Below are 72,089 nucleotides of genomic sequence, written 5' to 3'. Positions count from 1 at the left end.
GAAGATACATTAGGGAGTAATGCCATAAACAGTATACCATTTAGGTTTTCCATCCCCACTTTTACGAAAGGATTTGTTCTCAAAATTCTGCAGAGAGATGATTTGACAATGCAGATTAATCCCATTATCTTTGGTCCTTTTCCAATTCCTACATATAATTCACTCTCACTTAATCTTAAAATGAGTATTGGCAGATCAGGAGGCAGACAAATTTCCAAAAGGAATTTTACAGTGGAGAGAGAAAAAGGAAAAGAGCCACAGGTTACTGTAACACTCGATGAAATCCGACAGCTCATTGGTGCACAGAAAGCTCTCAAAATGAGTGGTGATCTGTACCAGGAAACATAAATCCACATCAGCTCCATAAATTTGAACATGTAATCAACACGAACCAATGTTCTGCTAAGGGACAGTTGACGTTTCGGGCCGAGACCCTTCGTCAGGACTAACTGAAGGAAGAGCTGGTAAGAGATTTGAAAGTTGGAGGGGGAGGGGGAGATCCAAAAAGATAGGAGAAGACAGGAGGGGGAGGGATGGAGCCAAGAGCTGGACAGGTGATTAGCAAAAGGGATACAAGGCTGGAGAAGGGAGAAGATCATGGGACGGGAGGCCAAGGAAGAAAGAAAGGGGGAGGGGAGCCCAGAGGATGGGCAAGGAGTTATAGTGAGAGGGACAGAGGGAGAAAAAAGAAAGAGAGAAAAAAAAAATAATGAATAAATAAGTAAGGGATGGGGTACAAAGGGGAGGTGGGGCATTAACGGAAGTTAGAGAAGTCAATGTTAACCCACCTCTACTGTCAAGATGAAGCCACACTCAGGTTGGAGGAACAACACCTTATAATCCGTCTGGGTAGCCTCCAACCTGAAGGCATGAACATTGACTTCTCTAACTTCCGTTAATGCCCCTCCTCCCCTTTGTACCCCATCCCTTATTTATTTATTTATTTATTTATTTATTTTTTTCTGCCTCTGTCCCTCTCACTATAACTTCTTCCTCTGGGCTCCCCTCTCCCTTTCTTTCTCCCCAGGCCTCCCGTCCCATGATCCTCCCCCTTCTCCAGCCTCGTATCCCTTTTGCCAATCACCTGTCCAGCTTTTAGCTCCATCCCTCCCCCTCCCGTCTTCTCCTATCAATTTGGATCTCCCCCTCCCCCTCCCACTTTCACATCTCTTACTAACCCTTCCTTCAGTTAGTCCTGACGGAGGGTCTCAGCCCAAAACGTCAACTGTACCTCTTCCTAGAGATGCTGCCTGGCCTGCTGCGTTCACCAACAATTTTTGTGTGTGTTGCTTGAATTTCCAGCATCTGCAGATTTCCTCGTGTTCTGCTAAGGGAGTGGATAATTGTAATAGGTTATCATTATTCCTAACACATTAAACTGAAGCATGTTGTGCCCCTTTAGGATAACCTAAAAGATCCTATGGCACTATTCCAAAGAAGAACATTGGAAATCTCTTGTAAATTCAAAATTGTCCCATCAGACTCTCAACACAGGCACATCAGGGTTTAGTTGTCGAATGAACCTTTCTCCAGGCTGTTCAATGAGATGCAGCAGTGGTTAAATATAAAGTAATTTCTCCAGTATCTGATAGGGCAGCTGGAAAATCCTAGTGTTGAGTGCAAAAGTATAAATATTAATGATAAAAGGTTTTGTCATGCAATTCTGCACCCTTATCAATCGATGGCAATGTTTACGTGACAAGTTGCAAACCTGTCGTGTGATTTTTGGCTGTGAGGAAGCTGACACTAGATGAGACCAATGGGGAAAGGATAGTTCAGAAAGCATTTGTGTTGTGTCACCAACAGCTCTGCCTTTGTACTTTCAAAGAAACCAAGTTACTTCCGATTGGTTTGACAGAGCAGTAAAATCAGAACAGAGCAGGAGCAGCAGGGAATGACAGGGCCGACTGTCATCTCGGTTACTGGAAGCAAATGTTCATAGGGTTGGGGATAGCTCTTTCCTGCAATTTTAAGTCACCAGAATTAGTTTCAGAGGTTCAGCAACTCTGAGTGAACAGTGACTCTGCTCAAACTACTCTTCCATTCCTTTTCCTATCCTTCCCCAGCCTCTGATCCTCCAGACCCACCTCTACCCCTAGCCCAACTCTACTTAGAACTTAAACCCTTCTCCCAATCCTCTCGCCCTAACACTCATATTCAGAATCAGAGTCGGGTTTAACATCACCGGCATCTGTTGTGAAATTTGTAAACTTTGTGACAGAAGTACAATGCAATACATGAAAACAGAGAGAAAAAAATACCGTGAATTACAGTAAGTATAAAAATAGCGAAATTAAATAAGTAATGCAAAAAAAAAAGAAATAAAAATTAGTGAAGTAGTGTCCAAGGGTTCAATGTCTATTTAGGAATCGGATGGCAGAGGGGAAGAAGCTGTTCCTGAGTCGCTGAGTGTGTGCCTTCAGGCTTCTGTACCCTCTAACTGATGGCAACAGTGAGAAAAGGGCATGCCCTGGGTGCTGGGGCGGGGTCCTTAATGAAGGATGCCACCTTTCTGAGGCATCGCTCTTTGAAGATGTCTTGGATACTATGGAGGCTAGTGCCCAAGATGGAGCTGACTACATTTACATCTCTCTGCAGCTAACTTCGATCTTGTGCAGTAGCCCCCCCACTCCACCCGGCACCCCCAATACCAGACAGTAAAGCAGCAAATGAGAATACTCTCCAACATACATGTACAGAAATTTGTGAGTGTCTTTGGTGAAATACTGTATTTCCTCAGAATCCTAATGAAACGTAGCCACTGTCTTGTCTTCTTTATAGTGGCATTGATATGTTGAGTGCAGGATAGATCTTCAGAAATATTGACACCCAGGAATTTGAAATTACTCACTCTCCCCACTTCTGATCTCTCTGTGAGGACTGGTGTGTGTTCCCTCATCTTACTTTTTCTGAAGTCCACAATCAGTTCTTTGGTCTTACTGATGTTGAGTGCCAGGTTCTTGCTGCGACACCACTCCACTAGCAGGAAAATCTCACTCCTGTACACCCTCTCGTCACCATCACTCCCCACCCTTCCCCCAGCACGAACCATTGCAATTGAATATGATATGGAATCTAGATAAACGGTGGGGTTGGAGTCACTCATACGCTGTGTTTCGTGGTTCTAACCCCAAGGGAAACAATGAGGAGCTCTCTCTTGCAGCAGGAAATTGAGTTGTACAGGTAGCCACTGGAAGAGACTATAATGTATCCCCGTTAGCTGCCACCTTTTCTCCTGTAGGTTTACTGTGACATGCTTGCTGACCACTGGGTTGCTGGTACCGTAAAGCATTGTGCTTTAGGACTACGCTACCCTGCCGTCCTAATACAGTGCTGGCGATAGTCTTGGGCACATATCAGAATTCTATAAGGTGAAGACTTTTCAAAAATAATGAAATGAAAAGTTTCTAAATATCAAAAAATTACTATAAAGAGCAGTAAACGGTAAAAAACATAAATCAAATCAATATTTGGTATGGCTACCCTTTGCCTTTAAAACTGCCTTTGGTACACTGATGTACAGTTTTATCAGAGAATCGGCTGGTAGATTGTTCCAAGCATCTTGGAGCACTTGCCACAGTTCTTCTGCAGCTTTGGCTGTCTCACTTGCTTCTGTCTCTCTGGGTAATTCCAGACAGGCTCGATGATGTTGAGATCGGGGCTCTGTGGTGGCCACACCATCTGAAACCAAATTAAAAATCTAGGGTGCCTAAGTCTTTTGCACTGTACTGTATACTTTTTTTATAATTTATAGCTTTTACTATTATTTATAGCAAGGTACTGCTGCCACAAAACAACAAATTTCATGTCATATGCCATTGATATTAAATCTGATTCTAATTTTGAGTTCAATATCCCAGAACCACCTCTTAAAGGCAGCCAAGGCTAATTGACTATAGCTGACCTTATCAAAGATGCCCCCACCCCAACAAATGTAAAAAAAGAAACCCCTTAAGATCAATGTTGTAGGGCTGTTGTAGAGACTTAAAGCTTAAATCTCAGAAGTTTCCCTGTGAGGGTCAAAATGACTCGTCCACTCCATTTCCCTCTGAGCACGACAACACAGCGGTGAAGGTTTGACAGACAGAAAAGCAGGTGCCTGCATTAAGCAACGTTTTCTAGCCTTGCTTGGAACTGAGTTCAGTTAAAAAAAAACAAGGAGTATAAAACAGAGAATCTTCACTTATTCTCATTTTCCACTTTAATACAGGAACTGCGGAATGGTAGAAGACACAGAGAATGTTGGAGGTCAGGCAATATCCATGGAAATGAATCAATAGCTGATGTCTCGGGCCGAGACCCTTCTTCAGAAGCCAGAAAAAGAAGGTGGGGGCAGGGGAAAGAGGATAAACTAGCAGGCAATAGGTGAGACCAGGTGAGGGGGACGGTGGGAGGGCGGGTGATAGGTGGAAAATGGTAAACCACGGACTGAAGAAGAAGGAATCTGATAGGAGAGAACAGTGGACCAGGGGAGAAATGGAAGAGGGGGGTGATGGACAAGTCATGAGGGTGAGGGAGGGGGAGAGAAGGGGTGAGAAAGCCACCAGAATGAGGGGTAAAATGTGCGTGGGGGGTGGGAACCAGAGGACAGTGGTTACTGGAAGTTAGAAAAAACAATGTTCATGCCATCAGATTGGAGACTGCTCTGGTGGAATGTGAGGTGTTACTGCTGACAGACGATATCCATTGGTTTCACCTTCTGTCAACTCTGGATGCTGTGATCCTGCAATCATTGCTAATCAGGGTGAGTAATCTCTATCAATTGGTCGACAACACACCCAGGTGTGTGGCAAGGAAAGCTCCCAGAGATGAAACATGCAGTGGGAATGTGGGAATTCCTTGTGAGGGTGTCAGGACGCCAGACCAGGAACTGTTGAAGTGAGCTTGGTTATGAAACAGGTCAAACACTTTGGAATAAGAAGAGCTGGATAGTTGTCGAGTGTGAAGCAGAGCAAGTGGATGAAGATGTGACAGTGTTGGAGGCCCACCCAAGTGCATGTGAACAGCCATGGTGACAGCTGACACTAATACAGGCAGACAATGAACCTGTAGCACAGCACTGGCAGGAAATGTTATGTGGAAAGCAGTTTTGAAACATGCTAACAAGTCTCAATCACACACATCAGTAGATTAAACCCATGTTACATCTTCATTTTCAATAGTCTGAGGTGTCTTCAGCTGGAGAAAGAAGCCCTCCGGCCTTGTGCAGTAACCAAATGCCTAGAGCACAAAGGCTGGGCATCTGAGGTTTCTGTGATAGGTTTGCAGGGGACTCCAGCTGTGGGATCTTTCATGCATACAATGAGTTTACAAAGCTGCCTAGATATTAAAACAAAATACATCTGTTTTCAGATCTTCAGTGTCTGTATTTTGCCTTTCAGTTACCACCTGGATATTAATTGCTGTTGACCGCAGCTCCACTAGTTAGGTATAACAGTGCAAAGATGGGCCGTGTCTCTGGAGGAAAACAAAAGGGTCAACTCTGATCGGATAAATAAATGGGCTTGGGGAGGAATTAAGCCTGTCACGCATGAAAGATTTATGCCACAAAATGCAGAGAAGAATAAAAAGCAGCAGAGCAGAATCAGGTTTAATATCATCAGTTTATGTCGTGAAATTTGTTGTTACGCGGCAGCAGTACATTGTAATACATAATAATAAAATCTATAAATTGTGGGAAGAAGAACATATATATTAAAAAAGTTAAATTAAGTAAGTAGTGCAGAAAGAGAAAAATAAGCAGTGAGGTAGTGTTCATGGGTTCAATGTCCATTTAGAAACCTGATGGCAGAGGGGAAGAAGCTGTTCCTGAATCGTTGAGTGTGGGTCTTCAGGCTTCTGTACCTCCTCTCTGAAGAGGGTAAGTCCTGGGTGAAGGAGGTTCTTAATGATGGATGCTCCCTTTCTGAGGCATCGCTCCTTGTAGATGTCCCGGATGCTGGGGAGGCTAGTGCCCGTGATGGAGCTGGCTGAGTTCACAACTCTCTGGTAATGGAGAGTGGGGCTGATTCCAAGCTGCTGGAGATTTGAGGAACTTGCAAAAGCAGCCTTTGCTTGAAGTTAAAGACGAGGCTGATGTGCTCAGCGGATACCTTGTATTGCTGCTCTTGGCTGGAGCCGATGCATTAGATGCTGCAGCATAAGATGCTTGTGCCGCTGGAACTGTAGTAATGCTGAAATCAAACAGGACCCCCAAAGGTTGAGACCGGAGTGGTGCGAGGAACAAAACCATAGTGCTGGACAAAGCACTGGAATGAGAGCTCTGAATTTAACTGGGGGCTGGCCTGAGGGACAGCATCAGCTTCAAACCATCTCACTTGCCACCTCCCAGCTCCCACTCACAGTCTCATTACAATCTTCTTCCATTGAGGCATTTGCTCAGGACTGGGGGAGACTTTCCCCTCACTCCACTCCTCTGTGGGTTCTGAGCTGACTGTGGGACCGGCAGACTCTGGCACACACAGGACAGGAGGTGACTCCTGGAGCAGGGGGGTGTACACACATTCCATACTGGGCTTCTGATACTGAATGGCCCTTCTGCACTTTAGGCAGTCATGGATCTTCATCAAGGAGGTTTAGAAACCATTCTTCATTCTTTTTGTAATCTTGGAGACCTTTACAACTTGGTAATCTCTTCCTTTCCTAGAGGCCAGAACGGTATGCCTGTTTTGAGAGTCTGATGAAGTATGTCCATGATGCGACCGGCCCAGCGACAGTAACAAGGGACTCAGCCTGAATATGGGCCTACGGGCAGATACTGCTATTGGTTCCAGTCCTACAGGAGTCATGCTGGATCCTTGAAGAACTTGCAAATGATGTATTTTTTGAAGCTGAATACTTACTTTGAATTGCTCATACCTGGAGGTGGTGCATTAGACGCTGCAAAACAAGTTATAGATATAGAGCATTTTCCATATTTCCTTATGATGTAGAAGGAGGGAATTGAGCCCATCAATATGATGCCAGCTCACAGATCACCCCTACTCCTCAGTTTTCTCCTTAGTCTATTCCACATTCCCATCAATCCCAACATGAACCTGGGACCATGCTGTTGATAAGATGATGAATATTGTTCAGTGCAGCAATGATCCAGCTCTGAGGTATGAACTACGTAGAGCAGGTACCTCAGAGCACTGGAGAGGCACGACCAGCATTGTCTCCACAAATCTCTCCAAATCTAGCGGCAGGATAAGGTCCTCTCCCAGATGAGCAGCACTGGCAATGAAAGTTAATTAGCTCTCGAATGGGTAGGTGATGTTATTTGTATATCCTGCGCCATATACCCAAACAGTACCCTCTATTCATAGCTCCATTACTGCAAGGAATTATCTGGCCCATGACATTAACCCTACTGCACTCCCATTACTTTCTCCCTGCACCACCTCCTCCTCGATTCTACCACTGGCCCACATGGCAACAACTTACAGTGACTAATTAACTCACCGACCCACACATCTCTGGGAAGTTTTTGGGGGGTGGAGGACATTGCTGGTGTAGGGGTCATGACACCTGTTTGGTTCTTTTTACAAAAAATAGTTAAAGTGACTAAAATATTATCACTAAGTCCATGACATGTTGCTGGACATCAGATTCTGATTGCCCATCAGTGATCCAGTGATAGACTTCAGGCTGTTCTATCACAGTACCAGTTCCTAAAAACGTGGGACTGGTCGGGGAGAACCTTCACTGTGGGCTTCTTCAATCCAAGGTCCTTCCAAGAGTCAAACCCTAGGTTTTCACACAAAATGTGGTTAGAATGAATGTGATCCAACATAGCAGCCCATGAAGAAAGGTCATCAGTCCAAGCTTTTACCTCTACTTCTCTCTCCACAGACACAGGTTAACCTACTGAGTGTTCACACCATTTGATTTTGTTTCAGATTTCCAGCATCTGCAGCTTTTCATTGGACTGCACATCAAACAGTCCCATCTCACGCAGCTCATAGAGCTTGTGTTCTTAAGCTAATGGACAATTCTTCCCATTCACTGCCTGAGTTTTCTGGTGGAGCTAATCTCCATTTCTCAGTGAACACAGAGCAGGCATGACAGAATCTTAGCCAATCTGTTTATTTTACATGATCATCAAACACTGTGAACTAGTAAAATATCTGCCCTGTGTCCTTGTGTTTTATAAAGTAAGTGAAAAGATGTGTCTGTTATCTAGATAATGAGCCTTCAACAAAAGCTGAGAAATCCCTCATGGGCTGTGTTGAAATAGCTCTTGAAGAAGTCAGGTTCTTTCAGAAAATAATCTGTGCTCATCAGATCAGAGTCTGTCAGATACAGCTGATATCATGTGCCTTTAAATGTCAATCATGGGGATCAGCCTGGATCTAACTATTTACCTTTGCACTTGAAGGCATTTTACATTTCCTTTTCGATTTCAGTGTGCCTTGATATTTTAACACTTCAACTTTGACGGTACAGGGGACCAGTTAGAAGAAGCTGTAGACTGTTAATTCCATTGTCTGTTGGTGCACCCAAGGTCAACTCAACCACCCTATCTAGGACCAAACACCCTGACCAGGCATCAGGGGAAAGCAAAGCTTTTGCCAGCATTCCACATTTGAAGTGAGTAGTTGGAAGTTTTCTCTCTTCTCCTGAGACTCTGGGTATTGGGCTTCTGGATTGTTTATGAGGACTTCAAGGATGTGCATTCTCAGTATAAACAATAGAGGAAGCACACCAGGTCCATGACCAATGACCTGTCCACCCATCAGGCACCTTTAAACTCAACTGTCTGAGAAGTAGAGAGGGGTCCTTCACCCCCTACAGCCTGAGTGGTGTTTATTTCCCTATTCAGGGTTTAAATAGCTTGCCAATCCCTTTTAAATGATCAATGACACCAAAGGGCAGATGCCTTCCCCCTCACCTGGTCTCACCTGTCACCAGCCAGCATGTACTTCTTCCCCTCCCCCTACCTTCTTATTCTGGCTTCTTCCCCCTTCCTTTCCAGTCCTGATGAAGGATCTCAGCCCAAAATGTTGACTGTTTAATCCCCTTCATAGATGCTGACTGATCTGCTGAGTTCCTCCAGCATTTTGTGCATGTTGCTCAAGATTTCCAGCATCTGCAGAATCTCTTGTGCTCTTGTCATATAATGAATTGAATGGAATCTTGGTTAAACCACAACATCCTAGACCCTGCCTCATGCTAGAGGTACTGGAGGAAATGACGTGTACTGAGCATGTTAATTAACCATTAGGAAAGGCCAGAATTCTTTAGGCCTTAGGGGGTGACCAAATAAAGGTCTCACATGTTATCAAGGATTTAAAAGAACTCTCACTTCTGGTAGAAATCAAACCCAGTGACCATAAATAAAAGATCTGCAGCAAATCCCAAGGATATCTCAGGTGTGTAAACTGTGGAACCTGCTGTCCCAGTATTTGCATCGAGTAATGCAGGTGCATTTAAGGAGAAGGTGGATAAATGCAAGAGGGAGACTGTGCTGATGGGATGAGGTAAAGCAGGGTGGGAGGAAGCTCAGAGAATCAAAACACTGGCATAGGCTAGCTGAGTCAGTCTGTTCACATGCCATATGTTCTATGTGTGCCAGGGCACTGGAGCAGGGATCCAATCGCAGGCCCAGTACCATGCACACAGTGATACTAATTGAGTAACAAATCCCGAGGTGCAAACAAAGTCAGCGTCAGACTTCAGGCAAAGTTCAAAACATCCAGAGAAATCCAAAAACCAGAATCGGGAAACAAGCAGAGTCGATATTCAGACGCACAGAGTACAGATACGAATGCTGGAAAGGCTCAGGAAAACTCACCAGCACAATCTGGCAACAAACAGGTGAAAACACAGGACTGAAATACACTGAGCAATAAACAGAGAGGCAGATGATAGGTGAAGAACAATGAGATGGCAGCAATACAGGTAATAATGAGGAACAGGTGAGAGACGGAGTACTCAGTGATACAGGGGCCGGAGTAGAGCAGGAGTGGGGCCAGGAGCAGATGGGGCATGAAAACAAACAAGAGCTCATGGCAATATGAAACCACAGACTGACGGCTAGGGGGAAAACACACAAAAAGACAAAGTTCAACTGGAGGTACTGACAATGTGAGAGCAAGTTGCAGCTCTAGAACAGTAAAACACTGCAAGGCACTTCGCAGATGCATGCACAGACAAAAAGAAAACTTTGGCAAAGAAAGTCACTGAGGAGTGGCCAAAGCTTGGGTGAGGGGATAAATTTTAATAATATCTTCTTGGAGGGGACGTGGTGAGATTTATAGAGCCCCTTAGTAGGTGGACATCTAGAAATTGGGAAAGGAAGGATCACCAAGGGATGTTATTTGGACCAGTGAAGGCACCTCTGAGGACTGGAAAGCTGGAGGGCGGGAAGGCTTTGAATATGAAGAAGACAATTTTAAAACCAACACATTTGTGAATCAGCAGCGAGTGCAGAATGAAGGGTGAACGTGGCTTGCGGAAGTGAGCAGCAGAGTCTGCAATGGGCTCCGGTCTGTGGAGGCTGGCCTGAAGAGCTCTGGAATGGTGATGTGTGAAAGGTGAGGTGAGGTTTTCATATTGGAGGAGCTCAGGCAGGCCAGAGACAGTGATGCTACGGAGGTGGCAGTGCTGGTCGCTGTGACAGAGAGAACCTGTTGCTGGAAGCTCAGTTATAGATCACAGAGACAGCTGCGACTGTGGCATGAGTCCAAAGTCTTCCACAAGCCTTAGTACTGAAGACCAGCATGGATCCAAGTGAAAACTTGAAAGTTCCCGCAATATGCCCCTTAAATAACACGATTGTTAAACAGGGAAATATAGGCCATTGGTCTGCTATCACTTTTATGGAAGTTACTGACACCTCTAACCAAGGTCAAAGTTCATAAAAACTTCAAGAATTTTGAACTAAATAATTTTAATGATGAATGGACTTAACAAAATGATTTGATTCAGTTATTGAAATAATGGACAGGGTGATATTTACTGAGATTGTTTAAAGGGACATTGAGAAGGCAATAATGCGAGTTCACAGAAGGCAGTGTTAGCTAACCTTGAAACTCTGATCTGAAGGAAAATTATCATCCTGGTCAGAGATTGGTGAGACTGCAGCAAACAGACAGGAGGGTTGATGGAGTATCTGCCCTATCAGGCAGCTGCCAGGAACATCCCTCAGCCATCTCCGCTAACCTTCAGCTATTTGTAATGTCCAATAACTTAGGCAGCAAAATAGAAAGCAGTAGATTGACATCTACACTGACATAATGGAAAGTAACTTCTTCGAAAAGCTCTATAAGATTGGTTAGACATGACCTACCTTGCACAAAGCTATGTTGACTATCCCTGATCAGTCCCTCTCTATCCAAATACTTATATACGTATTTGGTTCCTTAGAATACCTTACAATAACTTACCCACTCCTGATGTCAGGCTCACTAGCGCATAATTTTTCAGTTTATTTTTAAAGCCTTTCTTCAGCAATGAAACAACATTAGCTATCCTCCAATCCTCTGCCAATTCACCCTTTGCTAAGGATAATTTAAATATCTCTGCTAGGGTCCCCTGCAGTTTCTGCACTTACCTCCCACAATGTCCAAGGGAACATCTTGTCAGGTCCTGGGGATTTATCCAACCTAGTTTGCCTCAAGACACCTTCTCCTCTGCAATTTGTATAGGGTTTATGAAGTGGATGCTGTTTTGCCTCACTTCTTATAGACTCTGTGTCTGTCTCCTGCATAAATACAGATGTAAAAAATTAATTTAAGATCTCCCCCATCTCTTCTGCCTCCACACATGGATTACCATTCTGATCTTCCAGAGGACCAATTTTGTCCCTTGCACTTCTTTTCCTCTTAACATATCTGTGGAATCTCTTAGGATTCTCCTTCACCTTGTCTGCCTCAGCAACCTTATGCCTTCTTTTAGCCCTCCTGATTTCCTTCTTAAGTGTTCTCTTAAATTTCTTATACTCCATATGTACCTCATTTGTTCCTCCTGCCTATAACTGCTATGTACCTCCTTTTTTTCCCTTAATCAGGATCTCAGTATCTCTTGAAAACTAAGGTTCCCTAAACCTGTTATCTTTGCCTTTTATTCTGACAGGAACATACAAACTGTGCTCTCAGAATTCACTTTTGAAGGTCTCCCATTCCCACTTACCAAGTACACTTTTGCCAGAAAACAACTTGTCCCAATCCATACTTGCCAGAGCCTTTCTGGTGCCATCAAAATTGCCCTTTGTCCAATTTAAAATCTCAATCCAACAACCAGACCTATCCTTTTCCATAATTATCTTGAAACCTACGGCATTATGATCACTAAATGCAAAGTGTTCCCCTGCACAATCTTCTGTAACCTGTCCACTCTCATTCCCTAATAGGAGAATTAGTGTCACACTCCCTCTAGTTGGGACTTCTATATATATTGATTAAGGAAACTTCCCTGAACACATTTCATGAACTCTCTCCCATCTAGTCTTTTTACAGTATGGGAGTCCCAGTAAATATGTGGAAAGTTAATATCACCTACTATAACAACCTTTAGTTTCTTGCAACAGTTTGCTGTCTCTTTACAGATTTGCTCTTCTAAATCCCACTGACTATTGGGAGGTCTATAATATAATTCCATTAACTTGGTCATCTCTTTCTTATTCCCATAAAGCTTCACTAGATGAGCTCTCCAGTCTGTCCTGACCGAGCACTGCTGTACATTTTCCCTGACTGGTAATGCCACCCCCTCCCCTTTAATCCCTCCTGCTCTGAAACATCTGAAACAATTGAACCCTGGAACATTCAGAACATTAGTCCCACCATGCTCAACCATTTGATTCTTGGCTTTGTACGTGGGCTTAACAACATCTTCCCCCAGAACTTCTCCACTATCTGTTCTAGCACTCTGTTTCATCATCCCTTCGCAGCTCTAGTTTAACATCCCCTCCTCCCCTCCCTCCTCCCTCAGCACTAGCAAACTTTCCCTCTTTGTGCCTCTTCTTGTTCTGGTGTGAACAGTCCCTTCTGTACAGGAACCACTTTCTCTGGAAGAGAGCCCAATGATCCAAAAATCTGAAGGCCTCCCTCCTGCACCACCTCCTCAGTTACGTGTTAAATTGTACGACCTTCCTATTTCTGGCCTCACTAACACATGGCACGAGTAGCACTCCTGAGACCACAACCCTGAAGGTCCTGTCCTTTAACTTAGCACCTAACTCCCTGAACTTACTTTGCAGGACCTTGTCACCCCTCCTACCTGTGACATTGGTACCTCATGGAACATGACCCTCCCACATGAATTCTGTGGATGCAATCTGAGATACCCCTGACACTGGCACCCAGGAGGCAACATACCATCCAGGAATCTCATTCTCGTCCACAGAACTTCCTTTCTATTCCCAAAGCCATTGGATCCCCTATCACTACAGTTTGCCTCATCTCCCCACTTCCCCTCTGAGCCACAGAGCCAGACTTGGTGCCTGAGACCCGACCGCTATGGCTTTCTTCTGCTAGGTCATTCCCCCTACCTGCCACCCCCCCTCCCCCGCCAACAGTACCTAAAGCAGTATACCTGTCGTGGAGGGGAGCGGTCACAAGGGTACTGTGCACTGGCTGCCTATACCCTATCATCCTATTGACGGTCACCCAATTGTCCTGTACCTTAGTTGTAATGACTTCCCTGTATGTCCTATTTATCACCCCCTCAGCCTCCCAAATGATCCAGCTCCAGCTCCAATTCCTTAACACAGTCTGCAAAAAGCTGTAGCTGGACACACTTTTTGTAGGTGTCGTCGTCAGAGACACTGGAGGTCTCCCTGCCTTTCCACATCCCACCAGAGGAGCATTCCATGATCCTGCCTGGCATCCCCACTGCGCTAAATGTGCAATAAGAAGGAAAGGGAGAAAAATTAAATGAAAAATATCTACCTACAGCCTCTCCCTCTCCCGACTGAAGCCTTGATGAGCCAAAGCCTGAACTCCCCAGTCTAACACTGGCCCACGCTAACACTCACACAACAGCCGCTCCGCTTAAACCTAACTTCCTTTTATTAGACCTTGCCAAGTGCCTAATTACGCACACTCCAACATCTCCTCATGATGTGTGGTGCACGGAATGGCACATTTCCCTCTGTGGAGGGAAATGGACAGAAAGAGGTTGTTTACTCTTGGATAGTATCCAAATGAAGGGTCTTGACCTGAAACATCAACCTGTGTATCTTTTCCACAGATTGCAACAGATTGCACTTCTTCCAAACATGGTTATTACATTTGGTGATCACAGTGTTGTCCCCTCTACACTGGGGAAACAGGACACAGATATGGTGACCACATTTCTTTTCTTCATTTTTTCTTCAACGGTTTGATCGAGGAACGACTGTGCAGGTGCATGGATGTCAGCGAGTTAGACTGGCAGGAAGAGTTTAAAAAGAAGACAGCTTTATAGAGCAGGTGACATAGTAGAGGGAGTCAGAGTAGGAGGGCTTTGGCTCAACAGGGCTTTGGTGATAACAGGTCGAGGTGAGGTAAGTTACTTGGGAAGAATAGAAACAGGAAGTATGTCCGTGAAGCTGGTGTTCTGTGCTGGGTGTCAGATGTGGGAAGTCCAGGAGATTCCCAGCCTCCCAGATGGCCAGGTGTGTTGAGCTGCAGCTCCTTAGGGACCACGTTAGGGAACTGGAGATGCAGCTGGATGACCTTTGTCTGGTCTGGGAGAGCGGGGAGGCGATAGGAGCTATAGGCAAGTAGTCACACCAGGGCTGGGGAGACAGACAAGTGGGTAACAGTCAGGAGAGGGTAGGGCAAGAGTCAGATACTAAGGAGTACTTCAATGGCTGACCCCCTTAACAATAAGTACTCCTGTTTGAGTACTGTTGGGGGAGACGGCCTACCTGGGGGAAGCAACAGTGGCTGTGCCTCTGGCACAGAGTCTGGCCCTGTGACTCAGAAGGGTAGGGAAGGGAAGAGGATGGCAGCAGTGACAGGGGACTCTATAGTTAGGGAGTCAGACAGGCGATTCTGTGGATGCAGGAAAGAAACACAGATGGTAGTTTGCCTCCCAGGTGCCAGGGTCCGGGATGTTTCTGATGGCATCCATGACACTCTGAAGTGGGAAGGAGAACAGCCAGAGGTTGTGGTACATATTGGTACCAATGACATAGGTAGGAAAAGGGAGGAGGTCCTGAAAACAGACTACAGGGAGTTAGGAAGGAAGTTGAGAAGCAGGACCGCAAAGATAGTAATCTCAGGATTACTGCCTGTGCCACGCGGAATATAGGAATACAATGAGGTGGAGGATAAATACGTGGCTGAGAGATTGGAGCAGGGGGCAGGGTTTCAGATTTCTGGATCGTTGGGACCTCTTTTGGGGCAGCGTGACCTGTACAAAAAGGACGGGTTGCACTTGAATCCCAGGGGGACCAATATCCTGGCAGGGAGGTTTGCTAAGGCTTTTGGGGAGAGTTTATAAACTAGAATTGCTGGGGGGTGGGAACCGAACTGAAGAGACGGTGGAAGGGGTGGTTGGCTCACAGGTAGAGAAAGCTTGTAGGCAGTGTGAGAGAGAGGACAGGCAGGTGATAGAGAAGGGATACGCTCAGATCGATGGTTTGAGATGTGTCTTTTTAATGCAAGAAGCATCATGAACAAAGCGGATGAGTTTAGAGCGTGGATCAGTACTTGGAGCTATGATGTTGTGCATTACAGAGACTTGGAGGCTTAGGGGCAGGAATGGCTACTTAGAGTGCCAGGCTTTTGATGTTTCAGGAAGGACAGGGAGGGAGGCAAAAGAGGTGGGGTGTGGTACTGTTGATCAGGGATAGTGTCACAGCAGCAGAAAAGGAGGAAGTCATGGAGGGGTTGTCTACGGAGTCTCTGTGGGTGGAAGTTAGAGACAGGAAAGGGGTCAATAACTCTACTGGGTGTTTTTTATAGATGACTCAATAGTTATAGGGACATCGAGGAGCAGATAGGGAGACAAAATCTGGAAAGGTGTAATAATGACAGAGTTGTTGTGGTGGGAGATTATAATTTCCCCAATATTGATTGGCATCTCCCTAGAGCAAGGGGTTTAGATGGGATGGAGTTTGTTAGGTGTGTCAGGAAGGTTACCTGATACAATATGTAGATAAGCCTACAAGAGGAGAGGCTGTACTTGATCTGGTGTTGGGAAATGAACCTGGTCAGGTGTCAGGTCTCTCTTTGGGAGAGAATTTTAGAGAAAGTGATCACAACTCTATCTCCTTTACCATAACATTGGAGGGGTATAGGAACAGACAAGTTAGGAAAGTGTTTAATCGGAGTAAGGGGAAATATGAAGCTATCAGGCAGGAACTTGGAAGCATAAATTGGGAACAGATGTTCTCAGGGAAATGTATGGCAGAAATGTGGCAAATGTTCAGGGGATATTTGCAAGGTGTTCTGCATAGGTACATTCCAATGAGACAGGGAAAGGATGGTAGGGTACAGGAACCATGGTGTACAAAGGCTGTTGAAAATCTAGTCAAGAAGAGTCAGTATGGCTTTGTCAAAGGCAGGTTGTGCCTTATGAGCCTGATTGAATAGGATGCAAAACTAGGCTGAGAAGTGGCAGATGGAGTCAACCCAGAAAAGTGTGAGGTGGTTCATTTTGGTAGGTCAAATATGAGGCAGAATATAGTACTTTTAAAAACATAAACACGAGGAATTCTGCAGATGCTGGAAATTCAAGCAACACACATCAAAGTTGCTGTGAACGCAGCAGGCCAGGCAGCATCTCTAGGAAGAGGTACAGTCGACGTCAACTGTACCTCTTCCTAGAGATGCTGCCTGGCCTGCTGCATTCACCAGAAACTTTGATGTGTGTTGCTAGAATATAGTATTAATGGTAAGACTGTTGGCACTGTGGAGGATCAGAGTGATCTTGGGGGTCTGTGTCCAAAGGACACTCAAAGCTGCTACGCAGGTTGACTCTGTGGTTAAGAAGGCATATGGTGTATTGGCCTTCATCAACCGTGGGATTGAGTTTAAGAGCCGAGAGTTAATGTCACAGCTATATAGGACTCTGGTCAGACCCCACTTGGAGTACTGTGCTCAGTTCTGGTCGCCTCACTACAGGAAGGATGTGAAAACTATGGAAAAGGTGCAGAGGAGATTTACAAGGATGTTGCCTGGATTGGGGAGCATGCCTTATGAGAATAGTTTGAGTGAATTGGCCTTTTCTCCTTGGAGTGATGGAGGATGAGAGGTGACCTGATGGAGATGTATAAGATGATGAGAGGCATTGATCATGTGGATAGTCAGAGGCTTTTTCCCAGGGCTGAAATGAGAGGATGCAGTTTTAAGGTGCTTGGAAGTAGGTACAGAGAAGATGTCAGGGGTAAGTTTTTTACACGGAGAGTGGTAAGTGCATGGAATGGGCTGCCGGCGACAGTAGTGGAGGCGGATACAATGGGGTCTTTTAAGAGACTCCTGGATAGGTACATGGAGCTCAGAAAAATAGAGGGCTATGGGAAACCCTAGGTAATTTCTGAAGTAAGTACATGTTCAGCACAGCGTTCTGGACCGAATGGTCTGTATTGTGCTGTAGGTTTTCTATGTTTCTACATTGTGGCGAACCCATGTGGAGACCCTGAGCTTCTGGATTCCTCGTCCTACTGACACTCAATGCTGTATGTTTGTGGCCTGCTGCACTAGCATAATAATGCTTGACGTACGTTTGAGGAACAGCACCTTACCTTGCATCTGGGCACGTTACAGTCCTTGGGACTCAGCATTTCTTTCTACAAGTTCTGTAACTTACTTCCTCTGCCTGCATAATTCCTGCTGCACATGAACATCTGTGACAGTCTCAGCACATCTCTCTCCCTGTTGCCAAGTGCCTAATTACTCATTTTTATGTCTTGTTTTCTAACTGCAATCATCTTACACTTTTCAAGCTTCTTTGTTCCTGCTCTGTCTCTTAACTGCCCATATTAACTAATACTAGATGATGTCATGTATCCCCACTGTAACCCTGGCCTCACTACATCAGGTTGTTATTCATAAACATCCCTGTTGCTTGTAATGTCAGTGACCCCTCCTACTCTACATTCCCCTCTGAACGTTTGGTTTCTCTGACTCCAGTGCACAATCTGGCAATCACCAGGCTCTGAAATGACCTCCCACCTGTGACCCATGACCTCCTCCTCAGACTCACTCCTTATTACTCATCTCTTATAAATGCCTAACCTGGTCCCAACATGTTGATGCAGCTATATATCATTAGGAGTTTGAGGAGATTTGGTTTGTCACCTAAAGCAGTTGAAAACCTCTGCAGATGTACCGTGGCGAGCATTCTGACAGGCTGCATCACTGTTCGGTATTTGGAGGGTGCCGGCAGGGTGGTATTGTACAGGATTGAAGTAAGTTGCAGACAGTTGTAAAATTAGTCCGCTCCATCATGGGTGTTAATCTCCGCAGTATCCAAAACATCATCAAGGAGCAGTGCCTCAGAAAGGTGACATACAACATTAAGCACCCCCATCACCCAGGACATGCCCTCTTCTCATTGTTACCATCAAGTAGGAGGTACAGAAGCCTGAAGACACACACTCAGCGATTCAGGAACAACTTCTTCCCCTCTGCCATCCGATTCCTAAATGGACATTGAACCCATGAACACTATCTCACTACATTTTTATTTCTGGTTTTACACTACGCATTTAATTGAACTATTTAAGGTACATATATATATAAACTGTAATTCAGTTTCTTTTCTATATTATCATGAATTGCTTCGTACTGCTACCGTAAAGTTAACAAATTTCATGGCATATGCTGGTGATATTAAACCTGATTCTGATCTCTTTGATCAAACCATATAGTAGTCTTTAATTAACCTTTTGCAATATGATTCCTGATGCCGTGTATGATTTTTGTTTACTTTGTGATGGTAAATATGAGAATTGTAATAACTGACACACACATAAGACTATAAATAACATCCTTTAATGATAAAACCACTTGGAACCATTTAAAATTCACTTAACAGCATGTCAGTGTAATTTGCTTGTACTGGAGATCACATGTCACAATAGAGGTCATTACAGCTGACCCAATTACCAAAGGTTTCCATAGTTGAAGAGACCAAACTCCAGGATTAGTGTAGAAAATGGTTATTGATTACATAGTTATGAAGAGACCAGGTATTGGAAAGATACATACAGGATACTGGGAAAATAGATACCAGACGGATACTGTAGGTATTGGATACATAGATACTCGATGGACAAGGCCATTGAAAAAACACTCCTGTATGGCAATTACATTATCCATTAAACTCGTTTTCAGCTTGTGAATGTTTATTGCACATCACTATGGGTCTTGGCCAGTGTTTAATAAGCTTCCCGAATGGTCCTATGCCTAGAAAGGCTATGCTAGCCTTTCAGTTGGTTTCAGCTGTGGCAGTGACCACTTGTCTGTTTGTCCTCTTCCCTATTCTGGCTCTTGGCTTCACATTCCATGATCTACCCCGTCAATGCCAGGATAGCTTTAAGCAGGTTGAGAATGCAGTCTGCACTAAAGCTGATTACGTTACTGAGACTGATAACATGTCTGTATTACATTACCCCAGTACAATTATGTTCATAGTTCAACAGTGCATGTGCTACTTTAGCTAACACATATAGAGAACCGTACCCAGACAGTGCAGGCAGGACTTAGGGTCTAAATTTAAAAGCCCCTTGCTCCACCGTCAGACACCTTTTTAAACAGGAAATTTTACTATAGTAATTTATTTTAAAAATGTTATTTCCATCATAATCTCAATACCCCAGAGCTTGTTTTAAAGAGAGAGCCTCAACATAAATATCCCCATTAAATGGACCAGGGAAACAAGGTGTGCGGAGAAGGCAGATCATGATGTCAGTTGGTATGACCTGACACCAGAGTTACCAGCTCTTCACTCTAGCTAATGCTCTCTCTAAACCTCACACCGCGTTAACCGACAGCAAGGAATCCCAGGCAATGCTCTTCAGAGGATTGTCCACAACTTCCAGCTGGTCACTGGTGAATCTTCACTAGCGATTGTTATGTTTGGCATTTCCTGCTGTTGTGGGGTGGGGGGGGGGGGTGCTGTGGCAGGTGCTGAAGAAATATTTGCTACAAATCCAGACCTGCATGCAGACCAGAACAAGTTGCAGGAAGATGGGGGTGGGGGGAGGGTGGTTGAAGGGAGGAGTGGAACACTCTCTGTAAAGTCCAGTTCTTCCTCAAGCATTCAAGGATCAATTCTCCATGATATACCAGTGAGGGCCGTTGTGTGAGAGCTCAGTTCACTAAAGATATTCTCAAAAAGTATCTGCAGGCTGATGCAGCTGCAGTAAACTGTCTTTGGCTACATTAAACATGGTGGACCACTGTTAACTCCTTATGACATTGAATCCATTGGGTAGCTTCCACCTAATGAATGCACAAACTGAATGGGACAATCATGGAATGATCAGAGAAGGTCAAGCTGATGTGCTGAAAAACATTACTCACATCCCACCAATTAGAAAATAACTAAACGTTTCTCTCAGTTTCTTTCAATTCCCATTTCCTAGCCATCAATAACTTGCCTTCAATATCATGGGCTTTAATTTTAGCAAATAGTTGGAAGTAATTTTTTCCAAAGTTCATATGATTAATATCCATAACATTACCTTCCCCAATATTCAACACCTCTGCAAATAACTCAGTCTGGCTTGTGATGTACAACCTGCTCTTTACCATCTGTACCCTGGATCTTTCCAATCCATCATCTGAAAATGTCAAGGTGTTCAGACTCTCTGTGCTTAATCATGGGTTTTGGGAACTTCCCTGGTTCCTTATGGTTCTCATAACCGAGGAGGGGTGAGGAGTGGGTGAGTAGTGTGGATAAGCTCCCATTATATATTAAATGTTCCCAATGGCATGCATATCAAATAGCCTCCTGGCCTTCACATGTGGCTTAGTTGCTAAGTCCAGTGGAACCATTTCTACTGACAGGTGAAGGTTCAAAAGTGGGTTAATGGCACCTTAAAACCAGTCACTTGGGGCAGATTCCACCGAGACGCAACACAGAGTGTCATTGGAAGTCATTCCTGCCTGTGGCCATCAAACTTTACAACTCCTCCCTTGGAGGGTCAGACACCCTGAGCCAATAGGCTGGTGCTGGACTTATTTCATAATTTACTGGCATAATTTACATATTACTATTTAACTATTTGTGGTTTTATTACTATTTATTATTGATGGTGCAACTGTAACAAAAACCAATTTCCCCCCAGGATCAATAAAGTACGACTATGACTATGTGGCTTGTCAGCCATGGTTGGCAGCTCATCTAGGAGAAGAAAAACTCTTATTTCAAACCTCTGCTGCCTTGTGGCTACACCCACTCATGGGGAAAGCTTTGGGAGTAAACCCCGAGGAAAATTCTGGAGCTGGAGTCACTAAGGCAGTCCTTTGTTAAGAGCAATGCTGACGGGCAACTCCTGCGACACTGCTGGTGCCAAGCTGTATCGGTCTCTGCCATTCATTTGGCTGTGTGGCGAGGGGGAGCCTGCTCCATGGGCAACAGCTTCTCTCCACTGTACTGCCCTGGCTTGCATAGACACCTAGGGTGCAACATCCATGTCCAACCCTAATCAATGGAGGTAACTTCCCAACATTGGCTATGATTTCTCTTTTGCAACTTGCTGAAGTAGAGGAGTAGTTCATGAAATTCCTCACTGCTAAGGAAAGGTTCATGCATCAAGCTTTGCATGATGATATTTCCAGATCAGTGATGTCTTCACCCAATTCCTTTCAAAGCCTAGGATGGAGATCATCTACTTCTGTAGCTTTGTTCCACTCTAGTGTTATAGTCTTCAGTGATATTACTTTGCTTAGCTAATGATGTCTCTGCTTCAAACTTAGCTTCCCAACAGTGTGAGGAGCTAACTGTGAGGCAATACAATGTATGAGGACCTGCACTGTGACTAACAGGGGAAGACATGTACAAATGTTTGAGGAACACGACTAATAATTTTGAGGAGGTGGACTTGCGGGGGGTGGGGGGAAGGCTGTTGAAGGAGGAGAGCAGGGGAAATGATGTGCAATAAACTGGATCAGGACAAGACAGAGAATCCGAATGGAATAGGGAGAAGATCAGCTGATGTATGAAGTTGACAAATGTTGCAGGACCGCAATTTAAGTGTGTGGATGAACTGGATCAAAGTATCAAGAAATGGAATAAGCTGCAAGAAGCTGGACTAATGCGTGTGGAAGAAAGCAAGATGAAAGAGAAATAATTAACTTGTGATGCACTGAACTAATTTGGAGAAACTGAAGAAGATAGATCACACGTGTGGTAGAACTGGGTCAGCCCTTAGCGGACTGCAGGGGGCCTGAGGGGTGAACTCTTCTCGGAGAACCTGGAGAGATGCCTGATTTGTAGCGGGCAGAAGCTGGTTAATTTGTGGGAATCGGAACTGAATATGAAGTTTGGAATTAATGCGCCATGAACTGAACTAACTTTTGCAAAATCCGACACGTGTGACAAAGCAGCCTAATTGGTGCAAACTGTATTTACACGTAATGAATATTCATAACCCTTAACTACTAGCTCCTGTGAGTGCCTTCAGCAGGACTCTGCTTCCAGAGGCAGCTCATCGATCCCTGTACTTCAGTAATAAATGATAGTTTTGCCCAATGCCCACATACATGATATAATGAAACAAGCTGGTCTCCCGTAAGAGGAACTGAAGGAACTTTCAACATGGACTAATCTTTGATACACAGAGCCACGGGCCCCGAATTGAACTAAAGTGAGGTACTTTGTCCCGAACGAAAGAAATGGTCTAATCTGCGAATTACCCAAAAATGTGTGAGAATGCCTCATTTGTGCAGGGCTAATCTGCGGTGTGAAGGCGTGCCGTTGCCAGAATCTGCAAGCACTACAGTAACTTTTGGAACATTCCCAAGGAAATGTTCTCTGTAAAAATCCCGTAATTCTCACAAGGTACAGGCCCAGTTAAAAAAGACTCTGGCCGCACAATTTAAGGGACAACGGCTGCATGCAGAACGCCAATCGGCAACAGTGTCAGAAAGCTCAGCCCCCCCCCCCCCCCGGTAATTAGTCAGGAGAGGAGTCGTTCACTGGCACATGGATTTCTGCCAACAAAAAAGGAAAATAAATCGTTTAAACCAAGCAGCATAAATAGAAAATGCCGATTGACCTGAAACATTAACTATTGGTCTTGCCACAGTTGCGGACTGACCTTGCTGGATGTTTCAAGCAACACACACAAAATGCTGGCGGAACGCAGCAGGACTGACGAAGGGTCCCGGCCCGAAACGTCGACTGTACCTCTTCCTAGAGATGCTGCCTGGCCTGCTGCGTTCACCAGCAACTTTGATGTGTGTTGCCTGAATTTCCAGCATCTGCAGATTTCCTCGTGTAGCTGAATGTTTTCCGCATTTTCTGTTGTAGTTTCAGATTCGCAGAATATGCACTTAAAAAAAATCATTCAGCGGAGCTGCAGCAAAAAGGAAAGGTATTCAGCACCCGTTTTCATGTTAGTCTCGGCCCAGTCTTCCTGCCTCCCGCTTCCACTTGCTTCTGTTGCCCTCCGGATCCTAGCTGCTGCAACTGATACCGAGGCCCCTTTCTTTCCTCGCAAACACGAGGAAATCTGCAGATGCTGGAATTTCAAGCAACACACATATTAAATCCATGGTCGTTGCTGGAGTCCGGGTTTTGAATATGCCCTTTTAATATCCCCTTTCTTTCCTGCTCGTTTCTGTTGGCCAGCCATTGCTTCTGCTGTCGGAATGTATAACGCATAATACTAGAGGCGGGTTGGATCATATGGAAAGGATAACTGGACGGGAGCTGTTATATCAACCCGTTCCAGCAGGACAGACTCTGACCATACCTGCACTACAGTGTGTGTTTCTTCAAATGCATAGTCATAGTCATAGTCATACTTTATTGATCCCGGGGGAAATTGGTTAAATGGACTCGAATGGACTCGAGCAAGGCTGGTTCGTCTCTGCACACATTTCCTTAGCCATTCTTGCTTCAATATTGCAGCTCACACCCAACAACCTCCTGCTATATTGGATCTGATGTAAACCTCCTTCACGTGTGCTACAAAGCGCCGGCCAGTCCAAACTCGGCCACTCAGTATAGCACACAATTCACATTTGCGTTTGCCTCACGTTCGGAGCCCGAGCTCCAACTGATTGTGAACTCGTCAGCTGAAGCAGGCAAGAGACTGGCCTTGCACCCAACATTTGCCAAACGGACACCTTGTATCAACCTGCCCTCATTTCACAACGCTGCTGGCTGACAATAAAGGACCTGGAAAATCTCGAGAACTCAACAGCTCGGGCAAGGATACATAGGGAGAATGAAATCTACCAGCACCCCAGGCGCACCATTGCAAGCTTTGACGACTGATGAAAGAGTGTTCGAAAATTAACCCCAAACCAGCACCAAGCTTGTAGTCTGGATGGCAGCGTGATTCATCCTCTGCTTAGAAAATGGATAAATTGACAGTAAACGTGGATTATAAACAGATCAAGTTCTAAATGAACCAACTGTTCACACAAACTCCCCCTAAATCACTGGTGAACCAGTTTCCACTCCCAGCCCAACACTGAGGTTCGATTTACACCTCAGAGGACAGAGAAAATAATTCAGGTTCGTCCTCAAAGTCTTCTTAAGTAATTTGTTACAGCTTCGGTGACGTGTGGGGATCTGTGGCTGGTGACCATGGGGTGGGGGCGTCCGGGAAGACAGCGAACCCAGTGGAAGTGATGCAGGGCGCTCCGACTTCACACCACACTTCCTCCTTACAACCCACAGAACCAGAGTGGGAACAGGATATCTCGATTCCCAGGGACGACCTGAAACGTAAAGACCCGACTATAACGCTGTTTATCGCCAGGTGATTGATGATGGGCTTGTTGCTGCCTTAATGCCCTTAGTCCTGGTTAGCTAATTTGCCGGAGTTCATTGGCGTGTGTGCAATCGCTCATTGTAAAATAAGATTTTGCGTGTACCGTTTCTGCACTCAGTCCATAAGACCATAACACATAGGAATAGAATTAGGGCATTCGCCCAACGAGTCTGCTGCACTATTCCATCATGGCCGATTTATTATCCTTTCTCAAACCCATTCTTCTTTCTTCTCCCCGTAACCTTCGACGCCCTGACTAATCAGGAACCTCCACTTTAAATATACCCAACGACTTGGCCTGCCATTCATTGACAATGAATTCCGCAGATTCACAATCCTCTGGCTGAAGAAATTACTCCTCCTCTATGTTCTAAATGAAAGTCCCTCAAGTCTGAGGATGTGCCCTCATTCTGGTTAGTTATATGCTCACCCAGTAGAGGAAACATCCTCTCCACATCCACTCTTTTTGGTCCTTTCAGTTTTCCATAGGTTTCAATGAGATCTACGCTCATTCTTCTAAACTCCAGTAGATACAGGCCCAGAGTCATCAAATGTTCCTCACAGGTTAATCCTTTCATTCAGAGAATATTTCTTATGAACCTCCTCTGGGCCCTCTCCAATGCCAACACACCTTTTCTGAGATAAGGGGCCCAAAACTACTCACAATACTCCAAGTGCAGTTTGACCAATGCTCCCTAAAGCCTCAGCATTACATCCTTGCTCTTATATTCTAGTCCTCTCGAAATGAATGCTAACATTGCATTTGCCTTCCTTATCACCAACTCAATCTGCAAGTTGAATCCTACAAGGATTCCCAACTCCCTTTGTACTTCTGATTTTTGAACTTTCTGCCCATTTAGAAGATAGTCTATGCCTTTATTCCTTCTACCAAAGTGCATGACCATACAATTCCATACAATATATTCCATCTGCCACTCCTTTGCCCATTCTCCCAATCTGTGTGAGTCCTTCTGCAGACTCCCTGCTTTCTCGACATACTTGCCCCTCCACCTGTCTTTTTAGCATCCACAAACTTGGCCACAAAGCCACTAATTCTGTCATCATTCTGTAATTCACATATAATGTGAAAAGAAGCTGTCCCAACACTGACCCCTGTGGAACACCACTAACCACCAGCAGCCAACCACAAAAGGTCCCCTTTATTTCCTCTCTTTCCCCCTTGCCAGTCAGCCAATGCTCTATCCATGCTAGTACCTTTCCTGTAATACCATGGGCTCTTATCTTGTTAAACAGCCTCATGTGTGTCACCTTGTCAAAAGCCTTCTAAATACTCAAGTAAATAACACACACTGACTCCCCTTTGTCTATCCTGCTTGTTACTTCCTCATAGAATTCCAACGATCTGTCAGGCAAGATTTCCCCTTAAGGAAACCATGCTGACCTTGGCCTATTTTATCATGAGCCTCCAAGTATTCGGAAATATCATCCTTAATAACGGACTCCAGCATCTTCCCCAACTACTGAAGTCCGATTAACTGGCCTATAGTTTCTTTTCTTCTGTCTCCCTCCCTTCTTAAAGAGTGGAGTGACATTTGCAATTTCCCAGTCTTCTGGGACCATTCCAGGATCTAATGATTCCTGAAAGATCATTAATAATGCCTCCACAGTCTCTTCAGCCACCTCTTTCAGAACCCTGAGATATAGTCCATCGGGTCCAGGTGATTTATCTACCTTCAGACCTTTTATCTTCCCAAACACCTTCTCTTTAATAATAGCAATAACACTCACTTCTGCCCCCTGACACTCTTGTATTTCTGGCATACTATTGGTGTCTTCCACAGTGAAGACAGCCACAAAATATCTATTATGTCCCTCTGCCATTTTGTTGTCCATTATTACTACCTCTCCAATATCATTTTTCAGTGGTCCAATATCCACTCACTTTTATTTGTTGTTTATATATTTGGAAAAACTTTTGGTATGCTCTTTTATATTGTTGGCTAGCTTCCCTTCATATTTCATTTTTTTTTCTCTTATGTTTTTTTTGTTGCCTTCTGTTGGTTTTTTAAATGCTTCTCAATCCTCTAACTTCCTACTAATTGTTCATATATTGTATGCCCTCTCTTTTGCTTTTATGCTGTCTTTGACTTCCCTTTTCAGCCACAGTTGCCTCATTCTCCCTTTAGAATACTTCTTCATCACCTTTAGGATGCATCTATTTTGTGCCTATCGAATTTCCCCAGGAACTCCAGCCGTTGTTGAACTGCCATCATCCCTGCAAGTGTCCCCTTCCAATCAACTTTGGCCAGTACCTCTCTCATGCCTCCGTAATTCCCTTTACCACTGTAATACTTGATATATCTGACTTTATTTTCTCCCTCTCAGGTTCCAGGGTGAATTCTATTATAACTGCCTTTTAAGAGTTTCTTTACCTTAAGTGCCCTAATCAAATTTGGTGCATTACACAATACCCAATCCAGAATTGTCAATCCAAAAAGCTGCTCTAAAAAGCCATCTCATAGGCATTCTACAAATTCCTTCTCTTGGGATCAAGCACCAAAATGATCTTCCTAATCTTCCTGCATATTGAAACTCCCCATGACTATCATAACATTGGCTTTTTTACATGCCTTTTCTATCTCCTATTGTAATTTATATCCCACATCCTAGCTACTATTTGGAGGCTTGTATTTAACTCCCATCAGTTTCTTAACTTTACCCACAAGTATTCTACATCTTCTGATCCTATGTCACCTCTTTCTAAGGAATTGATTTCATTTTTTACCAATAGAGCAACCAGAATCCCTCTGCCTACATGGTTATCCTTTTGATACAATGAGTATCCGTGGATGTTAAGCTCCCAACTATAATCTTCTTTCAGCCAAGACTCAGAGATGCCCACAATGTCATACCTATCAATCTGTAACCATGCTACAAGATCATCTACCTTATTCCATATATTGTGTGCATTTAAATATAACACCTTCATTCCTGTATTCATCAACCTTTTTGATTTTTCTCCTTGTGTTACACTTCAACTCATCCCATTGTCTGATATTTACCCTATCATCTGCCTGTCACAGTCTCATCACTGTATTTGCTTGTATACAAACTGCCCCATCCTCTGCCTTACCACTCTGGTTCCCATCCCCTTGCCAATTTAGTTTAAACTCTCCCCAGCAACTCTAGCGAATCTGTCCATGAGGATATTGGGGGAAGGTGAACAGCAAGAAGTCATGGTACATATTGGTACCAGTGATACACGTAGGAAATGGGAGGAGATCCTGAGGACCTATTGGTCCCCTTCGGGTTCAGGTGTCACATGCCCTTTTTGTACAGGTCATACTTTCCCCAGAAGAGATCCTAATGATCCAGTAATTTGAAACCCCGTCCCCTGCATCAGTTCCTCAGCCACACATTCATCTGCCAAATTATCCTATTCTTACCCTCACTGGCACGTGGCACAGGCAGCAAACCAGAGATTACTACCCTGGAGATCCTGCTTTTCAGCTTTCTGCCTACCTCCCTATAATCCATCTTCAGGTCCTCCTCCCATTTCCTAACCTATGTCGTTGGTACCAATATTTACCACGACTTCCGGCTGTTCACCCTCCCCCTTTAGAATGTCGTGGACCCGATCAGAGATATCCCTGACCCTGGCACCTGGGAGGCAAAATACCATCCGGGTGTCTTTTCATGTCGACCGAATTTCCCATCTGCTCCCCTAACGATGAAATCCCCATCACTGCTGCACCCCTCTTCTCCCCTCGCCTCCACCCTTTCTTCTGAGCCACAGAGCCAGACTCAGTTCCAGAGACCCGGTCACTGCGGCTTCCTCCTGGTAGGTCGTCTCCCCCCACCCCCAAAGTATTCAAAGCGGTATACTTATTATTGAGCCCTCTCCAGACGGTCACCCAGCTACCTGACTCCTGAAACTTCGGGGTGACTACTTCCCTGTTGTTCCTATCACCTCCTTATTCTCCCGAATGAGGTGTAGGTCATCGAGCTGCAGCTCCAGTTCCTTAACTCCTCGGAACTGTATCTCCTTAGAGACCGTGTTAAGAAAGTAGAGCTGCAGTCCGGTACACTTGGTGCAGATGTAGTTATCAGGGAGACTGGAGGTCTCCCAAAGCTCCCACATCTCACACAAGAAACAGTCTGGGCAAGGGGGCGTATGGGTTTGCTTGGAAAGAATACACGAGTCCTTCTGAGGGGACACCGTGACAGTCGGGGCGGACAGGGGCTAAAGTTTAGAATCTCTGGTCATTTAGTTTGTCCAGGGGCAAGGTAAAACTTAATTTGTGTCTGGTGTAGTTATGTACACGTCCAGCGGACAGCATGGGCTCTGGCTCACTGCAATGTGCTGCTCACATGGGCTTCATTTGTCTGACAAACCTGGACAAACCAAATGGCGCACTGACAGCCCCCTCACCCCGGCAAACTGGATGCCAAATTGATACCGTTCGCCCACGGCCTACCGTGGATGGACACTGCGTCTTAATGCTCTCAGTTTATATGAAAACGTCACATTACAGAGGGTCAGAGGCGTATATTCGCTGCCTACCCCACCCTGAAACCCTGGGTCTTTGCCGAGGGGCTTCTGTCCTCTCTATGTGTCCGGACCGGATTTTCCAGTCCACTCTCAGGGCTGCTGATGGTTGAGAAGTTACTGATGAAAGGACAAGTGACCGACTCAATCTGCTTGAGCGGATATCTATTGAGGAACAGGTACCGAGCTGAGAAAGATCCCGATCAAACATCACCGCCAGAATACTTCAGGAAAACAGCCGGCCGCAGGAACACTGCTGCTCGGCCCTCGGACACTAATCAATTTTTGCAGATAAATATCCTTAACAGAGTATAAGAGTTAGTGAGGCGCGGTCCCGGCTGGGAAACGCTGCCCCTTCCAGTGATTGCACCCAGACGGGACTTTGAAGTGGAGCGGATCCTGTTTTCAGGAGCTGCCGCTTCAGTCAGTGTAAATTATAAACCCCGAGAAGGTGCTGTACTTGTTGCTGTTGCCTCCGTGTGCTTTGCCACCGTCCAGCTTGATGTAAACTTCATCTCCCGCGTCCAAGTGGAGAATGACGCTGTTACTGGCGTAGTCGTAGTTCTGGTCGGCGTCCTGGGCGATTGCACTGGAGCGGACCTGGCGAGAAGCAGCATTAAAGCAAGGACGGCCCAGGCAGCGAGGAGGGGTGAGGCGCAGGGACAGCCAGCCGGGCTGGCGACAGCAGTAGGGATAGTTCAGAGTGCGAGAGGAGTAGAGGCGGCGTTAAGAGAATGTTTGATGGAAGACGAGACGATGAGGAAAATGATGAGAAGAGAGCCACAACGAGCGCGGGTGGGGTGGTGGATTGAGCAGTGGGGATGCGGGTAAGGCAGTGTGCAGGATTAACAAGGAGGGTGTAGAGGTGGGAGAGTTGTCCCGTGCAGGGATGTTGGAAGGGTATCGGCAACTCCCGCTGGCTTTGGGGGCTGACAGAGCGGGCGCCGAGAGCCTGCTGCGGGGGTCGGAGACCCTCTCCGGGAGATGTGAGGCTCAGTCTGCTCAAGTCGGTTGTGCTTCAGGGGAATCTGGAAGTGTAAGCGAAACGATGCAGAAAACAAAACACGGAGTGATAGGGAAGGAAAAGATAGATGGGGGGGGGGCAGGGGAGGAGGGAGAGACCCGGGGACACAGGGACATGGGCTGTTGGTGAGGCCGGTGGATGACAGGGTGAAAACATAGAAACATAGAAAACCTACAGCACAATACATTCCCTTCGGCCCACAAAGCTGTGCCAAACACGTCCTTACCTTAGAACTACCCAGGGTTACCCATAGCCCTCTATTTTTCTGAGCTCCATGTACCTATCCAGGAGTCTCTTAAAAGACCCTATTGTATCTGCCTCCACCACCATCACTGCCAGCCCATTCCACGCACTCATCACTCTCTGCGTAAAAAAAAACTTGCCCCTGACATCTCCTCTGTACCTACTTCCAAGCACCTTAAAACTGTGCCCTCGCGAGTTAGCCATTCCAGCACTGGGAAAATGCCTCTCATCATCTTATACACCTCTATCAGGACACCTCTCATCCTCTGTCGCTCAAAGCAGAAAAGGCCAAGTTGACTCAACCAATTCTCATCAGGCATGCTCCCCAATGCAGGCAACATCCTTGTAAATCTCCTCTGCACCCTTTCTATGGTTTCCACATCCTTCCTATAGTGAGGCGACCAGAACTGAGCACAATACTCCAGGTGGGGTCTCACCAGGTTCCTATATAGCTGCAACATTACCTCTCGGCTCTTAAACTCTGTCCCACGGTTGATGAAGGCCAATGTACCGTATGCCTCCTTAACCACAGAGTCAACCTGTACAGCAGCTTTGAGTGTCCTATGGACTCGGACCTCAAGATCCCTCTGATCCTCCACACTGCCAAGAGTCTTACCATTAATACTATATTCAGCCATCATATTTGATCTAGCAAAATGAACCACCTCACACTTACCTGGGTTGAACCCCATCTGCCACTTCTCAGCCCAGCTTTGCATCCTATCAATATCCCACTGTAACCTCTGACAGCCCTCCACACTATCCATAACACCCCCAACCTTTGTGTCATCAGCAAAATCTATTCTAGAGACGGGGAAAAGCCGGCAAAAGTGGAAAATTCGGAAATATTTGGGAACTCTCAAACAGACAGCAGGTGAAAGATAAAGGGAAAATAAACAAGAATCTACAACAAAAGCAGAAATGCTGGAAGAACGTAGCCAAACAATTCCCATGAGGGGTCTTCGGCCGAAATCTTTGACTAATTTCACCCCTCACAGACGCTGCCCGACTGACTGAGTGTTTGCAAAATTTCTGTTTTGGCTTGAACACGTCCACCCCTCGGTACGAACAAAACACCTCAGACCAGTCGGGGAATTGGGCCAGGGATGAGATGGGTCCGGAGCGGGGGTTGAGGGGGGGGGGGGGAGCGATAATGCGACTGAGCAAGAGAGATTGCGGCTGCCCAAAGAGGAGTGGAAGGGAGCGAAGGACTGAGGAAAATTGGGAGCCAATGTCCCGCTATCCGCACCGGGTCCGGGAAAGCGGGTGGTTACCTCGACCCGCCTTCGGTGATAATGAGAGCAGTGGGTGAAAGGTGAGATTGGGCAGGAAAGGAGACAGGGGACGGTGGAGGGGAAGAGTCCCTCTTCAGCATTTCCCACTGCGGCCGCTCTCCGACTCCAAACCCTTAACCCCTCCTCCCCTCCATTTCATTGCTTCACTCTCTCCTTCTCTCTATCCCACTCCCCGCCCTTCTCCCCACTCTCCTCTTCAGTTACTCCCCATCACGTTTCCAAATCCTTCTCTTCTCCTTCCTTTCACACGCTAAACCCGTCGTCACTCAAAAGACGGCATCCATCATTAAGGACCCCCATTACCCAGGGCATACCCCCTTCTCATTGCTACCGTCAAAGGGAGGTGCAGAAACCTGAAAACGCACGCTCACGTTTCAGGAATTTTCTTCCCCTCTGCCATCAGATTTCTGAAAGGATATTGAAACCAGAAACGCCACCTCACTATTTCCCCCTCTCTTTTTGCACTGCTAATTTAATTAAAATTAATATTCTTTTAATATATTCTTCTTATTGCACTCCGCAGTTTTTATGCAATGTACTTCTGCCGTAAAAAAGCAAAATTCACGACATATGCCAGTGATATTAAACCTGATCCTGATTCTGATTCTCCGGTGGGTGCCCATTGCTAGATCTCAGTTGTCCGGAGTCCCATTCCTCCTTGCTCTGTGACCAGTGCCCGGAGATCCGTTTTACGGAACCGAGAGTTCCATTGCCTGCTGCCCTGAGACCCTTTGCCCATTGCTCTGTGCCTGGTGCCCGTTGCTCAGTGCCCAATGCCCAGAGACTAAATGCCTGTTGCCCATTACACGGTGCCCGGTGCCCCCATTGCCCAGTACCTACTCACCTGTCCGTTCTTGCAGAGATCTGCCCACATGCTGGTGCCGTCGCCGCCTCGCATTAGGACGTGGTAGGTGAAGAAGTAGGTGCCGGGGATGGAGCAGGTGAACTTGCCACTGGAGCCGTCGTAGTGATTGCCCAGGTTGGTCACCACATCGTCGAACTTGAGGATCTCGTATCCCTCGTGCGGGTTTTTCAGGCCGGCATAGAACGCCACCCGGGGCACGGTGCTGTAGGTGGCGGCGCTGATAGCATCCGGACCGGCCCCGGGGACACCGGGTAGTCCCGGCTTTCCCGCCTCCCCCTTCTCCCCCGCTGGCCCCCTCGGGCCCGGGGGTCCCGGCTCTCCTGGCGGCCCCGGCGCCCCTGGTTTGCCGGGACGTCCCGGTTTACCCGGAGCTCCCTGGAGCAGGGTAGAGGGAGGCGCCAGGTGCTGTTGCTCGCTCAGCGCTTCGAGACCGGGGCTGATGCTTGGGCTACTGCCCAGGTAGGGCTCGCACACCATGCGGCAGGTGCCCAGCATCTGGTAGTGGGCAGCCGTACCCAGCCAGCTGACCAGCACCGGGATGACAATGACCAGGATCAACACCATCGCCACCCCGACTGCCGCCGCCACCAGCGACTTACGGCCGAGGTGGAAGTCGGGCTGGGATCTCTCGCCCGGTCTCCTGGCGGGCGAAATCTTGCTGGTTTAGTTGGCGCTGGGGCGGAGAGAGAAAGTGTGAGAGGCAGCAGGATGTGAGTGGGAGCGACGCTCCGTGTCTCTTATATACCACAAACACCAGTGCCCCGGGCTGGCCGCGATTGCACATGAACGCTGGCTGCAGCGTTGCCCAGCCCAGGGCTTGCAGTCTGACCCAGGCACCGGTCTGCAGACACCAGCCTGTGTGTGCAGAGCAATCAGAGAGAGATAAAGAGAGAAAGGGAGAAAGAGACGGGAAGAGAGGGGGAGAGAGAGAGAGAGAGAGAGAGAGGGAGAGAGAGACAGAGAGAGAGAGACAGAGAGAGAGAGAGAGTATTCACGCTGCTTAGGGATCTTAGGGAAATGACAGAGACAAACAGAGAGCGCAGGGAACACTGAGCGGGTCTTGTAGCTCCTGTGGATGAGAAGGTCAATTTCCCTTCCATAGACCCCAGTATTTTCCGATCATTGGAGTTGTTTTGGCACCGAGATTGTGGCTGGTGGTGTTTGGCAACTAGGATGGAAAAAAAGTTCGGCCAAAAAGGCATTCGGCCCATCATGTCTGTGCTGATCAGAGGTCTCCCTAGCCTCAGCTGCCCACGTGGTAAGCCAAGTCTCTTCAGGTACACATCCAAGTAGGATTTAACCGAGGGGGAAGTCTCTGTTGCTCCCACTGATCAGGCAGTGAGTTCCTGTCACACTCCACTCCCTGCATTTACTTTATAGCCCTCGGTTTCGACCCTCTGCTAAGGAAAATAGGTCCTTGCTGTTTATTCCTTCTCGGGCTCTCCATAATCCTTAGGTTCCCATTCAACCTCCTCCGGTGCCGCGTTCTACTTTTTTAGAAGCACTTCTACTTTATTAGAAGTTTGCGAAGATTCGTCATGTCATCTAAAACTTCGGCAAACTTCTATAAGTGTGTGGTGGAGAGTGTACTGACTGGTTGCATCATAGCCTGGTATGGAAACGCCAATACTTTTGAATGAAAAAGCCCACAAAATGTAGTGGATACGGCCCAGTCCATCACAGGTAAACCCCCCTCCCCAACATTGAGCACATCTACATGGAGCGTTGTTGCAGGAAAGCAGCATCCATCATCAGGGATCCCCACCACCCAGGTCATGCTCTTTTCCTGCTGCTACCATCAGGAAGTTGGTACAGGAGCCTCAGGTCCCACACCGCCAGGTTCAGGAACAGGAACCCTCACCAATCAGGCTCTAGAACCAAAGGGGATAACTTCACTCCACTTCACTTGCCCTATCACTGAAGTGTTCTCACAACCTATGGACTTACTTTCAAGAACTCTTCATACAATGTTATTGATATTTATTGTTTATTTATTTATTATTGTTGTATTTTATTTTTTCTCAGCTCAAGCTGGTAAAACCTGAGGCACAGGTATTGCCAAGCACACTCACTTCTCAATTGCTAGGAACTTTCAGGCTATTCTAGTGGTGTTTAGTATTGTGGCTTTCTGAAGACTTACCTAAGTATTGCTGTGTAGGGCTAATTGTTTAATTGTGTAGTGACTTTGCCATGATACCAGTTGTAGATATTACTGTTGAGACAATGTATACCCTGTTCATGTTCCATAATCTTCAATTTCCTCTTTTAATTCAGCATATTTCTGGTGTTTTTCACTTAGTGATTTCTGTATATGTGCTTGGTATGACTATATCTATGAAGTAAGTTGTTCTTGTTTATCCTGTATTATTATATCCAGATGGTTATTATGGATTGGCCTATCTGTAATAATGGATGAACTGTAACATAATCTGTAGGACTCTGACTCTAAAATTGGATCAGGATTGTATTTACAGCAAGGTATGATGTCTTTCATAAGTTTGTATTTTAAAGCAAGATTTTGGAGAATGATGTTTGCTTCTTGATTGTGTCTGTTTAAGTAATCAGATTGAGTTAAACTGCTGCAGGATTCTGTAATGTGTTGGATTGTTTCTGGTTTCTCTTGGAATTTTCTGCGTTTGTCATCTTGAATTTGCTGGTCTTTTATTATGTATTTTTGATATTTTTTGTGTTTTAACTACCTGGTCCTGTATTGCCACAAGTAAATCCTTTGTTTCTGGGAAGAGGTCTCCAACGCTGAGGTGTTCGATGCTTCCTTGTCGACATCAAGTCTGCTCAGATCATGAGGATGTCTTCCATGGAGGGTCAAACTCTTCCATCGGTTAACTTTTTCTTCTATAGTGATAATGTCTTCACTTTTCTGGGCTGTGTTTTCATTTAAGTTTAGTGGAGTGTACTTCTCATCAGAATTGCATACGCTCACATGGAATACTGAATCCTGGCTTCGTTAATGAGGATATATCCTCAGAAGTTTTACCTGACTGTTGTGTAAATATTTAATGTCTGGCATTCCTCTTCCTCCTTCTGTCTGAGGTAGTGTTAATCTAAGTGTGTTTGACTGTGCATAGTGCTTTGTAAAATTTTACTTATCAGTTCTTATTATACTTTGTAAATTTCAGTTTCAGACCAAGATATAATGCCAAAAGAATACATTAATATGGGTATAGCGAAAGTGTTTATTGGCTTTGTTATATTTTTACTGTTGAGCTCTGTTTGGTAAACTTTCTTAAGTCTTGAAGTAAATTCTGTCAAAAGATTTTCCTTTATCACACTATGATCTATTTTCTTTGCTTGTTGCTATCCCAGGGTACTTACGTGTTTCACATTCATCCATCGGTTGTGTTGTATCTCTGCTTTGTATTCTATTAGCTCTATTGCACCTTTCTTTATGTTTAATGTTCTGTATTTATCCAGTCCAAAGTTCATGCTTATGTCTTTAGAAAATAGTTCTAATGTTTGAATTAATTGTTTTAGCTTTACTGATGAAGGAGTGTGTAATTTCAAATCGTCAATGTATAGAAGCTGTGTCATGCTATAATTCGTTTGGTTGTCTCTTGATTTCATTCCCAATTTTCATCTGATTCAGTAAATTAGAGAATGGGTTTAAACCTACATAAAACCATAGTGGGATTAAAGAATCGCCTTGCAAAATGCCTCATTTATTTTGATAACAGTGGTTGTTCTTTTTTGGATGTTATTGGGTGATTACAGTACGACAATGCTTCATCGGGTGTTGCAGGAATTTCAAAAATATTGGGTGTTGTTTATATATATTAAGAGCTTCTATTAACCATGAATGTGGGACAGGATCAACTGCTCTTTGGTAGTCAACATAACAACATGAAAGATTTCTGCTATTCTCCTATTATTATTATCTTTCTATATTTGCACAGTTTGTTGTCTTTTGCACATTGGTTGGGTGTGTCTTTCATTGATTCTATTGTGTTTCTTGTATTTTCTGTGAATGGCCACAAGAAAATGAATCTCAGGCTTGTATATGGTGACGTGCAGTATATGTACTTTCTTAATAAATTTACTTTGAGCTTTGAACTTCGCTCTATCCAGTACAGAGCAGAGAAGTACTGGAAATATTCACCAGGTTAGGCAGTATCAGTGGAGTGAGGAACAGAAGTAAGTTTTCACTCTGAAGGCTATTTGCCCTAGCTTATCCAAGCTACAATTTCCAAAAACAAAGCTTTACCTCAGGGATGAAAAGTTCACACACACATACAGCATAGATGTTCATCCTCACGGGAGTTTCCAATAACACCCTGAAAGTTCATCCCACTTTCCTACATCTAATGCACACTTTATTAACCCTTTTAAAAGATTGTGCTGTACCAGATAGATAAAATATCATATTTGATATTCCTGTATGTTACTGAATAGCAATAAAACTTATTAAATAATAGTCAGAGAATGGCAAGGCAGAATTCAGTGACAACTACACCCATTTATATAGCACCTTTAACATTGTAAATCATTTACAGAGATGTTATCAAATAAAACTTGCGCCAGGTCAAAATGAGACATAAGGATAAACAATCACAAACTCGCTGAGTCGGTTTCAGGAAGGAGCAAGTGGTGGGAGAATTTCTGGAGGGAATTCCAGAGCTTAGGCTCTCATGGATGCAGGGTCAGTGGAGGAATGTAAGGAACTGAGGATGCACTAGAAATTTTAAGGAAAACTCCAAGCCCTTCTTGTGTCCTGGTGTGCTTCATCAATGGACCTTTGACTTTTTGACCTTTTGACTGAGGTCACCAGCATAACATGCGGCAAACAGTGACCTCTTTCCACGCAGAAAGAGCCCAGAAACAGCACTCTGAGTATTACAGGAAGCTGTTTCTGGGATCTTTTCAATGTGAACAACTTTTCAAGGTTACCAATATTGTTTAGGCTTTAGGGGAATAAAAATAGACACATCCCATTCCATAAGACCATAAGACATAGGAGCAGAATTGGACCATCCAGCCTGTCGAGTATGCTCCGCTATTGCATTGTGGCTGATTTACCATCTGATAATATCAATTTTTGCATGGTGCCTCTCCATATATACAACTTTTATCATTTGTTCCTTTTGTCTGCTTGGACTGTAGTTGAGAGATGTAACACATGATTCCAGTGTATGGACACTGCTTAAACTATGTCTAGCAAGGTGCAAAATGAGGCTGTATCAGAGTGGCAAATGTGCTTGAGTGAGAACCTCCAATCATCCATTACTGTCACTCCCACCCGTGAAAGGTCTCCTCTCGTCTGTGGTGTTCACACTGTTTCTGTGGGTCTAGCTCAGCTCAGCACAAGGTCAGTGCTTTCATCCATTTATCAACATCCTCTGGCCCATCCCTCCCTCATTGAATTTCATATTATTTATTGCTCCAAAGTGACCACAGGCAGATGTGATGGGGATTAAACAGCATCAACACTCAGAATATTAATACAGTTCAATGTCTGAACACAGGAGCTTGTTTGGAATAAGGTGTGATGAATTCCCTGGCTGCTTGACTCGACACAATCAAAACGTTCATGATCTGACTTCTTTATTACTGCCAGGCTCTCCACTTATCCCAGCGCAGCTCAGCCTTTCCCAAGGCATCCCTCCTCCAAATGGTGCTGCTTTGACTTATCTGCCATAGCATACCTGCAGATAGATCAGATAGATGTTCCTGGCTTTCATTACTTTGGGTAATAATAATTTCTCAAAAACTGTTGTTGCCCTTGAGAGAAGGTTGAATCAAGGAGGCTGTTCGTGCATTTTGTTTATTTTATTTTGTCCTTCCAATTGGCTCTCTTTCTCTGCTAAAGGCATTGACATTTGATGTAATGCTTCCAACCCCAACCATGATTAAACAGTCTGCCAACACGCGCTGTCTAGGCTCATGTGAAGAATAGCTCAGGGAATGGTACCGGAAAGTGGCTCGGCATCAAAGATCAATGAGACAGCAAATGCCATTGCTTTCAATTAATTTCATGTCCTCTGGCCCTACCGGCCTAATGTGTTATGAGATTCTCCATAACCTTCTCCTAATGTTTCTTTAATCTTTTCTGATAGTTCAACTGCTCTATTCTTAGGTCCAGGTTATTGGCTTACACCTTGTTTGCAAGCATGGCATTGGTTTGGATTTGGATTTGGGGTGTGGAGCATGTTACTGTGGGTGGGGTTTGCAATAGTGAACCAAAGTCAATTTTTTCACTTTGTGCCTCTCCGTATATGACTTTCAGTCTTTGTTCCTATTGTCTGCTTGGGCCGTACTTGAAAAATGTAACATATGATTTTCAAATGGACACCAAACTTCCCATCGCCATTGCGCATTTTTTGCAGATTCCTTTCTGAATTTGAGAGGTAAGGTTTCAAATTCAGGGGCTGGGTACAGAAATGGAGTTGCTTGGCTCAGGTCAGTGACCATATAACCTTACTCAGGGACTCAGGGAACTAATCTTGGAAAAGAAGACATTGTAAGATTAATTCTAAGATTAAGAATTATAATCAATCACTTCTGCTTTGCTAGTATATTGAGATTATGTGTATATTTATATATGAGGCCCTCTGTTTGGTAAGGGTCGACCATGGATATTGCATCCCAGCTGTCTACCTGATATGGAAGCCAGGTCAGTACAATAAGGAGAGCAAGCTGACCCTCTCCACAAGGCTAATGAATCCAAAGGAATGGCAGAGACCAATACAGTTTGGCAACAGTGTTGTCACAAGAGTTGCTAGTCGGCATTTAACTCGGTGCTGGACTGCCTTCAGGACCCCAGCTCTGAGTATTTCCTCAGGATTTACTCATGAAGCCTTCCCCATGAGTGGGTATAGCTGCAAGGCAGTGGAGGTTTGAGATCAGAGTTTTCCTTCTCCTAGAGGAGCTGCCAACCACGGCTGACAAACCCCATCAGCCCCAAGCGACTGATTTTAAGGCGCCAGTAACCCGTCTTTGCCCCTTCTCCTGTCAGTAGAAACAGTTCTGCCAGCCTTAGGAGCTAAGCCACTCATGAAGGCCAGGAGCTGGACTTGGTTGTCAGAGGCTATTTGAGGCACACACCATTGGGAGCATTTAATACCTCCCCCACTATGACAAACTTAAGGAGCTATAAATATATAATTGGATTCCCAGTCGATTAGAGAAAGTCTTCAAAAAGCAACTCAAAGTGACACCATGAAGGGCGGAAGCAGACATTATTCCAGAACTAGCGAGCACCCCAGCTTCTGCCTCTGGCAATTTCAATGTGACAATGCTTGAGAATCCAAATCAGAATCAGGTTTATTGTCACTGACATACGTTGTGAAACGTTGTTTTCTAGCAGCAGTACAGTGCAAGACATAAAATTCCTACAAGTAACAAAAACAAGCAAACAAATAATAAATGAATGAATGAATAAATTGATGTGTAAATAAGTAGTGTAAAAAAGAAAAAATAGTGAGGTAGTGTTCATGGGTTCATGGACCGTTCTTCCTGTGCAGAGGGGAAGAAACTGTTCCTAAAACATTGAGTGTGAGTACCTCCTCCCCAATGGTAGCAATGAGAAGAGGGCATTTTTCAAATGGTGATGGTCTTTAATGATGGATGCCACTTTCTTTGGGCAGTGCCCCATGAGGATGTCCTTGATGGTGGAGAGAGGAGGCTGGTGCCTGTGATCGATCTGGCTGAGTCTGCAACCCTCAGTTGCCTCTTTCGACCCTCTGCCTTGGAGCCTCTGCACCAGGCGGTGGTGCTAGTTAGAAGGCTCTCCGCCGTATATCTGTAGAAACTTGCTAGAGTTTTTGATGAGATACCAAATCTCCTTAAACTAATGAGTATAGGACAAAGTATCCCACCTGACCGGCACCCCATCCACTGCCCTAAACCAGGACTGCACAATGGCTGCAGTAGGTGCCACCTACAAAACAGACTGTAGGTATTAACCCAGGTTACTCTGACTGTGCCTCCCAAGCCTGCAAGCTCTACTTCTAGGAAAGAGAAGGACTGTGGGGAAATGGGAACTATACTGTCTTCAGGTGCCCAATTAAATCCCTTTTGGTGTTTTTTTTTGGAGTCAAGTTGAGTTTATAGTCTTCTGTACAAGTACATGTAGGCACAGGTGTAATGAAAGGCTTACTTGCAGCAGCAGCATAGGCACATAGCATCATATAAGCAGCATTCACAAGTTATGCAGACAAAATAATCTGCAGATGCTGGGATCAGAGCAACACTCACAACACGCTGGAGGAACTCAGCAGGTCGGGCAGCATTCATGGAAACGATCAGTCGACGTTTCAGGCCGGAACCCTTCATCAGGACTGAAGAGGGAAGGGGCAGAGGCCTTATAAAGAAGGTGGGGGGAGGGGGGGAAGGAGAAGGCTGGTAGGTTCCAGGTGAAAAACCAGTAAGGGGAAAGATCAAGGGGTGGGGGAAGGGAAGCCCATCACCTCCCTCATGGTTCTTCCTCCTTCTACTACCCATTGTGTTTTCCCCTATTCCTTCTTCACCTTTCCTGCCTATCCCCTCCCTGCTTCCCCTCCCCCACCCCTTTATCTTTCCCCTTACTGGTTTTTCACCTGGAACCTACCAGCCTTCTCCTTCCCACCCTCCCCCCACCTTCTTTATAGGGCCTCTGCCCCTTCCCTCTTCAGTCCTGACGAAGGGTTCTGGCCCAAAACGTCGACTGATCGTTTCCACGGATGCTGCCCGACCTGCTGAGTTCCTCCAGCATGTTGTGACAAATTATGCACAAGTTTTACAGGAAAGATCATAATTAGAACAAAAAAAAGTCACAGTGTGCACACACAAACGACTGAATCTAGGTGCAAAGAAATGATACCCCCCCCCCCATATAGCCACAGAAACAAGAGTTTATTTATAGGAATTCCAACAGAACAGCGGCAGCTCAACCGAGCAACACTGCACAGTGAGTTATTCTTGAAACACAAGGACCTCGTGGTTAGTGCTAATCGGGAGTCCACTTTAAATAATCACAGTTCACGGCAAACCCATGCCAGTCACAATAAACTTGACAAGATTAAACAGAAAGCACAAGGGTTTAACGAGTCTAGATAAGACAGCAATTAACAAATACAGGTAAGCAGGCCCACAGGACTCATGACAAAAGAGGTCAATTTCAGTGCAAAGTGTTTGCAGAAGTCACTGATAGTGGAGTCGTTATAATACTGTGGAACTCCAGGGCTTTGCACACACTCCATCATTATGTGTTTTATTACAAAGTCAGAGAACCATAGTGTTGTACAGTACAGAAGCAGGACCTTCAGCCCATCAAGCCTTGCAATTTAATGCCCATTAATCCCATTTGCCCACATTAGGACCATATCCTTCTTGCCTTAAGTATCTATCTAAATGCCTCTTAAACATTTCTAACTCCTCCACCTCCTCCAAATATCAACCTCTCAGTGTGTAAACAATTACCTCACAGACCGCCTCGAAACTTCTTCCTTTCATCTTAAGCCCTTCTCCACTCGTTTTTGATACCCTTACCATGGAAAATGATTTTTGACTGTCTCTTCTTGCCTCCCATAATCATATCTATTTCTATTCTGTCACCACTCAGCCTGAAGTTACCACGGCTCACTCTATAGTCTCCAGCTCAAACAAGCAACCATCAGCCCCTTGTGTACTGTGTCTGTGACTCGTTGCATTCCCAGAACACAGTGGAAAAGACTCTCCACTATCCTCTGCTGATTCTTACATGAAATCCTCCCTTCTCACCTGTATTTCCATATTTTGAGGCTTCTGGCCTTTAGTAGTTGTATCATTGGCTTAATGAAGTTTGCTGAATGAAGCTCATTGGTTGGCTGTTGAGACCATTCTCTGTGCCACTGATCACTTTGGAAGAATGTGCCACACACAACAATCAACAGAATATTAATTTACTTACATAGCATTAATAGGTACAATTAAAGTATTCTTATTCCTTGTAGGAGAGAGAATGTTAACGTATCTGCTCACTGATCTTTGGTTCAGACTGAGCCTCCTGTGATGGGAGCTATGAGGAGGGGTGAAGAGGCAAAGCAGACTAGGAGGAAGGGGTCCACCACTGAGCTGAGAAAAATAAAGGACTCTGATAAGAGGTGACCTCATTCAAACGTACAACACTCTTAAGTGGTTTACCAGGGCAGCTGTTTCTCCTGGCAGTGCTATCTAAAATCAGAGCTCAGAGTCTTGGAGTAAGGAGCCAGCTGTTCAGGACTGAGCTGAGAAGAGATTTCTTCACCCAGAGGGTGGTGAAACTTTGGAGCAGTTTGAAGAAGTGGGGGTGGTATTGTTTGGAGGGATGGAATTTTACTGGCATGTTTGTACTGAGGAGGAGTTGGACCAACATTGTCTGAAGTTGTTTGAGGGGGAGCTGGTTGTTGCAAATGGTCCATTGTTTAAAGAGGAGGTTGGGGGGTGGGGTTAGTGATCGGGGCAGATTGGATCAGTTCTGTTAGCAAGTGAGAGGGTGATTATGTTAACTCTTTTCAAACGGGAGAAAGGTAAATGGAAATAGAACTGGCATTGTTTGGGAAAGAGGTTAAGAATGGTATTCGTGAGGTTGCTATGTGAGGTATTTCAGACTGACATTATTTATGAAGACATTTCTTCCCAAATACCTGAGCAATATTTGTAGTCTTTGAGTCTGAGGGGATATTTCTGAATTCAGAGCGTTTTGAAAGATTGTGACTAATGGCTCTACAGCTTTCTCAGCCACTCCTTTGAATTGATCTAGGTTCCATAAGTACTCTTAAGTGGTTATTTCTGTGTTTTATATCTTGCATTAGATCTACTGAGCAACTCACTTTGGTTTATTTTTAGGTGCCATCTATCACTCATATTTTACCTTTTGCCACTACTTTTAAAACCAACATAATATATTGTTCATAAACACTCGAGATTCAGCAGATGCTGGAAATCCAGAGCAACACACACAAAATGCTGGAGGAACTCAGCAGGTCAGGCAGCATCCATTGAAATGAATAAACAGTCAAACATTTTGGGCTGAGACCTTTCTACAGGACTGGAGAGGAAGGGAGAAGATGCTAGAATAACATGGGTAGGGAGGGGAAGGAGGACTACTTAGAAGGTGATAGGTGAAGCTAAGTGGGTTGGAAAGATAAAGGACTGGAGAAGAAAGAATCTTATAGGAGAGGAGAGTGGACCATGGGACAAAGGGAAGGAGGAGGGGACCCAGGAGGAGGTGATAGGTAGGTGAGAAGAGGTAAGAGGCCAGAGTGGGGAATAGAAGAAGAGGGGAGGGGGATGGACTTTTTTTTACCAGGAGAAATTGATATTTATGCCATCAGGTTGGAGGTTAACCAGATGGAATATAAGGAATATAAATTAATATACTGTTGTTTGCTTTATCATCAGTGCCTGCTAAAAATAGCAAACATCTCCTTTAGTCATCCACTTCAATAAATTTGTTTTCTTTTCCTATTAGTCTTCATGTCACATGTATTTTCATTTTCACTGTTTAATATTTTCTTTATGTTCCTTTATTTATTGACTTTTTCATTTCTGTAATTCCCCTAGATTGCAGTTATTCTTGGTGTCAATCCAGGCGCTATCCTGAGATATCCTTGGAAACTTTGCTTCATTGTTCTCGTCAATGCTATAGACTTGTATTACATAAAGTGCTCCTCTGAATACCTCTCTGTCTCTCGCCATAGCAACTCAGCTCTACTTTATGTGCTCAGCCCACACCTTATTTCATTGAAATCATCCTTATTTAACATGAGGTTCTTTTGAAAGATCTTTTTTAAAATGATTGTCAGCTTTAATCATGTTACGGCTCTCTTACTGTCAGATTATGAGTCAATTCTAACTTGTTAATCATCACTAAACCTGATCTGCTTTGTTGCTTTGCTCACTCTAATTAGTTCAGAAAGCTGTTGAAGGTATACTTCAGAAATTTGTCAGCTTTCCGACTTGAGCTGTTTTCCGCCTCTCAGCCGCTGTTAACATTAAAATCTCATTTTGTAACTAACTTTGCCACTGCTGTCTGCTTCCCTGATCATTCATTCTATGGTTATGGTTTCTGTCGTGCGATGTGCAGTGCCACACATACTTTGGAAATTGTTAATTCTGCATGGGTTCCGGTGCCCGACGCTCTTTCCTTTCACCACGGTGCTGTTGCCCTGTGGTTTCTGTGGGAAGGACGTGATGCTTTCTGCCATTAGTTGGACTTCCCCTTGAACTTTCTGCTGCCAGTGGTTGAATGTGTGAGGAAAAGCTGTGAACTCAGCGGACGGGGACAGTGGCTGGATGCCCCCTCAATGAACAAGATCAAAGGATGATGAAATTTAGCACGAGGAGGATTGAAGGGGAAGCTTGAAGGAGTGTCTGTGAATTCCAGGGGCAGCGGAGTCTAAAACCAAAGAGCGTGGGCTTAAAATGAGGGGGAGAAAATTTAAAGGGGGCACTGAGTCTTAAATTTTGGTGGCGGTGGGTATATGGAATGTACTGACAGAGGAAGTATTAGAGGCGGGTACAATTGCAACATTTGAAAGATATTTGAGCAGGTTCATGGGCTTAGAGTAAGGGGTTCCCAACCTTTTTTATGCATGGACCCCACCATTAACTGAGGGGTCTGTGGACCCCACGTTGGAAACCCCTGGCTTAAAGGGAATTGCATTTATTATATTATTGTCACATGCATTGAGGCACAGTGAAAAATGTACAGGAGTGCCAGAGGGAAAACGGCCAAATGCAGGCAAATTGGACCAGCTCAGGAAGGCATGCTAGTGTGGACAGGTTGGGACAAATGCCTTTTTCCATGTTGTATAACTCTATGACCATGTTGAAAGCAGTACCACGGAGAAGGTGTAAAGGTTTTGGAGATGCTGCAAACGTGATTTACTGAAATGATTCCTGGGACAAGGGACTTTAGTTATGTAACTAAACCAGAGATTTTGGAGTTTCTCTCCTTGGAACAGAAAAGGTTGTGAGGAAATACAATAGAGATATTTCAAGTCATGAGTGGTATGGCTAGGTTAGGCAGAGATAAACCATTCCATCGGCAGAAGTGTCAGTGGGGGAGATAGAATGAAGGTGATTAACAAACAACCAGAAACGACATGAGTGGAATATCTTCCTGCAGCAAGTGGTAGGTCCTGGAATGCACTGTCGCGAAGTAGATGCAGATTCAGGTATACCGTTCAAAAGGGAGCTGGATCAGTATCTGAAAGGAAGGGACTTGTAGTATTTGGAGAGAGTGTGGTGGATGGGACTGCCAATATTTTATGTAGAGCTGGTATAGAGTCAATGGGCCAAATGGCGGCCTTCCATGCTATGACTGTTTGTGGACTTTAGGAAGGAGAAGTCAGGTGAACACACACCAGTCTTCATTGAGGGGCCTGGGCTGGAAAGGGTGAGCAGCTTCAAGTTCCAGGATGTCAGTGTCCCAGAGGACCTACCCCAGGCCCAGCACATAGATGCAACCACAAAGAACACATGCCAGCAACTTTACCTTCTTGGTCCTTTAAGGAGATTTGGCATGTCATTAAAGATTCTGACAGATGTATTGTGAAAAGCATCCTGACTGGTTGCAAAACAGCCTGTTATGGGATCCCCAGTACACAGAAATGCAAGCGGTTACAGAAAGCAGTGCACCCAACCAGTTTCATCATGGCCATAATTGCCCTCACTGTCCAGGATATCTACAAGAGGCGGTATGTCAGGAAGATGACATCCATTATCAGGGACCCCACGTTTGGGCCATGCCCTTTTCCTGACGCTGCCATTAGACAGGAGGGACAGAAGCCTGAAGACCCACCCCTCAAGGCTCGATTGGAATCAGAATCACCAGCATATGTCATAACATTAGCCGCAGCAGCGTGATAGAAAAAGTAACTGTGAACTACAGTATAGTTAAATTAAATAGAAAGTGAGGTAGTGTCCAGGGGTTCAATGTCCATTTAGGAATCAGATGGCAGAGGGAAATAGCTGTTCCTGAATCGCTGAGTGTGTGCCTTCAGGCTCCTGTACCTCCTACCTGATGGTAACAATGAGATCAAGGCATAACATTGGTGAAGGGGGTCTTTAATGATGGATGCTGCCTTTTTGAGGCATTGCTCCTTGGAGATGTCCTGGATGCGATGAAGGTTAGTGTCCATAATGGAGCTGACTAAATTTACAACGGCTTCTTCTCCACTGCCATCATTTTCTTGAACCCCCTGAAAAACTATAACACTACTTCAAACGATATTTCTCTACTCCCTCTTTTGTTTTGTAAGTTATAAACAGTTTGTTAATTAACTTTTAATTAACCTTTGTAACAGAGTACATTATGTTTAATATACTGTGCTGCTGCAGCAAAAATGCAATTTTCATGTCATTTATACCTTGTGTATGTATGATTCTGACGATAAACTTGAATCTAGATGACTTCTTCAATGGTGCGATTGTTACTGACACAGCTCAACCATGAAGAGGAATCCGATCTGCCCTTCCTCTGGCAATGATGGATCAATAACACGACACCAGTAATCCATTGTTCGACAGTAATTTTTGGCCCATTGGCATGAGCAGTATTGCTAACAGATGGATGGCGATCAAGACTACAGCTTTGTCATAACAGTACTGACCCCCGTCTAATTACAAGCACGAAGCACAGGCACAAGACCTAGCACCTGATCTTCTCCCAATTTGCTTCGAAGGTTAATCAGAGCCTGAACCTTTATCTAAATGGCCTGTCTCTTATTTTGAGCTTGGGATATCTGGTTTTAGATTCCCCTGTTAAGGGAAACATCCTCCCAACATTTATATAAAAAGACCAAAGTTATACACAATAATCCATTTGTGGTCTCACCAGGGACTTATATAATTACTGTAAGACATTTTTATGCTTGTACTCAAATCGTCTCATAATAAAGATCAATGTGCTATTTTGCCCTGATGATTTGCATGCTCATTTGCAGGCTCTAGTGTACAAAAGCACCCCAGTTTCTTGAACGTCATCATTTCCTGAGCTCCTTTCCACTGAAAGATACTCAACATCGCTGTTTTTCCCTGATGAAGACACTTTGTGTTTCACTTGTTATGTTTTTGCCCACACACTCATTTTGTCTAAATTTGCATCCTCATCATTAAACATATTCCCACTTAGTTTCATATCACAGACAACTTAGCCCTGTGGTAGGGGTCCAAGGGTGGCAGTGAGGGCTGCTTATCAGATTGCAGACCTGCGACTAGTGGTGTGCCACAGGGACGGGTGTTTGTCTGCTGTTGTTTGTCATCTATGCCAGTGATGTGCAATGTCCGAAAGACATTCATGGATAGGAAAGGATATGGGACTAACCACAGTAGGTGGGAAAAGTTCAGGAAGGCATATAAGTCAGTGGAAGAAACTGGGTCGAAGGGTTGCTTCCATTCCATAGAATGGCTCTATAACTCCAGTTTGAAAGCAGTTTTATAGGTTCAGAAAGTAGTTAAAAAAGGTACATCCTGGGGTTTTTAAATAGACTAATGAGGTAAAGGAGCAAAGAAGTTATGAAGAACAACAAAGAGTAATGGGTTGCACTTGAATCTGAGGGGGACCAATATCCTTGCAGGCAGGTTTACTAGAGCTGTTGGGAGTGGTTTAAACTAATATGGCAGGGGTGTGGAAACCAGGATGATAGAGCTGAGGATGAGCCAGCAGGTTTACAAGTAGATGATGGGTGTAACATGAACGTAAGGAAGGACAAGCCAATGATTGGGTACAAATACAGACAGAGCAAAGAGTTAAATTGTACCACAGAGGCAAAATTCAAAAGGGCGAAGAATGCGGGACTGAAGATGTTGTATTTAAATGCGCGTAGCATTTGGAATAAGGTGGATGAACTCATGGTGCAATTAGAGATTTGTCGGTATGATGTTGTGGGCATCACTGAGTCATGGCTGAAAGAAGATCATAGTTGGGAGCTTAACATCAAAGGATATACTTTGTATTGAAAGGACAGGCAGGAAGGCATAGGCGGTGGTATGGCTCTGTTGGTAAGAGATGGAATTACATAGATAGAAAGAGGTGACAGAGGGTCTGAGAATGTTGAATCTTTGTGGGCGGAGTTAAGAACTTCAAGGGTGAAAAAAATATTATGGGAATCATATATAGGCCTCCAAATAGTCGCCAAGATGTGGGGTTGAGATTGTAAAGGGAGTTGGAAAAGGTATGCAATAAGGGTAATGACACAATTGTAATGGGGGGACTTCAATACGCAAGGGGATTGGGAAAATCAGGATGGTGTCAGATTGCAAGAGAAGAAATTTGTTGAATTCCTACGAGATGGCTTTTTAGAGCAGTTTGTGCTTGAGCTCACTCGAGGAAAGGCTATCTTAGATTGGGTGTTGTGTAATAAAACAGGTCTTATTAGGAAGCTTAATGTAAAGGAACCTTTAGGAGGCAGTGATCATAATGTGATTAAATTCATACTGCAATTTGAGAGGGAGAAGCATAAGTCACATGTATCAGTATCGCAATGAAATAAAGTGAATTACAGAGGCATGAGAGAGGAGCTTGCCCAGGTGGATTAGAGGAGAATACTGGTGGGGATGACGGCAGAGCAGAGGTGGCTGAAGTTTCTGGGAATAGTTCACAAGGCGCAGGATAGATATGTCCCATGGAGGAAGAAGTTCTCATATTGCAGGGGTAGGAAACCATGGCTGACCAGGGAAGTTAAGGACTGCATAAAAGCCAAGGAAAAGGCATGTAAGATAGCAAAAGTGAGTTGGATGTTGGATGATTGGGAAGCTTTTAAAATCCAACAAAAGGCAACTAAAAAAGCTATAAAAAGGGAAAAGATGAAATATAAGGGCAAAGTAGCCACTAACATAAAGCAGGATAATGGAATTGATGGCTTTGTGGCAAAGTTTGTGGATGGTATGAAGAAAGGTGGAGGGGTAGGTAGTGCTGAAGAAGCAATGCGATTGCAGCAGGAATTAGACAGATTGGAAGAATGGGCAAAAAAGCGGCAGATGGAATACACAACACCCAATCTAAGATAGCCTTCCCTTGAGTAGGCTCAAGCACAAGCTGCTCTAAAAAGCCATTTCGTAGGCATTCAACAAATTCCCTCCGTTGTGATCCAACACCAATATGATTTTCCCAATCCCTTTGTATATTTAAGTCCCCCATTACAATTGTGTCATTACCCTTATTACATGTATGGTAATTCATTTTGGTAAAAGGAAGAATAGGACGGACTATTATCTAAATATTGGCATTTATTTCAAGGGGAATAGAATATAAAAGTAGGGAGATAATGCTGAGCCTTTATAAGACACTAGTCAGGCTGCACTTGGAGTATTGTCAACAGTTTTGGGCCCTGTATCTCAGAAAGGATGTGTTGTCATTGGAGAGAGTCCAGAGGAGGTTCACAAGGATGATTCTGGGAATGAAGGGGTTAACATATGAGGAGCATTTGGCAGCTTTGGGCCTGTACTCACTGGAATTTAGAAGAATGCAGGGGGATCTCATTGAAACCTTCCAAATCTTGAAAGGACTAGATAGAGTGGATGTGGAGAGGACATTTCCTGTGGTGAGGGTATCCAGAACTAGAGGGCACAGCCTCAAAGGTAAGGCGGAGATTTTTTTAGCCAGAGAGTAGTGAATCTATGGAATGCTGTGCCACAGACTGCGATGGAGGCCAGGTCTGTGGGTATATTTAAGGCAGAAGTTAATCGTTTCCTGATTGGTCAGGACATCAAAGGATATGACGAGAAGGTAGGTCTATGGAGTTAAGTGGGATCCAGGATCAGCCATGATGGAATGGCAGAGCACACCTGATGGGCTGAATGGCCTAATTCTGCTCCTATGTCTTATGGTCTTATGGTAATTGACATGGTTGGTAAATCTGCACATGACACCAAAATTGGTTGGCATAGTGGACAGAGAAGAAGGCTACAACAGGGTTCAGATCACCTGGGAAAGAGGACCAGGCATGGTAGATGGAATTTAATTTTGATAACTACAAAGTTTTGTATTTCAGTAAATTAAACCAGGGCAGGAATTAATAGTAGCACCTTGGAGAGTGTTCAAAGTAAGTTATCAAAGTAGTTATACGGTACTGTGCAAAAGTCTTAGGCACATATATATAGCAAGGGTATTAAATATGATACATTTTCTGTATTGCACTGTACTGCTGCCACAAAAAAAAATCATGACATATGTGAGTGATGATAAACCTGATTCTGATATGGGTCTCTATTGTAGACTGCGAGTGGGAAGGGGGCAGGGAGAGGGGAATCATTATTGGAAGAAGGGGAAGGGAGAGGGGAGGGAGCAGGAAGCACCAGAGAGACATTCCATATTGATCAATAAACCAAATGTTTGGAATCAAGTGATCTTGCCTGGTGTCTCAGGGCTGGGTGTGTCTGTACCCCTGCCTCCTCCGCCCCTGGCATTCCTTCTCTGCCACCTGTCCCACACTCCTCCTGTGGCACTCCGCCCTCAACATTCCCAACATCCTTTTCTCCCGCCAGATTTACAAACTCTCTGTTCCACGTTGACGAATATAGTACTGTGCAAAAGTCTCAGGCACCCGAGCTATATGTATGTGTCTAAGACTTTTGCACAGTGCCGTATGTCACCCTATACAACTCTGAGATTCTACAAGCCTGTTGTAGAACAGAGAGTGTGGGGTATAAGTAGATCATTCCCAGATAGTGGAGGTACAGATAGACAAGGTGCTGAAAAAGGCACTTGGCTCTTTGGCCTTCATTAGAGCACCGAGTATAAGATGTCCTGTTACAAGACCAGCTTTTAGTATTGTGGTGATCTGGTCACCTTGTTAGCTACCAGGCACATCCTCAAGGGCAAAGCAGATGTGTGGGGGCAGGCAATGTGGTGAATTGGAGTTTTCAGGTGTTCCACATAGAACATTATTGATCTATGTTGTTAGAGCACTTGCATTTGGGGGTTAAGTAATCAGTAAGGATTAGAGTTAGTTCACAGGTGAAGAAAAGAATTGGAGTAAATGGCTTTATGTATTTCATATTGGAAAGTTGTTATAATTTATATCAACAATTTGCCCAAGAGGATCAACCTCTAACATTTGCAAGTTGTGGAGTCACAGGCCCTTGAGGAGATTAGTCAAACATATTTTTCCTTTTCATAAATCCACAATGTTTCTTCTTTCCCATTATTATTTTCTAAATGGCTTGATATCACATCCTTCAGTTGTCAACATTTTCCCAGTTACTGATGCCAGGTTAACACGTCAGTATTTCTCCATTTCCTCTCATGGGGAGGACATACAAATGCCTGGGGTTCCTTTCATTCAGTGACCTCATGTTGTCACAGGAAACACTCCAGATTCTAGAGAATGTTTGAAAATGGTAACCAAAGCTTCTGCTATCTCCATAATCTTCTCAAAACTCTCAGATGTAGATTGCTAAACTGTTCAGATTTATCAGAGTTGCTTGCTAGTTCATTTTCTTATTCTATTTTCCCCTTCTCTCTCAATTTCTGGGATATCATTTGCTATATTTGAAAAATATTCCCAATCCTGCTTTTTTTGTTGTCTCCGGTGACTTTATACTTTTTTTCTTGGACTTCTTGATCTGACTTCTCCTCTTCCTTTCCAGTTCTGATGAAGAGTCTCGGCCCCAAATGTCGACAGTTTACTCTTTTCCACAGATGCTGCCTGACCTGCTGAGGTGCCTCCAGCATTGTGTGTGTTGCTTTGTATCAGCCATGGCCTTATTAAGGACCAGAACAGGTTCTTTGGGCTGAGTAGCTCAGACCTGTTCCAAGTTGGTGTGTTCATATACAACACAAAAAAAGCAGATTATACGAAGGAGATAGTATCCACCACGAAGGACCCTCATCATCTGGGACGTGCACTCTTCTTGTTACTGTCATCACAGAGGAGGTACAGGAGTCCGAAGATAAACACTTAATGATTCAGGAACAGCTCCTTCCCCTCTGCTGCTACCAGATTTATTATTTATTTACTATTTATTTATTTTACAAATTATAATAATTGTTATGTCTTTGTACTGTATTGCTGCTGAAAAGCAATAAATTTCATTTTCAGTGAAAATAAACCTAATTCTGATTGAAATATAGAAAACCTACAGCACAATACAGACCCTACAGCCCACAATGCTGTGCCAAACATGTACTTACTTTAGAAATTACCTCAGGTTACCCATAGCCCTCTATTTTTCTAAGCTCCATGTACCTGTCCAGGAGTCTCTTAAAAGACCCTATCGTATCTGCCTCCACCACCATCACTGGCAGCCCATTCCACGCACTCACCGCTCTCTGCATAAAAAACTTACCCCTGACATCTCCTCTGTACCTACTTCCAAGCACCTTAAAACTACGCCCTCTCGTGCTAGCCATTTCAGCCCTGGGAAAGAGCCTTTGACTATCCACATGATCGATGCCTCTCATCATCTTATACAGGTCACATCTCATCCTCCATCACTCCATGGAGAAAAGGCCAAGTTCACTCAACCTATTCTCATAAGACATGCTCCCCAATCCAGGCAACATCCTTGTAAATCTCTTCTGTACCCTTCGTATGATTTCCACATCCTTCCTATAGTGAGGCGACCAGAATTGAGCACAGTACTCCAAGTGGGGTCTGACCAGGGTCCTATATAGCTTTAACATTACCTCTTGGCTCCTAAACTCAATCCCACGATTGATGAAGGCCAATGCACCATATGCCTTCTTAACCACAGAGTCAACCTGCGCAGCAGCTTTGAGTGTCCTATGGACTCGGACCTCAAGATCCCTCTGATCCTCCACACTGCCAAGAGTCTTACCATTAATGCTATATTCTGCCATCATAGTTGACCTACCAAAATGAATCACCTCACACTTATCTGGGTTGAACCCCATCTGCCACTTCTCAGCCCAGTTTTGCATCCTATCAATGTCCCGCTGTAACCCCCAACCTTTGTGTCTTCAGCAAATTTACTAACCCATCCCTCCACTTCCTCATCCAGGTCATTTGTAAAAATCACGAAGAGAAGGGGTCCCAGAACAGATCCCTGAGGCACACCACTGGTGACTGACCTCCATGCAGAATATAACCCATCTACAACCACTCTTTGCCTTCTTTGGGCAAGCCAGTTCTGGATCCACAAAGCAAGGTCCCCTTGGATCCAATGCGTCCTTATTTTCTCAATAAGCCTTGCATGGGGTACCTTATCAAATGCCTTGCTGAAATCCATATACACTACATCTACTGCTCAACCTTCATCAATGTGTTAAGTCACATCCTCAAAAAATTCAATCAGGCTCGTAAGGCACGACCTGCCTTTGACAAAGCCATGCTGACTATTCCTAATCATATTATGCCTCTCCAGATGTTCATAAATCTTGCCCCTCAGGATCTTCTCCATCAACTTAGCAACCACTGAGGTAAGACTCACTGGTCTATAATTTCCTGGGTTATCTCTACTCCCTTTCTTGAATAAGGGAACAACATCCTCAACCCTCCAATTCTCCGGAACCTCTCCTATCCCCATTGATGATGCAAAGATCATCGCCAGAGGCTCAGCAATCTCCTCCCTTGCCTCCCACAGTAGCCTGGGTTACATCTTGTCTGGTCCTATTGACTTATCCAACTTGATGCTTCCCAAAAGCTCCTGCACATCCTCTTTCTTAATAACTACATGCTCAAGCTTTTCAATCCACTGCAAGTCATCCCTACAATCGCCAAGATCCTTTCTCGTAGTGAATACTGAAGTAAAGTATTCATTAAGCACCTCCAGTTCCATACACATTTTTCCACTGTCACACTTCCACTGTCTCTCACGTCTTATCCTCTTGCTGTTCACAAACTTGTAGAATGCCTTAGGGTTTTCCTTAATCTTGTCCGCCAAGGCCTTCTCATGGCCCCTTCTGGCTCTCCGAATTTCATTCTTAAGCTCCTTCCTGCTAGCCTTATCTCTTCTAGATCTCTATCATTACCTAGTTTTTTGAATCTTTCGTAAGCTTTTCTTTTCTTCTTGACTAGATTTTCAACAGCCTTTGTACACCATGGTTCCTGTACCCTGCCATCCTTTCCCTGTCTCATTGGAACGTACCTATGCAGAACTCCACACAAATATCCCCTGAACACTTGCCACATTTCTGCCGTACATTTCCCTGAGAACATCTGTTCCTAGTTTATGCTTCCAAGTTCCTGCCTGATAGCCTCATATTTTCCCTTACTCTAATTAAACGATTTCCTAACTTGTCTGTTCCTATCCCTCTCCAATGCTATGGTAAAGGAGATAGAATTGTGATCACTATCTCCAAAATGCTCTCCCATTGAGAGATCTGACACCTGACGAGGTTCATTTCCCAATACAGCCTCTCCTCTTGTAGCCTTATCTACATATTGTGTCAGGAAACCTTCTTGAACACACGTAACAAGCTCCACCCTATCTAAACCCCTCGCTCTAGGGAGATGCCAATCGATATTTGGGAACTGAAAATTTCCCACCACGGCAACCTTGTTATTATTACACCTTTCCAGAATCTGTCTCCCTATCTGCTCCTCGATGTTCCTGTTACTATTGGGTGGTCTATAAAAACACCCAGTAGAGTTATTGACCCTTTCCTGTTTCTAACTTCCACTCACAGAGACTCAGTAGACAATCCCTCCATGACTTCCACCTTTTCTGCCGCCGTGACACTATCTCTGATCAGCATTGCCACAACCCCCACCTCTTTTGCTCCCTCCCTGTCTCTAAAGCCTGGCACTCTAAGTAGCCATTCCTGCCCCGAGCCATCCAAGTACTGATCCACGCTCTAAGCTTTGTTTATGATACTTCTAGCATTAAAATTGACACATCTCAGAATCTCAGACCATCGGTCTGAGCGTATCCCTTCTCTGTCACCTGCCTATCCTCCCTCTCGCACTGTCTCCAAGCTTTCTCTATTTGTGAGCCAATCGCCCCTTCCTCTATCTCTTCAGTTTGGTTCCCACCCCCCAGCGATTCTAGTTTAAACTCTCCCCAATAGCTTTTGCAAACCTTCCTGCCAGGATATTAGTCCCCCTTGGACTCAAGTGCAACCTATCCTTTTTGTACAGGTCACACCTGCCCCAAAAGAGATCCCAATGATCCAGAAATCTGAATCCCTGCCCCCTGCTCCAATCCCCCAGCCACGCATTTATCCTCCACCTCATTCTATTCCTATACTCACTGTCACGTGGCACAGGCAGTAATCCTGAGATTACTACCCTTGTGGTCCTGCTTCTCAACTTCCTTCCTAACTCCCTGTAGTCTGTTTTCAGGACCTCCTCCATTTTTCTACCTATGTCGTTGGTGCCAATATGTACCATGACCTCTGGCTGTTCTCCTTCCTACTTCAGGATATCGTGGACCTGATCAGAAACATCCCGGACCCTGGCACCTGGGAGGCAAACTACCATCTGTGTTTCTCTCCTGCATCCACAGAATCGCCTGTCTGACCCCCTAACTATAGAGTCCCCTATCACTGCTGCCATCCTCTTCCCTTCCCTACCCTTCTGAGCCACAGGGCCAGACTCGTGCCGCCACTATTGATTCCCCCAGGTAGGTTGTCCACACCCAACAGTACTCAAGCAGGAGTACTTATTGTTAAGGGGGACAGAAAAGTCATATAACATCTCCAAGAAAGCAGAAAGCCATGGATTGAGATTGTTTTAGAGCTTAGCAAAGCATATCTAAAAATTAATAAAGAAAGGGGAATAGAGTACCAGAGGGCACCATGGTAGCGTAGCCGGTAGCGTGACGCTATTACAACTCGGGGCATCGGAGTTCGGAGTTCAAATCTGATGGCATCTGTAAGGCGTTTGTACGTCCTCCCCATGAACACCTGGATTTCCTCCAGGTGCTCCGGTTTCTTCCCACAGTCCAAAGGTGTACCGGTTAGTATGCTAATTGATCATCATAAATTGTCCTGTGATTAGGCTAGGGTTTCTGGGTGGTGTAGATCATTGGGTCAGAAGGGCCTGTTCTAGGGTGTATTTCTAAATAATAAATAAATAAATTGAGATAGCGATATAGAGGTAGAGATAGAGAGAGAGATAGAGATAGAGAGAGAGCTAGAGATAGAGAGATCAAGATAGATAGATAGAGAGAGAGAGATAAAGAGAGATGGAGAGAGATAGAGATAGAGATATAAATAGATCTGGAGATAGAGAGAGATAGATATAGATACATCGAGTTTAGAGATATAGATAAAGGTAAAAGTAGAGAGATAGAGATAGAACTAGAGAGATAGAAGGATGAGAGGTGACCTGATAGAGGTGTATAAGATGATGAGAGGTATTGATCGTGTGGACAGTCAGGGGCTTTTTCCCAGGGCTGAAATGGCTAGCATGAGAGGGCACAGGTTTAAGGTGCTTGGAAGTAGGTACAGAGGAGATGTCAGGGGTAAGTTTTTTATGCAGAGAGAGGTGAGTGCGTGGAATGGGCTGGCAGTGATGGTGGTGGAGACGGATATGATAGGGTCTTTTAAGAGACTGCTGGATAGGTACATGGAGCTTAGAAAAATAGAGGGTTATGGCTAACTTTAGGTAATTTCTAAAATAAGGACATGTTCAGCACAGCATTGTGGGCTGAAGGGCCTGTATTGTGCTGTAGGTTTTCTATGTTTCTATGATAGAGATAGGGGTAGAGAGATAGAGAGAGTGATCGATAGTGTAGAGATAGTGAGAAAGAGATAGAGAGACAAAGAGAGAGAGAGAGAGGCAGAGACAGAGATATAGAAACAGAGAGATAGTGATAGAGATAGAGAGAGAGATAGATAAATAAATAGATAGGCAATAAGCTTCTGTTGGCATGGGTATCAAAGGTCAATGTGAGCCCCTAATACACAGTTATAGAAGTTAACATAGGGGGCAAGCATTTTCTGTTTCTATTTGTTATGATTAAACAGTCAACCTCCTCCAGACTGCTGCCTTAAATAAGGATCTCGATATTGTGCACAGTACTCCAGATGAAAAACTCACTATCACAGAAGCTGGATATTGTACTACAGAACACTGTTGTATTCAATTCCTCTTGTAATTGACAATAATGTTCTGTTAGCTTTCCCAGTTAATTTAACTGTAAACTAGCCATTTGCAAACCATAAACCACGATATCTCTACATCTCAGAGATCTGCACACTCTCACCGGTTAGATAACATATTCTGTTTTATTTTTTCTTGCCAAAATGGATCCTTATATTTTCCACCTTATATTTCACTTTTCAGATCTTTACCCACTTACTTAATCTACCAATATCGCTTTCGAGCCTCTTTATGTCCACTTCACTAATAACTCTACATCAGTCTTAACTACCATATCTTCGGTGCCTTCATCCGAGTTAATAGCATAAATTGGAAAATGTTAAATCACAGCACTGACTTCCGTGGAACATGATCATTTTGTTTCACCAATCAGAGAGAGGCCCATTCATGCCTGATCAGTGTTTCATGGTAGCTAGACAATCTTATATCTGTACCTTAAAGGAATAGATATTTGTTGCAAATGATGTACCATATCTTTAAATGCTACACAAACTACTCCAGCCACTTCCCTTCATAACTTCTTGACTGCCTTGGTCAAGGTTGAAAACCTGATTTTCAGAGTGAACCATGTCACTTTCAAACTTAATGTAAAATTCCTTCCCTAGATAAGCAGTTTGTGGAGGCATTAGCAGTGATCTTCCAAACTTGCTGGGGTCAGGGAGGGTCGCAGACATGAAGGGCAGGAGGCAAAAGACAAGAAATTATAGGCCAGTTAGCCTGACCTCAGAGGTTGGAAAGACTTTAGAGTCCGTTGTTAAGGATGAAATTTCTAAGTTTTTGGAAGTACATGATAAATTAGGGTAAAGTCAGCATGGCTTCACTAAGAGATTTTGCCTAACAAATCTGTCAGAATTATTTGAGGAAATAACAAGCAGGTAAGACAAAGGAGAGTTGATGATACTATTTTCTTGTATCTTCAGGATGCTTTTGACATAGTGCTGCACATGAGGTTGACAGACAAGGACACCGGTAAAGTGGTAAATTGGTTCATTATTATCCCATGTATGAGCCTCAGTGAAAAACCTTGCTTTGCATGCTATCCATTCAGATCATTTCATCACAGAGATGCATTGAGGTAGTACCAGGGAATAGCAATAACAGAATGCAGAATAAAGTGTTACAGTTACAGAGAAAGAGTAATGAAGGCAAACAGTAAGGAGAACATTTATAATGAGGTAGAGTTTGAGGTCATTGTATTATGCTAGTGAACTGTTTGATAGTCCTATAATGTGGGAGAGAGCTGTCCTTGAGCCTGGTGGTACATGTTTTCAGGCCTTTGGATCTTCTGCCCAATGGGAGGGGGAGAAGTGAAAATATTTGAGGTGAGTGGGGTCTTTGATTATGTTGGCTACTCTTCCAAGGTCAGGGGAAGTATTATAGGAAAGATGTCAATAAAATTGAGAGAGTACAGAGGAGGTCTACTAAAATGTTGCCTGGGTTTCATCTCCTAAATTACAGAGAAAGGTTGAACAAGTTAGGTCTTTATTCTTTGGAACATAGAAGGCTGAGGGGGGACTTGATAGAGGTGTTTAAGATTATGAGGGAGATTGATAGAGTTGACGTGGATAGGCTTTTTCCATTGAGAGTGGGGGAGATTCAAACAAGAGGACGTGGGTTGAGAGTTAAAGGAATAAAGTTTAGGGGTAACATGAGGGGGAGCTTCTTTACTCAGAGAGTGGTAGCTGTGTGGAACGAGCTTCCAGCAGAAGTGGTTGAGGCAGGTTCGATGTTGTCGTTTAAAGTTAAACTGGATAGATATATGGACAGGAAAGCAATGGAGGGTTATGGGCTGAGTGCAGGTCGGTGGGACTAGGTGAGAGTAAGAGTTCGGCACGGACTAGAAGGGCCGAGATGGCCTGTTTCCGTGTTGTAACTGTTATATGGTTATATGGTTAAGTGAAGACAAAGTCCATGAAGGGGAGGCTGGTTTCTGTGATGTGCTGAACTGTGCCGACAACTCTTTGCGGTTTCTGGCGGTCACGGGCAGAGTAGCTGCTGTACCAAGCCGTGATGCATCCAGATAGGATGCTTTCAATGGTGCATCAATAAAAATTGGTGAGGGCCAAAGGCAATATGTCAAATTTCTTCAGCGCCCTGAGGAAGCAGAGGCATTGGTGAGCTTTCTTGGCTGTGGCATCAATGAAGACAGGCTTTTGGTGAAGTTCATACTTCGGAACTCAAAGCCTTCAACCCTCTTGACCTCAGTACTGTTGATATAAACAGGAGTGTGTGCACCGACCCACTTTCTGAACCTAATGGCCAGCTCTTTGGTTTTGCTGACATTGAGGGAAAGGTTGTTGTCATGACAACATGTTACCAAGCTATCTATGTCCTTCCCGTACTCTGACTCGTCATTATTTGATACAGCCCCTTACAGTGATGTCATCGGCAAGCATTAGATGGAGTTCAAGAAAAAACTGGCCATGTTGTTACGAGTGTACAGGACGTAGTGTGCAGCTGAGCATGCAGCTTGTGCGGCACCAGTACTGAGGAGAATTGTGGCAGAGGTTCTGCTGCTGGTCCTTATTGATTGTGGTCTGTTGGTCAAGAAGTCAAGGATCCAGTTGCAAAGAGAGGTGTTGAGATCCAGGTTTAGCAAGTTTGTTTGGAATTATAGTACTATATAATTCCAGAGCTGTAGTCAATTAACAATAGTCTAATGCACATGTCACTATTGTCCAGATACTCCAGAGATGAGTGTAGAGCTAGGGAGACGTGTCCACCATAGACCTGCTTCACTTACTTAATTAAACCCATGACCCTCACTGGGGCATAGGCTGCCAAGAGCAACTACCAAAGTCCTCTTTCCTGGGCCAGTCTTTCAAGTTATCCCAGGTGTAGTCCATCTTTGAAGATCCTTCTTCCAGGGGTGAGGTTTTTGCAACTTCTGTTGGCCTTTCTGCAGCTCTAAATTCTTATGGGATGGGGTTGCTATCCCCATACCCGTCCCTCCTCCATTCGTACCTGGGTTTGAGACTTGCTTCAGATGCAGGCAAATTGCAGTAGGTTGCGGTTATCTAGGAGGCTAGAGTTGATGGTGCCTGACCAGCCTCTCAAAGCACTTCATGTTGGTAGATGTCAGAACCATCAGGTGGTAGTTGTTAAATTACCTTGTTGTTCTTTGGCGCTGGGATGATAGTGATCTTCTTAAAGCAGGTAGAAACCTCAGATTGAAGTGGGGGGGGGGGGGGTTAAAAAAGTCTGCAAGCTGACCTGCACAGGATCGGAGGACACGGCCATGGATGGCATTCAGGCCAGATGCTTTCTGCGAGTTTACTCTCTGGAAGACTGATTTGACATCTGTAATAGTTACTGTGGGTTCAGGTGCACTCAAAGCTGCTAGGGTTGGTGATTACATTTGAAATCCTTTCTGTTCAAAACGTGTATTAAATGCATAAGGTAACTGAGAAGGGATGTGCTGCTTTCGGAGACACTGCCTCACTTTGACTAGCAGTTTGTTCTAGCATGTAAGCCCTGCCCAACTCAAAGTGGTCTGGACTATAAATGTCTCTTAGTATCCCTGTCCCTAATAGCCTTACAAAGGTTGTATCTCGATTTGTCGTATAGGTCAGGGTCATCTGATTTGAACACTGCAGACCTGGACTTCAGGAAGGAGTGGACCTCTCTGTTCATCCATGGTTTCCAGTTTGGGAACACCCAGACACACTTGCTGATAAATCTGTGAGGGTCTGCGGAAGGACTTGTCAAGTTGGGAGAATGGACAAAGAAGTGGCAGATGCAATACTGCGTTGGGAAGAGTAGGGTCAGGTACTTTAGTAGGAAGAATAAAGGTGTAGACTATTTTCTAAAAGGGGAGAGAACTCCAGAGAACGGAGGTGCAAAGAGACTTGGGAGTCCCTCTTCAGGATTCCCTCAAGGTTAACTTGAAGTTGAGTTGGTAGGAAGGAAGGCAAATTCAATATTAGTACAGCATTAATTTTAATATATGTACTGCTGAAAATTTATAAGGTGTTAGTCAGGCCACATTTGGAATATTATTAGGAGAGTCTATGATTCAAGGGCACAGCCTCAGAATATGGGGAAGTCCTTTTAAATCTGAGATGAGGAGGAATTTCTTGGGCTAGAGGGTGGTGAATTGTGGAACCCAGGTCATTGGGCACACATAAGGACGAGATTGATGGATTCTTCATTGGTAAGGGAGTTAAGGGATAAAGGGAGAGGGCAGGAGAAAGGAGCTGAAAAAAAATCAGCCATGACTGAATGGTAGAGCAGATTGGATGGACTGAATGGCCTAAATCTCCTACATCTTATGGTCTTATGTGCCCTGTTATAACCATGTTATTAATGAACCCTATCTTGTTACACAAAGCTAATTTAAAATAGCCTCTTCCCATGCCTGTTTCTTAACAAGCTGTTATTGAAATCTATCTCATATACATTCCAGGAATTCATCCTGTGCACAAGGGGTTCACAACTTGGAGTCCACAGACCCCTTGCTTAATTGTACTGGTCCATGGTGTAAAAAAGGTTGGGAACCCCTGCTCTAAACTGTTGGTAGGAATCTGATTTGCCCACTCTATAAAAGTGTACAGGCCACTGTGATTACCCTGTTCCATCCACCAATAATTTTCTGCTCTGTATCTCAACTCCTCTTTCAACAACACCCACCAATGTTTTCTGTTCTTTCAACACACATCAAAGTTGCTGGTGAACGCAGCAGGCCAGGCAGCATCTCTAGGAAGAGGTACAGTCGACGTTTCAGGCCGAGACCCTTCGTCAGGACTAACTGAAGGAAGAGGCACACATTTTTTTTTCCTCTCTGTTCTTTGTTGCTTCTCACCTCCACCCAAACTTACTTTAATTCTTTACCATGATCTAACACACCCAGGTCATGTACTCACTGTACTGATGTCATCCTTGCCTCTTTTTCTTAAAGATTAAATACCAAGAATATTTAGTTCCTAGCTTTGGACATCCTTCAGACAGATTTCCCAAATGTCACAGATCGTTTGCTGCACCACTTAGCCAACCCTAGGCAGTCTCCAGGGCCAGACAAAAATTCATCAGCAAGCATACAAAAGGGGAATGTCACTAGATTATAGTTCAATTCCATATTTTGTGGTCACCTCCAACCTGGGCATTGAATTCACCCAGGCAAATGATCTGCTTGCCTCAAGGGACAGAGGCAGGAGGCTGTCGAACTCCCTGACCTCATTTTTCCCCTCCTGTCCTGGTGCTGGAGGACAGACAGACAGACAAATCCTAGGAGACTCGCCACAAATTTTAAACTAAGGCTGCTCTTTTCAGCCAGAAGTCATGTAGGTGAACAGTGAAGACGTTGTCAGCTGAACTAGATTCACCAGTTGCCATTGATATGTTCCCCACTTTAACCTCGCTCATCCAACGGGTTTGGATTAAACAACGATTGATTAGCTTGTAAACTGTGAAACACAACATTAGTGACAGGCCCCTGATGAGTGAGTTCACTGAATCAGAGGACTTCCATTGGCAACCTCTGACAGATGGACAGATGCTAGTCCCAAACTAAAGGGATCAACAAAACTTGTTTGTACCTCAACGTAACATGTTAATTATTTTATTTTCTCTCAGTCTGTTTATCGGGGCCCAGATGTGTGCACTGATTAATTGAGGTCAAGTAAAGGGCATATCTTCCTTGTCACCTACTTTCAGACTGAGGTTTACCTGGACTAGCTGCAGAACGTTGAAGTACTGATATTGGGTATTAAATTTATTGCTATTTATTTCCATTTGCATTTGCACTGTTTGTTGTCTTCTGCACTCTGGTTGATCTTTCACTGATCCTGTTCCATAGATTTGCTGAGTAAACCCACAGGAAAATGAATCTCAGGGTTGTATATGGTGACATATACTGTATGTACTTTGATAATCAAATTTACTTTGAACTTTGCACATGATTATCTAGAATTTAAAACTTCAGGATTGGGTAAAGTATGGTAAAATACTGATTGAACCTCTTAGTTCAAACATTATAAAGCAATATAATGGTTAGAGATAAGCAACAGCATCATAAATACTTTGTAAAATTCCAAATTTCATGTGGCATTTGCACTAGATTAGGTACAGATGACCAATTATTGACAAAAGTTTCTTGTTCAGGTACAAGGTGATGAAATCGTGTCAAAGTGATAAAACACCCAGAATTGAACCTGGGTCCCTGGAGATGTGAGATAGCTGCCCTGTACATTTTCACTAGGGGGAGAGTCTCAAATAAGGGGAGATACAGTAACTACAAGGTAAAGTCATTTAAAACTGAGGAGTGTAGAAATTTCTTCTTGAAGAAAGAGGTGAATCTCAGGAGTTCTCTTCCTTGTGGGTGGTGGAAGCAGATTTAAGATTTAAAAGGTTTAAAGTGGAGGTGGATAAATATTTGGTAGGTTGAAGGGTAGAGGGTATGGGCAATTGATACAGAAATGGAGTTGATGCCACTGTAGGTCGTCAATGATTGGGGACCTGGGGTAGAGTGTGTTGTGAGAAATGTTGCAATGAACCCAGTGAGTTTCAACGGGAAACTGGGTTCTGGTCAGTTTCAATGGCGAGTGGAAACGGGAACTCTGGTGACTTTAAAGGGAACATGGGAAAAATCACCTGGTGAGACAGGTGACAAACCATAGTTGGATATCCAGGTATTACCTGACCATTGTGAACCATGGCTGACGGAGTTCTCATAGAAGATATGTTCACATTAGTCTGCATGGCGCAAGCTGACGTCTTACATTGGGAATGACAGCTTGCCAAACTTCTGGTCTCCATCCAGCTCTCTGGTTTTAGAACATAGAATATAGAACAATACAACTTAGTACGAGACCTACAGCTCAGGATATTGTACTGACCTATATAAACCTGTGATCAATCTCACCTTTCCTTTCTACTCAGTCCGTAACCCTCCATTTTTCTTTCAACCTTGTGCCTATCTAAGTGTCTCTTAAATGTCCCACTGCATCAGTCTCCATGCCAACCCTGACAGTGCACTCCAGGCACTATACCTGTGTAAAAAACCCATGCCTGATGTTTCCCTCAAACATTCCTTCACACGCCTTAAATGGATGTCCTCAGGTATTGGCCAAACATGCCCTGGGAAAAATACACTGCCTGTCCACTCTTCCTCTGACTCTCATAATCTTATATAACTATCAAATCAACCATCATCCTCCTTCATTCCAAAGAGAAAAACCCTAGCTCACTCAACGTTTCAACATAAGACATACTCTCTAATCCAGGCAGCATTCTGAGAAATCTTCTCTGTGGCCTCTCTAAAGCTTCCTCATCCTTTCTGTAATGAGGCGACCAGAACTGAACGCAATGCTCCAAGTGTGGTCTAACCAGAGTTTTATAGTATTGTAAATTGTAAACACGTGGCTCTTGGTTTTGGTCCTATCTTCTTGACAAAGCCTGAAAAAGATAGCACTCAACCTTGGAGGATAACCCCAGCTCAGAATTTCAGCTGCCTCTGCACAGGAATGATCTGGTTTCAGAAATTTGCATTGATTACCTAACCTTGCTTTGCCAGCACTTATGACTAGGGGAATGCGCTGTGGAGGGATATCAGACTGTCATGTTCTTGTGAACTAACAAGGAAATGGTTTATTTAAATTCAAGCTCCCCAAATGAACTGCTTTCAGTTATCCAGTAGCTTCAATGTCAATCATTTCCAAATCTTACAAGCTGCAGAAACTGGTTTCAGTCAACTGGAAGTGATGCTCAAAATGTCAGTACAAAAGCGAAGCATCTAATTGGCAACCGTCACGGTTGATCACAGCTGAGCTTTTGTTTACAGCTGTAACCCTTTCAGCAGCCCAGATCTCATGCATCTGGACCAATGACCATCAAAGAATGTGTCCCAGATCTCTGAAAGCTTTCAGCCTTGTGAGGGTTTGGATCCACACCACGGATACATTGAGCTGCCTTCTATTCCCTGTGTTTGTGTCTATGTTCATGTGAATCATCCACATAGTGTCATAGTCAAACAGTCAAAGGGGACCACAGAACAAACAGGCCCTTCAGCCATCTAGTCCATGCTGACCTGATCTTCTGCACCCAGAACATTCCCCTCCAAACCCCTCTTATCCGTGTGCCAATCCAAGCTTCTCTTAAATATTACAACTGAACTGACATCTACCACTTCTGCAGGCTGTTCATTCCACACTTGCAGCATCCCCAGAGTGAAGAAGTTTTCCTTTAGACTCCCCTTAAATATTTCAACTTTCACCCTGAAACTCTAGTTCAAGTCTCATCCAAGTTAAAGGCAAAAGGCCTGCATGCTATACCCCGCATAATTTAGTATACCTCTATAAGATCTCCCCTTAGTCTCCTGCACTCCAGGGAACAAAGTGCTAACCTATTCTACTTTTCCCTACAACTCAGGTCCACAAGTCCCAACAATATCCGTGTAAATTTTCTCTGCATCATTTCAATATTATTGACAGCATTTTTGTAGGTAAGGGATCAGAAATATATACAATATTCTGCATTTGGCCTCACCAACTTCTTGTACAATGTTGCAACAACATCCCAGCTCCTGTACTTAATACTCTGATCTACGAAAGCCAATGTGACAGAAGTTCTCTTTACAACCCTAACTACCTGTAATGCCGCACCTATGTCTGTGTGTACACAGATCTACCTGGTGCGTATCTGCTTGTATTCTTGCTAGCTCAATTATTTGTGAGTGTTTGTGTCTAACGTGGGGTGTCTCTGCATTTACATATCTACAGTACATGTACCAACTTTCAAATCCCTTACTCACCCTTCCTTCAGTTAGTCCTGACGAAGGGTCTCGGCCTGAAACGTCGACTGCACCTCTTCCTAGAGATGCTGCCTGGCCTGCTACGTTCACCAGCAACTTTGATGTGTGTTGCTTGAATTTCCAGCATCTGCAGAATTCCTGTTGTTTATGTACCAATATGTGCTTGTTTTGAGTACATTCACTTATATGCAGTTGTACATGGGATGTATATCCATGTTACACATACTGTGTGTGCTCACTTCAGAGTAAAGTCCAGCCAAGGATTGAAGTGCAGGTCTCCAGGCTGCAGCCAGTCTCTTCATCACGGAGTGTTCCCAGGGCAGGTATTACACAGCTTCGACACGACGAACAACTGCATTGTTCTGTCAAACTCCCCGCAGGTCGACACAGTCTAAAGCAGGGGTTCCCAGCCTTTTTTATGCCATTAACCGAGGGGTCCATGAGCCCCAGGTTGGGAAGCCCCCAGTCTAAAGCTTCATCTGGATTTCCCCATCAAATACTCCCAGGGCTGGAACTGCACAGGTTAAGTCAAATCATCAAAATTTATTGCACAAAAGGCCATTAGGCCCATTGTGTTCATGCTAACCAATAAGGAGCTTCCACTTATTCTAGCTCTTAGTCCAAAGCCCGGTAGCGTACAAACTCTTCAAATGCTCATCCAGATACCTCGTAAAGATAATTTTTCTGTCCTGATGGAAGGTTTTGACCTGAAACATTGACTATTTATTCCCCTCCATAGATGCTGCCTGACCTGCTGAGTTGCTCCAGCATTTTGTGCGTGTTGCTCTGGATTTCCAGCATCTGCAGATGCTCTTGTCTTTCTGCCTCCACCCTTTCAGGCACTGATTCCCCGACCACTGCAACTCGTTGAGTGAAAAATAAATTTCCTTGACGCTCTCTGCTCCTTCCACCAAAAGATCTTCAAATCTATGCCCCCTCGTTATTGTGCAGTTTGCCTTATAAAATAGGCCATTCCATGTAGAAGCTTCTCAATTTCATAATTCTCTTTTAAACCTTCCCTCCCCATCTCTTCCCTTCCAAAGGAAACTATTCCAGGCTCAATAGTTTCTTTCCATCGTCCTAGTTTCCAACCCAATCTTGTGATTGTCCTCAGCATCCAGTGCTATCACATCTTTCCTGTAGAGATGTAAGGCTTCCCAGCCTTTTTTATGCCGTGGACCTCTTCCATTCTGGAGTCTCTGTTGTAGAGGATGACCAGAACTGCTAACACAAAGCACGGACACTTGTATACCTGGGAACTGGAACTGAAATTGGTTCATTATTGTCCCATGTACTGAGTTACAGTGAAAAGATCAGATCATTACACGATGCATTGAAGTAATATCAAGTAAAACAATAACAGAATGTAGAATAAAGTGTAACAGCTACAGAGAAAACACAGCGTAGGTAAATATTAAGGTGCAAGATCATAATGAGGTAGATTGTGAGGTCAGAAGTCAATCTTATCATCCTAGGGAACAATTCAATAGTGATATAACAGCGGGGTAGAGGTTGTCCTTGAATGGTGGCACATGCTTACAGACTTTTATAAATTCTATCTGATGGAAGAGGGGAGAAGAGATAATTGCCATGGTAGGAAGGGTATTTGATTACGTTGACTGCTTTACTGAGGCAGGGACCCTGCCACCCATCTCTGTAACTGGATCTCAGACTTCTTGATGGAAAGACCCCAGTCAATCGAATTTGGAATCAACCTCCATCACTGGTGCCCCCAAGACTGTGTGCTCAGTCCGCTGCTGTTCACCCTGCTGACTCACAACTGCTCTGCCAGATCCAACTCAAACCACATCATCAAGTTCACTGATGGTACAACAGTGGTTGGCCCCATCAGCAACAATGATGAGTCAGCAGACAGAGAGAAGGTAGAGAGGCTTGTCAAATGGTGTGAGGACAACAACCTGAGTTTCAACGTGGAGAGGACAAAAGAGCTGATTGTGGACTTCAGGAAGGCACAGGTCAGCCACTCTCCATTGAACATCAATGGCTCTGGCGTGGAGAGAGTGAACAGCACAAAGTTCCTTGGTGTGCATATAACGGATTACCTAACCTGGACCCACAACACCTCCTCGCTAGTCAAGAAAGCACAACAGCAGCATCTACACTTTCAGAGAAGACTGAGGCGTGCAAGACTCCCTGTCCCCATTCTAACAACTTTCTACAGGTCTATCATTGAGAGTATCCAGTCTGACTGCATCACTGTGTGGTACAGAAGCTGCAAGGCATCGGACTGCGACACCCTACAGAGGACAGTAAAAACCACCGAGAGGACCATCAGGGTCTCCCTCCCCCACTATTGGTGATATTTACTGGGAGTGCTGTATGTGAAGGGCCCAAAGCATTGTTGAAGATCCCTACCACCCATCCCACAATCTCTTTGACTCACGGCCGTCAGAAAGGAGGTACAGGAGCATCAGGACTAGGATTGTCAGACTGAGTAACAGGTTTATCCCCTAGGCTGTGAGACTAATGAATACCCTTCCACCATCGAAGTCTCATCACCAGGTCAGTGAGCTGTTTACCCGTTTACCTGTGCTGTGCACTACATGCATTTTGAATTATATTTTACTGACTTATTTGTGGTAATATTTTATATTGTGTGCTGTGTGTGATATATGTATTCAGGGTGTTCTGTGGTTTGGTTGTGTGATGGCAATAAACTTGAACTTGATCTTGACAGGATCCATAGAGGGGAGGCTGGTTTCCGTGATGTGCTGAGCTGTGTCCACAGCTCTCTGCAGTTACTTGTGATCACGTGCAGAGCAGTTGCCATGCCAAACTGTTATGTATCCAGATGGAATACTTTCTCTGGTGCATCAATAAAAATTGGTTCATCTGAACTCTGGATAAAAAAGCAAATACTTCATGTTGCAGCCTGAGAAGGGGGAATTGCGTTCTATCTGCCTGATTCCTGGAGGTTGACAATCTGTGTTAGATCCGGTTTCCATTATATTTTGATGTTGTTACATCATTGCATGACTGAGGGCAGTAAATCATGATGGGCTCAAAAGGACAGTGCTCGAAATGATGACCTCTAAATGTAGAAACGGCGACAACTCCAAATTTACCCCTTCAGATTTCCCTTTCCTCCGGTTTATTGTCTACCTTCCACTCCTTGGGAACTTCATCCAAAAATACAGAATAGACTTGAACGCACACACATAGAATAACAGACTCTACCCACTCTGAATGTTTAGACACATCAGAATTCTCACACTGCTTGTTCAATCTCTAGTACAGGATAGAAACTGTCTCCAGCTCAGTGTTGACAAGGTCAAAATCTCTCAAGTATTCCCAGATATCATTATACACATGATGGAGAAAATCTTTAAAAGGTACTGTCTGAAGAAAGTGACGCCTATCATTAAGGATCCTCACCAGCCGGGACCTGCTGTCTTCTCACTACTACCGTGAGGGAGGAGGTACAGGAGCCTGAAGACTCACACTCAGTGTTTTAGGAACAGCTTCCTCCCCTCCGCCATCAGATTTCTGATTGGTCCATGAACACATGAAAACTACTTCATCATTATTCTTTTGCATTATTTACTTTTTTATTATGATTCATGGTATTTTTGTTTCTTGCACTGTACTGCTGCCATGAAACAATGCATTTCTTGACATACAGTAGGTCAGTGATAATAAACCTGATTCTTATTCTGGGTATCACACACAGATGCAGAAGCAAGAGTAGGCAATTAGCCTGCTGCACTATTTATTAAAATCATAAAATTATGGGTAATCTGGTTGTCACCTGTCTCCATCCATCTGCCCATGGTAACCCTCACTTATCACAAACCTCTCTATCCCTGCCTGAAATGTACCCAGACTCTACTTCCACTGCCCTTTCGGGAGTGGTGTTCCATAGACGTATGGCCCTTTGAAAGAAGAAGAAACGGCCTCATTTCCATCTTGAAAGAGTGACACAGTATTTTTTAAACAGTGACATCCTGTCAACATCCCCAGGAGTTTATGTGTTTCAAGTAAGTCTAAATTTCTAGCGTTACAAGCCCAACCAGTCCAAGCTTTCCTCATGAAACAATCCCCCTGTTCCAGACACTAGTTCAGCAACTTCACTCACCTCAACGCTGAACTGACTCCACAGCCTGGAGACTTACTTTCAAGGGCTCTACAACTCATGTTCTCAGTATTATTTATTTATTTGTTTACATTTTTTTAGTTATTGTTTGCACAATTTGTCCACTTTTGCACATTGGATATTTCCAGTCTTTGTTATGCATATCTTTTTTGTAAATTCTTTTGTACTTCTTTATTTTCCTGTAAATACCTGCAAGAAAATGAATCTGAAAGTAGCATATGGTGACATGTATGTACTTTGATGACAAATTTACTTTGGAATTTGAACTATTACCCAGGCCTGGATATTATCCTGGTCTTGTAGCATTTGGATGTTAACAGGTTCGTTTTGATTATTGTGGCTTACTCCCAGTAAAGCCCTCTCGGCATCATTGGATCAAATACTCCCAGGCAGGTAGAAGAGGGTTCCGTAAAAGGCATAGCTTCCTCCAATTAAAACAGGGAGTGCTGGAAATCCTCTACAGGTCAGACAGCCTCTGCGGAGAGGGGAGCAGAGCTAAAACTGTGATCTTTCACCAGAGTCAGGAGAAGTGAGAGAAATTGTATACTTAAGTTGCAGAGGTTATGTGGTGAGATCAAAGGTGGAGACCAAGGGAATGTGATGTAAATAGCGATGCCAACTGAAGAGGGCTTGTTAATTGCAACAGGGATGTTAAAATCCGAGTGATGAAAGAGGACACTACAGAGTGGGAATACTTCACTCAACTTCACTCGCCCCACCCCTGAACTGTTCCCACAAACTATGGACTCACTTTCAAGGACTCTTCATCTCATTTCCTCAATAGTTATTGCTTATTTATTTTTTATTATTATTGTTCTTTCTTTTTGTATTTGGACAATTTGTTGTCTTTTGCACATTGGTTGTCTGTCCTGTTGTTGCGGTCTTTCTTTGATTCTATTATGTTCCTCGGGTCAATTGTGATTGCCAGCAAGAACCTCAGGGTCATATATGGTGACACTTACGCATTTTGATAATAAATTTAGTCTGAACTTTCATGACCTTACTTCAGAACTGCTCAGATCTAGCACAAACTGAAGGTTTAGAATTTGACATCAAGCCAGATAGATGTAACACCTTCAGTCAGAAGGTGAACTGCTTGTTCCTTGGAATTTGTTTGGGTCTCAGTGGAAGAGGCCAAAGACAGAAAGGTTAGACTGAGAACCAAAGTGACAGGCAACTGGTAACTCGGGGGTTGCTCTTGTGGACAATGAATCGATTTGATTTCTACACGGTGAACACTGGGTGCAATACACTAGATCTGAAGAAGTGTAAGTGGATCACTGCTTCACCTAGAAGGAGCGCTTGATTCCTTGAATGGTGGGATAGAAAGAGGTGAAAGGACAGGAGATGTATCCTGTGGTTGCGAGTGGCTAAAGAGGGATGGAAAAACATTCCAGGGCATCACAGAGGCAACAGACCCTTTGCAAAGCTGATTTATAATCTGTAAGAAACACAAGTT

At 44.3% G+C, this 72,089-nt stretch overlaps 1 protein-coding gene across 1 annotated transcript; it reads right to left on the bottom strand.

The window, feature by feature from the left end:
• Window positions 1-18,907: 18,907 nt before the first annotated feature.
• Window positions 18,908-33,472, bottom strand: c1ql1l2 (complement component 1, q subcomponent-like 1-like 2). Its single transcript, XM_072249160.1, has 2 exons — window positions 32,785-33,472; window positions 18,908-29,978 (listed from the first exon to the last, which is right to left on the bottom strand). The coding sequence occupies exons 1-2, from the start codon at window positions 33,367-33,369 to the stop codon at window positions 29,799-29,801; spliced, it is 765 nt and encodes a 254-aa protein (XP_072105261.1). The 5' UTR covers window positions 33,370-33,472; the 3' UTR covers window positions 18,908-29,798.
• Window positions 33,473-72,089: the final 38,617 nt, after the last annotated feature.

Source organism: Mobula birostris, chromosome X (genome assembly GCF_030028105.1).
Source record: "Mobula birostris isolate sMobBir1 chromosome X, sMobBir1.hap1, whole genome shotgun sequence".
Classification (NCBI taxonomy): domain Eukaryota; kingdom Metazoa; phylum Chordata; class Chondrichthyes; order Myliobatiformes; family Myliobatidae; genus Mobula; species Mobula birostris.
The sequence above is the reverse complement of the archived record's forward strand: the minus strand, read 5'-3'. Positions and strand labels throughout refer to the sequence as shown.

Excerpts from the sequence above, each read along its gene's own strand:
- c1ql1l2 (XM_072249160.1), bottom strand. The coding sequence starts at position 33,369 with ATGGTGTTGATCCTGGTCATTGTCATCCCGGTGCTGGTCAGCTGGCTG. Across the intron at positions 29,979-32,784 it reads ATCTCTGCAAGAACGGACAG|GTCCGCTCCAGTGCAATCGC; the intron begins GTGAGTAGGTAC and ends GCTTCTCGCCAG.